Raw genomic sequence first — 66,678 nt, 5'->3', positions numbered from 1 at the left:
TGGGTGCTGCAGGCAATTGGAAGGGTAAGGCCAGCTGAATGCACCTGGGTGTTGCAGGCAATTGGAAGGGTAGGGCCAGCTGAATGCACCTGGGTGCTGCAGGCAATTGGAAGGGTAAGGCCAGCTGAATGCACCTGGGTGCTGCAGGCAATGGGAAGGGTAGGGCCAGCTGAATGCACCTGGGTGCTGCAGGCAATTGGAAGGGTAAGGCCAGCTGAATGCACCTGGGTGCTGCAGGCAATTGGAAGGGTAAGGCCAGCTGAATGCACCTGGGTGCTGCAGGCAATTGGAAGGGTAGGGCCAGCTGAATGCACCTGGGTGCTGCAGGCAATTGGAAGGGTAAGGCCAGCTGAATGCACCTGGGTGCTGCAGGCAATGGGAAGGGTAGGGCCAGCTGAATGCACCTGGGTGCTGCAGGCAATTGGAAGGGTAAGGCCAGCTGAATGCACCTGGGTGTTGCAGGCAATTGGAAGGGTAAGGCCAGCTGAATGCACCTGGGTGCTGCAGGCAATTGGAAGGGTAAGGCCAGCTGAATGCACCTGGGTGTTGCAGGCAATTGGAAGGGTAAGGCCAGCTGAATGCACCTGGGTGCTGCAGGCAATTGGAAGGGTAGGGCCAGCTGAATGCACCTGGGTGCTGCAGGCAATGGGAAGGGTAAGGCCAGCTGAATGCACCTGGGTGCTGCAGGCAATTGGAAGGGTAAGGCCAGCTGAATGCACCTGGGTGCTGCAGGCAATGGGAAGGGTAGGGCCAGCTGAATGCACCTGGGTGCTGCAGGCAATTGGAAGGGTAAGGCCAGCTGAATGCACCTGGGTGCTGCAGGCAATTGGAAGGGTAAGGCCAGCTGAATGCACCTGGGTGCTGCAGGCAATGGGAAGGGTAAGGCCAGCTGAATGCACCTGGGTGTTGCAGGCAATTGGAAGGGTAGGGCCAGCTGAATGCACCTGGGTGCTGCAGGCAATTGGAAGGGTAGGGCCAGCTGAATGCACCTGGGTGCTGCAGGCAATGGGAAGGGTAAGGCCAGCTGAATGCACCTGGGTGCTGCAGGCAATTGGAAGGGTAGGGCCAGCTGAATGCACCTGGGTGTTGCAGGCAATGGGAAGGGTAAGGCCAGCTGAATGCACCTGGGTGCTGCAGGCAATTGGAAGGGTAAGGCCAGCTGAATGCACCTGGGTGCTGCAGGCAATGGGAAGGGTAGGGCCAGCTGAATGCACCTGGGTGTTGCAGGCAATGGGAAGGGTAAGGCCAGCTGAATGCACCTGGGTGCTGCAGGCAATTGGAAGGGTAAGGCCAGCTGAATGCACCTGGGTGCTGCAGGCAATTGGAAGGGTAAGGCCAGCTGAATGCACCTGGGTGCTGCAGGCAATGGGAAGGGTAGGGCCAGCTGAATGCACCTGGGTGCTGCAGGCAATGGGAAGGGTAAGGCCAGCTGAATGCACCTGGGTGCTGCAGGCAATTGGAAGGGTAAGGCCAGCTGAATGCACCTGGGTGCTGCAGGCAATTGGAAGGGTAGGGCCAGCTGAATGCACCTGGGTGCTGCAGGCAATTGGAAGGGTAAGGCCAGCTGAATGCACCTGGGTGCTGCAGGCAATTGGAAGGGTAAGGCCAGCTGAATGCACCTGGGTGCTGCAGGCAAGTGGAAGGGTAAGGCCAGCTGAATGCACCTGGGTGCTGCAGGCAATTGGAAGGGTAGGGCCAGCTGAATGCACCTGGGTGCTGCAGGCAATTGGAAGGGTAAGGCCAGCTGAATGCACCTGGGTGCTGCAGGCAATTGGAAGGGTAAGGCCAGCTGAATGCACCTGGGTGCTGCAGGCAATTGGAAGGGTAGGGCCAGCTGAATGCACCTGGGTGCTGCAGGCAATTGGAAGGGTAAGGCCAGCTGAATGCACCTGGGTGCTGCAGGCAATTGGAAGGGTAAGGCCAGCTGAATGCACCTGGGTGCTGCAGGCAATTGGAAGGGTAAGGCCAGCTGAATGCACCTGGGTGCTGCAGGCAATTGGAAGGGTAGGGCCAGCTGAATGCACCTGGGTGCTGCAGGCAATTGGAAGGGTAAGGCCAGCTGAATGCACCTGGGTGCTGCAGGCAATTGGAAGGGTAGGGCCAGCTGAATGCACCTGGGTGCTGCAGGCAATGGGAAGGGTAAGGCCAGCTGAATGCACCTGGGTGCTGCAGGCAATTGGAAGGGTAAGGCCAGCTGAATGCACCTGGGTGTTGCAGGCAATTGGAAGGGTAAGGCCAGCTGAATGCACCTGGGTGCTGCAGGCAATGGGAAGGGTAGGGCCAGCTGAATGCACCTGGGTGCTGCAGGCAATTGGAAGGGTAAGGCCAGCTGAATGCACCTGGGTGCTGCAGGCAATTGGAAGGGTAGGGCCAGCTGAATGCACCTGGGTGCTGCAGGCAATTGGAAGGGTAGGGCCAGCTGAATGCACCTGGGTGCTGCAGGCAATTGGAAGGGTAAGGCCAGCTGAATGCACCTGGGTGCTGCAGGCAATTGGAAGGGTAGGGCCAGCTGAATGCACCTGGGTGCTGCAGGCAATTGGAAGGGTAAGGCCAGCTGAATGCACCTGGGTGCTGCAGGCAATTGGAAGGGTAGGGCCAGCTGAATGCACCTGGGTGCTGCAGGCAATTGGAAGGGTAAGGCCAGCTGAATGCACCTGGGTGCTGCAGGCAATTGGAAGGGTAGGGCCAGCTGAATGCACCTGGGTGCTGCAGGCAATTGGAAGGGTAAGGCCAGCTGAATGCACCTGGGTGCTGCAGGCAATTGGAAGGGTAGGGCCAGCTGAATGCACCTGGGTGCTGCAGGCAATTGGAAGGGTAGGGCCAGCTGAATGCACCTGGGTGCTGCAGGCAATTGGAAGGGTAAGGCCAGCTGAATGCACCTGGGTGCTGCAGGCAATTGGAAGGGTAGGGCCAGCTGAATGCACCTGGGTGTTGCAGGCAATTGGAAGGGTAGGGCCAGCTGAATGCACCTGGGTGCTGCAGGCAATTGGAAGGGTAAGGCCAGCTGAATGCACCTGGGTGCTGCAGGCAATTGGAAGGGTAAGGCCAGCTGAATGCACCTGGGTGCTGCAGGCAATTGGAAGGGTAAGGCCAGCTGAATGCACCTGGGTGTTGCAGGCAATTGGAAGGGTAGGGCCAGCTGAATGCACCTGGGTGCTGCAGGCAATTGGAAGGGTAGGGCCAGCTGAATGCACCTGGGTGCTGCAGGCAATTGGAAGGGTAGGGCCAGCTGAATGCACCTGGGTGTTGCAGGCAATTGGAAGGGTAGGGCCAGCTGAATGCACCTGGGTGCTGCAGGCAATTGGAAGGGTAAGGCCAGCTGAATGCACCTGGGTGCTGCAGGCAATTGGAAGGGTAAGGCCAGCTGAATGCACCTGGGTGCTGCAGGCAATTGGAAGGGTAAGGCCAGCTGAATGCACCTGGGTGCTGCAGGCAATTGGAAGGGTAGGGCCAGCTGAATGCACCTGGGTGCTGCAGGCAATTGGAAGGGTAGGGCCAGCTGAATGCACCTGGGTGCTGCAGGCAATTGGAAGGGTAGGGCCAGCTGAATGCACCTGGGTGCTGCAGGCAATTGGAAGGGTAAGGCCAGCTGAATGCACCTGGGTGCTGCAGGCAATTGGAAGGGTAGGGCCAGCTGAATGCACCTGGGTGCTGCAGGCAATTGGAAGGGTAGGGCCAGCTGAATGCACCTGGGTGCTGCAGGCAATTGGAAGGGTAAGGCCAGCTGAATGCACCTGGGTGCTGCAGGCAATTGGAAGGGTAAGGCCAGCTGAATGCACCTGGGTGCTGCAGGCAATTGGAAGGGTAAGGCCAGCTGAATGCACCTGGGTGTTGCAGGCAATTGGAAGGGTAAGGCCAGCTGAATGCACCTGGGTGCTGCAGGCAATTGGAAGGGTAAGGCCAGCTGAATGCACCTGGGTGCTGCAGGCAATTGGAAGGGTAGGGCCAGCTGAATGCACCTGGGTGTTGCAGGCAATGGGAAGGGTAAGGCCAGCTGAATGCACCTGGGTGCTGCAGGCAATTGGAAGGGTAAGGCCAGCTGAATGCACCTGGGTGCTGCAGGCAATTGGAAGGGTAAGGCCAGCTGAATGCACCTGGGTGCTGCAGGCAATTGGAAGGGTAGGGCCAGCTGAATGCACCTGGGTGTTGCAGGCAATGGGAAGGGTAAGGCCAGCTGAATGCACCTGGGTGCTGCAGGCAATTGGAAGGGTAGGGCCAGCTGAATGCACCTGGGTGCTGCAGGCAATTGGAAGGGTAGGGCCAGCTGAATGCACCTGGGTGCTGCAGGCAATGGGAAGGGTAAGGCCAGCTGAATGCACCTGGGTGCTGCAGGCAATTGGAAGGGTAGGGCCAGCTGAATGCACCTGGGTGCTGCAGGCAATTGGAAGGGTAAGGCCAGCTGAATGCACCTGGGTGCTGCAGGCAATTGGAAGGGTAAGGCCAGCTGAATGCACCTGGGTGCTGCAGGCAATTGGAAGGGTAAGGCCAGCTGAATGCACCTGGGTGCTGCAGGCAATTGGAAGGGTAAGGCCAGCTGAATGCACCTGGGTGCTGCAGGCAATTGGAAGGGTAGGGCCAGCTGAATGCACCTGGGTGCTGCAGGCAATTGGAAGGGTAGGGCCAGCTGAATGCACCTGGGTGCTGCAGGCAATTGGAAGGGTAAGGCCAGCTGAATGCACCTGGGTGCTGCAGGCAATTGGAAGGGTAAGGCCAGCTGAATGCACCTGGGTGCTGCAGGCAATTGGAAGGGTAGGGCCAGCTGAATGCACCTGGGTGCTGCAGGCAATTGGAAGGGTAGGGCCAGCTGAATGCACCTGGGTGCTGCAGGCAATTGGAAGGGTAAGGCCAGCTGAATGCACCTGGGTGCTTGCAGGCAATTGGAAGGGTAAGGCCAGCTGAATGCACCTGGGTGCTGCAGGCAATTGGAAGGGTAAGGCCAGCTGAATGCACCTGGGTGCTGCAGGCAATTGGAAGGGTAAGGCCAGCTGAATGCACCTGGGTGCTGCAGGCAATTGGAAGGGTAAGGCCAGCTGAATGCACCTGGGTGCTGCAGGCAATTGGAAGGGTAAGGCCAGCTGAATGCACCTGGGTGCTGCAGGCAATGGGAAGGGTAGGGCCAGCTGAATGCACCTGGGTGCTGCAGGCAATGGGAAGGGTAAGGCCAGCTGAATGCACCTGGGTGCTGCAGGCAATTGGAAGGGTAAGGCCAGCTGAATGCACCTGGGTGCTGCAGGCAATTGGAAGGGTAAGGCCAGCTGAATGCACCTGGGTGCTGCAGGCAATTGGAAGGGTAGGGCCAGCTGAATGCACCTGGGTGCTGCAGGCAATTGGAAGGGTAAGGCCAGCTGAATGCACCTGGGTGCTGCAGGCAATTGGAAGGGTAGGGCCAGCTGAATGCACCTGGGTGCTGCAGGCAATTGGAAGGGTAAGGCCAGCTGAATGCACCTGGGTGCTGCAGGCAATTGGAAGGGTAAGGCCAGCTGAATGCACCTGGGTGCTGCAGGCAATTGGAAGGGTAAGGCCAGCTGAATGCACCTGGGTGCTGCAGGCAATGGGAAGGGTAAGGGCCAGCTGAATGCACCTGGGTGCTGCAGGCAATTGGAAGGGTAAGGCCAGCTGAATGCACCTGGGTGCTGCAGGCAATTGGAAGGGTAAGGCCAGCTGAATGCACCTGGGTGCTGCAGGCAATGGGAAGGGTAAGGGCCAGCTGAATGCACCTGGGTGCTGCAGGCAATTGGAAGGGTAAGGCCAGCTGAATGCAGCTGGGAAGGGTAGGGCCAGCTGAATGCACCTGGGTGCTGCAGGCAATTGGAAGGGTAAGGCCAGCTGAATGCACCTGGGTGCTGCAGGCAATTGGAAGGGTAAGGCCAGCTGAATGCACCTGGGTGTTGCAGGCAATTGGAAGGGTAAGGCCAGCTGAATGCACCTGGGTGCTGCAGGCAATGGGAAGGGTAAGGCCAGCTGAATGCACCTGGGTGCTGCAGGCAATTGGAAGGGTAAGGCCAGCTGAATGCACCTGGGTGCTGCAGGCAATTGGAAGGGTAGGGCCAGCTGAATGCACCTGGGTGCTGCAGGCAATTGGAAGGGTAGGGCCAGCTGAATGCACCTGGGTGCTGCAGGCAATTGGAAGGGTAAGGCCAGCTGAATGCACCTGGGTGCTGCAGGCAATTGGAAGGGTAAGGCCAGCTGAATGCACCTGGGTGCTGCAGGCAATTGGAAGGGTAAGGCCAGCTGAATGCACCTGGGTGCTGCAGGCAATTGGAAGGGTAAGGCCAGCTGAATGCACCTGGGTGCTGCAGGCAATTGGAAGGGTAAGGCCAGCTGAATGCACCTGGGTGCTGCAGGCAATTGGAAGGGTAAGGCCAGCTGAATGCACCTGGGTGCTGCAGGCAATTGGAAGGGTAAGGCCAGCTGAATGCACCTGGGTGCTGCAGGCAATTGGAAGGGTAGGGCCAGCTGAATGCACCTGGGTGCTGCAGGCAATGGGAAGGGTAGGGCCAGCTGAATGCACCTGGGTGCTGCAGGCAATTGGAAGGGTAAGGCCAGCTGAATGCACCTGGGTGCTGCAGGCAATTGGAAGGGTAAGGCCAGCTGAATGCACCTGGGTGCTGCAGGCAATTGGAAGGGTAGGGCCAGCTGAATGCACCTGGGTGCTGCAGGCAATTGGAAGGGTAGGGCCAGCTGAATGCACCTGGGTGCTGCAGGCAATTGGAAGGGTAGGGCCAGCTGAATGCACCTGGGTGCTGCAGGCAATTGGAAGGGTAAGGCCAGCTGAATGCACCTGGGTGCTGCAGGCAATTGGAAGGGTAAGGCCAGCTGAATGCACCTGGGTGCTGCAGGCAATTGGAAGGGTAGGGCCAGCTGAATGCACCTGGGTGCTGCAGGCAATTGGAAGGGTAGGGCCAGCTGAATGCACCTGGGTGCTGCAGGCAATTGGAAGGGTAAGGCCAGCTGAATGCACCTGGGTGCTGCAGGCAATGGGAAGGGTAAGGCCAGCTGAATGCACCTGGGTGCTGCAGGCAATTGGAAGGGTAGGGCCAGCTGAATGCACCTGGGTGCTGCAGGCAATTGGAAGGGTAGGGCCAGCTGAATGCACCTGGGTGCTGCAGGCAATGGGAAGGGTAAGGCCAGCTGAATGCACCTGGGTGCTGCAGGCAATTGGAAGGGTAAGGCCAGCTGAATGCACCTGGGTGCTGCAGGCAATGGGAAGGGTAAGGCCAGCTGAATGCACCTGGGTGCTGCAGGCAATGGGAAGGGTAAGGCCAGCTGAATGCACCTGGGTGCTGCAGGCAATTGGAAGGGTAAGGCCAGCTGAATGCACCTGGGTGCTGCAGGCAATTGGAAGGGTAAGGCCAGCTGAATGCACCTGGGTGCTGCAGGCAATTGGAAGGGTAAGGCCAGCTGAATGCACCTGGGTGCTGCAGGCAATTGGAAGGGTAGGGCCAGCTGAATGCACCTGGGTGCTGCAGGCAATTGGAAGGGTAGGGCCAGCTGAATGCACCTGGGTGCTGCAGGCAATTGGAAGGGTAGGGCCAGCTGAATGCACCTGGGTGCTGCAGGCAATGGGAAGGGTAGGGCCAGCTGAATGCACCTGGGTGCTGCAGGCAATTGGAAGGGTAGGGCCAGCTGAATGCACCTGGGTGCTGCAGGCAATTGGAAGGGTAGGGCCAGCTGAATGCACCTGGGTGCTGCAGGCAATTGGAAGGGTAGGGCCAGCTGAATGCACCTGGGTGCTGCAGGCAATTGGAAGGGTAAGGCCAGCTGAATGCACCTGGGTGCTGCAGGCAATTGGAAGGGTAGGGCCAGCTGAATGCACCTGGGTGCTGCAGGCAATTGGAAGGGTAAGGCCAGCTGAATGCACCTGGGTGCTGCAGGCAATTGGAAGGGTAGGGCCAGCTGAATGCACCTGGGTGCTGCAGGCAATTGGAAGGGTAAGGCCAGCTGAATGCACCTGGGTGCTGCAGGCAATGGGAAGGGTAAGGCCAGCTGAATGCACCTGGGTGCTGCAGGCAATTGGGAAGGGTAAGGCCAGCTGAATGCACCTGGGTGCTGCAGGCAATGGGAAGGGTAGGGCCAGCTGAATGTACCTGGGTGCTGCAGGCAATTGGAAGGGTAAGGCCAGCTGAATGCACCTGGGTGCTGCAGGCAATTGGAAGGGTAAGGCCAGCTGAATGCACCTGGGTGTTGCAGGCAATTGGAAGGGTAAGGCCAGCTGAATGCACCTGGGTGTTGCAGGCAATTGGAAGGGTAAGGCCAGCTGAATGCACCTGGGTGCTGCAGGCAATTGGAAGGGTAAGGCCAGCTGAATGCACCTGGGTGCTGCAGGCAATTGGAAGGGTAGGGCCAGCTGAATGCACCTGGGTGTTGCAGGCAATTGGAAGGGTAGGGCCAGCTGAATGCACCTGGGTGCTGCAGGCAATGGGAAGGGTAAGGCCAGCTGAATGCACCTGGGTGCTGCAGGCAATTGGAAGGGTAGGGCCAGCTGAATGCACCTGGGTGCTGCAGGCAATTGGAAGGGTAGGGCCAGCTGAATGCACCTGGGTGCTGCAGGCAATGGGAAGGGTAAGGCCAGCTGAATGCACCTGGGTGCTGCAGGCAATTGGAAGGGTAAGGCCAGCTGAATGCACCTGGGTGCTGCAGGCAATTGGAAGGGTAGGGCCAGCTGAATGCACCTGGGTGCTGCAGGCAATTGGAAGGGTAGGGCCAGCTGAATGTACCTGGGTGCTGCAGGCAATTGGAAGGGTAAGGCCAGCTGAATGCACCTGGGTGCTGCAGGCAATGGGAAGGGTAGGGCCAGCTGAATGCACCTGGGTGTTGCAGGCAATGGGAAGGGTAGGGCCAGCTGAATGCACCTGGGTGCTGCAGGCAATGGGAAGGGTAAGGGCCAGCTGAATGCTACCTGGGTGCTGCAGGCAATGGGAAGGGTAGGGCCAGCTGAATGCACCTGGGTGCTGCAGGCAATTGGAAGGGTAGGGCCAGCTGAATGCACCTGGGTGCTGCAGGCAATGGGAAGGGTAGGGCCAGCTGAATGCACCTGGGTGTTGCAGGCAATGGGAAGGGTAAGGCCAGCTGAATGCACCTGGGTGTTGCAGGCAATTGGAAGGGTAGGGCCAGCTGAATGCACCTGGGTGCTGCAGGCAATTGGAAGGGTAGGGCCAGCTGAATGCACCTGGGTGCTGCAGGCAATTGGAAGGGTAGGGCCAGCTGAATGCACCTGGGTGCTGCAGGCAATTGGAAGGGTAGGGCCAGCTGAATGCACCTGGGTGCTGCAGGCAATTGGAAGGGTAAGGCCAGCTGAATGCACCTGGGTGCTGCAGGCAATTGGAAGGGTAGGGCCAGCTGAATGCACCTGGGTGCTGCAGGCAATGGGAAGGGTAGGGCCAGCTGAATGCACCTGGGTGTTGCAGGCAATGGGAAGGGTAAGGCCAGCTGAATGCACCTGGGTGCTGCAGGCAATTGGAAGGGTAGGGCCAGCTGAATGCACCTGGGTGCTGCAGGCAATGGGAAGGGTAGGGCCAGCTGAATGCACCTGGGTGTTGCAGGCAATGGGAAGGGTAGGGCCAGCTGAATGCACCTGGGTGCTGCAGGCAATTGGAAGGGTAGGGCCAGCTGAATGCACCTGGGTGTTGCAGGCAATGGGAAGGGTAGGGCCAGCTGAATGCACCTGGGTGTTGCAGGCAATGGGAAGGGTAGGGCCAGCTGAATGCACCTGGGTGTTGCAGGCAATTGGAAGGGTAAGGCCAGCTGAATGCACCTGGGTGCTGCAGGCAATTGGAAGGGTAGGGCCAGCTGAAGGCACCTGGGTGCTGCAGGCAATTGGAAGGGTAAGGCCAGCTGAATGCACCTGGGTGCTGCAGGCAATTGGAAGGGTAGGGCCAGCTGAATGCACCTGGGTGCTGCAGGCAATGGGAAGGGTAAGGCCAGCTGAATGCACCTGGGTGCTGCAGGCAATTGGAAGGGTAAGGCCAGCTGAATGCACCTGGGTGCTGCAGGCAATTGGGAAGGGTAAGGCCAGCTGAATGCACCTGGGTGCTGCAGGCAATTGGAAGGGTAGGGCCAGCTGAATGCACCTGGGTGCTGCAGGCAATTGGAAGGGTAGGGCCAGCTGAATGCACCTGGGTGCTGCAGGCAATTGGAAGGGTAAGGCCAGCTGAATGCACCTGGGTGCTGCAGGCAATTGGAAGGGTAAGGCCAGCTGAATGCACCTGGGTGCTGCAGGCAATTGGAAGGGTAGGGCCAGCTGAATGCACCTGGGTGCTGCAGGCAATTGGAAGGGTAAGGGCCAGCTGAATGCACCTGGGTGCTGCAGGCAATTGGAAGGGTAAGGCCAGCTGAATGCACCTGGGTGCTGCAGGCAATGGGAAGGGTAGGGCCAGCTGAATGCACCTGGGTGCTGCAGGCAATTGGAAGGGTAGGGCCAGCTGAATGCACCTGGGTGCTGCAGGCAATTGGAAGGGTAAGGCCAGCTGAATGCACCTGGGTGCTGCAGGCAATGGGAAGGGTAAGGCCAGCTGAATGCACCTGGGTGCTGCAGGCAATTGGAAGGGTAGGGCCAGCTGAATGCACCTGGGTGCTGCAGGCAATTGGAAGGGTAAGGCCAGCTGAATGCACCTGGGTGCTGCAGGCAATTGGAAGGGTAAGGCCAGCTGAATGCACCTGGGTGCTGCAGGCAATTGGAAGGGTAAGGCCAGCTGAATGCACCTGGGTGCTGCAGGCAATTGGAAGGGTAAGGCCAGCTGAATGCACCTGGGTGCTGCAGGCAATGGGAAGGGTAGGGCCAGCTGAATGCACCTGGGTGCTGCAGGCAATTGGAAGGGTAGGGCCAGCTGAATGCACCTGGGTGCTGCAGGCAATTGGAAGGGTAGGGCCAGCTGAATGCACCTGGGTGCTGCAGGCAATTGGAAGGGTAGGGCCAGCTGAATGCACCTGGGTGCTGCAGGCAATTGGAAGGGTAGGGCCAGCTGAATGCACCTGGGTGCTGCAGGCAATTGGAAGGGTAGGGCCAGCTGAATGCACCTGGGTGCTGCAGGCAATTGGAAGGGTAGGGCCAGCTGAATGCACCTGGGTGCTGCAGGCAATTGGAAGGGTAGGGCCAGCTGAATGCACCTGGGTGCTGCAGGCAATTGGAAGGGTAAGGCCAGCTGAATGCACCTGGGTGCTGCAGGCAATTGGAAGGGTAGGGCCAGCTGAATGCACCTGGGTGCTGCAGGCAATGGGAAGGGTAAGGGCCAGCTGAATGCACCTGGGTGCTGCAGGCAATTGGAAGGGTAGGGCCAGCTGAATGCACCTGGGTGCTGCAGGCAATTGGAAGGGTAAGGCCAGCTGAATGCACCTGGGTGCTGCAGGCAATTGGAAGGGTAAGGCCAGCTGAATGCACCTGGGTGCTGCAGGCAATTGGAAGGGTAAGGCCAGCTGAATGCACCTGGGTGCTGCAGGCAATTGGAAGGGTAGGGCCAGCTGAATGCACCTGGGTGCTGCAGGCAATGGGAAGGGTAAGGCCAGCTGAATGCACCTGGGTGCTGCAGGCAATTGGAAGGGTAGGGCCAGCTGAATGCACCTGGGTGCTGCAGGCAATGGGAAGGGTAAGGCCAGCTGAATGCACCTGGGTGCTGCAGGCAATTGGAAGGGTAGGGCCAGCTGAATGCACCTGGGTGCTGCAGGCAATTGGAAGGGTAGGGCCAGCTGAATGCACCTGGGTGCTGCAGGCAATTGGAAGGGTAGGCCAGCTGAATGCACCTGGGTGCTGCAGGCAATTGGAAGGGTAAGGCCAGCTGAATGCACCTGGGTGCTGCAGGCAATTGGAAGGGTAGGGCCAGCTGAATGCACCTGGGTGCTGCAGGCAATGGGAAGGGTAGGGCCAGCTGAATGCACCTGGGTGCTGCAGGCAATGGGAAGGGTAGGGCCAGCTGAATGCACCTGGGTGCTGCAGGCAATGGGAAGGGTAAGGCCAGCTGAATGCACCTGGGTGCTGCAGGCAATGGGAAGGGTAAGGCCAGCTGAATGCACCTGGGTGCTGCAGGCAATTGGAAGGGTAGGGCCAGCTGAATGCACCTGGGTGCTGCAGGCAATTGGAAGGGTAAGGCCAGCTGAATGCACCTGGGTGCTGCAGGCAATTGGAAGGGTAAGGCCAGCTGAATGCACCTGGGTGCTGCAGGCAATTGGAAGGGTAAGGCCAGCTGAATGCACCTGGGTGCTGCAGGCAATTGGAAGGGTAGGGCCAGCTGAATGCACCTGGGTGCTGCAGGCAATTGGAAGGGTAGGGCCAGCTGAATGCACCTGGGTGTTGCAGGCAATTGGAAGGGTAAGGCCAGCTGAATGCACCTGGGTGCTGCAGGCAATTGGAAGGGTAAGGCCAGCTGAATGCACCTGGGTGCTGCAGGCAATTGGAAGGGTAGGGCCAGCTGAATGCACCTGGGTGCTGCAGGCAATTGGAAGGGTAGGGCCAGCTGAATGCACCTGGGTGCTGCAGGCAATGGGAAGGGTAAGGCCAGCTGAATGCACCTGGGTGCTGCAGGCAATTGGAAGGGTAGGGCCAGCTGAATGCACCTGGGTGCTGCAGGCAATTGGAAGGGTAGGGCCAGCTGAATGCACCTGGGTGCTGCAGGCAATTGGAAGGGTAAGGCCAGCTGAATGCACCTGGGTGCTGCAGGCAATTGGAAGGGTAAGGCCAGCTGAATGTACCTGGGTGTTGCAGGCAATGGGAAGGGTAAGGCCAGCTGAATGCACCTGGGTGCTGCAGGCAATGGGAAGGGTAAGGCCAGCTGAATGCACCTGGGTGCTGCAGGCAATTGGAAGGGTAAGGCCAGCTGAATGTACCTGGGTGTTGCAGGCAATTGGAAGGGTAAGGCCAGCTGAATGCACCTGGGTGCTGCAGGCAATTGGAAGGGTAAGGCCAGCTGAATGCACCTGGGTGTTGCAGGCAATTGGAAGGGTAGGGCCAGCTGAATGCACCTGGGTGTTGCAGGCAATGGGAAGGGTAAGGCCAGCTGAATGCACCTGGGTGCTGCAGGCAATTGGAAGGGTAAGGCCAGCTGAATGCACCTGGGTGCTGCAGGCAATGGGAAGGGTAAGGCCAGCTGAATGCACCTGGGTGCTGCAGGCAATGGGAAGGGTAAGGCCAGCTGAATGCACCTGGGTGCTGCAGGCAATTGGAAGGGTAGGGCCAGCTGAATGCACCTGGGTGCTGCAGGCAATTGGAAGGGTAAGGCCAGCTGAACGCACCTGGGTGTTGCAGGCAATGGAAGGGTAGGGCCAGCTGAATGCACCTGGGTGCTGCAGGCAATTGGAAGGGTAGGGCCAGCTGAATGCACCTGGGTGCTGCAGGCAATTGGAAGGGTAAGGCCAGCTGAATGTACCTGGGTGCTGCAGGCAATTGGAAGGGTAAGGCCAGCTGAATGCACCTGGGTGCTGCAGGCAATGGGAAGGGTAAGGCCAGCTGAATGCACCTGGGTGCTTCAGGCAATTGGAAGGGTAAGGCCAGCTGAATGTACCTGGGTGCTGCAGGCAATGGGAAGGGTAAGGCCAGCTGAATGCACCTGGGTGCTGCAGGCAATTGGAAGGGTAGGGCCAGCTGAATGCACCTGGGTGCTGCAGGCAATGGGAAGGGTAGGGCCAGCTGAATGCACCTGGGTGCTGCAGGCAATTGGAAGGGTAGGGCCAGCTGAATGCACCTGGGTGCTGCAGGCAATTGGAAGGGTAGGGCCAGCTGAATGCACCTGGGTGCTGCAGGCAATTGGAAGGGTAGGGCCAGCTGAATGCACCTGGGTGCTGCAGGCAATGGGAAGGGTAGGGCCAGCTGAATGCACCTGGGTGCTGCAGGCAATGGGAAGGGTAGGGCCAGCTGAATGCACCTGGGTGCTGCAGGCAATGGGAAGGGTAGGGCCAGCTGAATGCACCTGGGTGCTGCAGGCAATGGGAAGGGTAGGGCCAGCTGAATGCACCTGGGTGCTGCAGGCAATGGGAAGGGTAGGGCCAGTGTAAGCCCAGCCCGTTTGCGAGGGGCCGTGCTCTGCCAGTATTTCCCCCTCTGACAATGACGCTGTTGTTAGCAGGGAGTCTCTGGGATAGATCCAGGAGGCCTTTCTTTCAACGCCCTGTGCAGCAATGGATACGATGTAACCACGTTTTACACGTAAGGGCTGGTCACTCGGACTTCCATCTTATTGCAAAATACTGTTTCTTATCAGTGTTGTTGGATAAAGAGACTAGTTCTTGAATTACAACCACAAGCTCAAATTGCTTCTGAGTATAAAGTGAGACCCACTCAAAGGGGGACAACGTGGGTAAATCCCTGCGCTATTAGACTTTGGATGAAGATCTCGTCCCTTTCGATCGAGCTTTGCTACGTGTCTTATAGACTCCCTGGAACATTTCTCTAGAACTTTGTATTGAGAGATCTGGATCTTGTGAGAGAAACTGTCTTTGAGCTCCCCCCTCTCCTCGGTTGCCCTGTTGGAATGAACGAGCTGTGAACGGGGAATGGAAGGGGAGCCCCTCCAGCAGCAGCTGCCAGGGTGGAGAGGGGCTGGGAGCCAGCCCCAAGCCAGTCCCTGCAAAGTGAGCTGGTTAAGACTGGACAGACAGACGCCTGGGGAGTCCAGCAGCAAGGGCCTGCTCATGCATGTGACAAGGGGGTCTTTGCCCACGAAAGCTCATGCGCCTGCACTGCAGTGAGTCTCTACGGTGCCGCAGGATCCTCCCCGCTTCTGCAGATTCAGACTAACCCGGCTCCCCTCTGGTACCGGCCCTGGAAGCTCTCTGGAGCAGCGTTAGCAACGGCCCAGCCATGGCTAATTGGCTGCATGAGAGGGAGAAATAGGCGGCATCTTGCAGAGGGATCCAGGGTTTTCCTCTTGTCAACATGGGAGCATGGATCCGGATCGGCAGAAGGAGTGCGTGTGAGTGTGAGTGCGTGTGCGTGTGCGTGTGAGTGCGTGTGAGTGTGAGTGCGTGTGCGTGTGCGTGCGTGTGAGTGCGTGTGCGTGTGCGTGTGCGTGTGCGTGTTGATTGATCTGTGTGTGTTCAATAATGTGGCGTGTTGCCTTCTCCCCCTGAAAAAGATCCCGGCTGCTGCTTTTAAGCACCACACCCTTACCTGCCTTGGTGGGGCTTGCCCCCAGGAGGGGCTGCTGGGCGGCGGGCCGGGGCTCCTGCTGGGGGGCACAGGCCCTCCAGCTCCACTGCGGCACCGTGGGGGGCAGCACCAGCAGGAAGTAATAGCTGGGGGCAGACAAAGGGGAGGTAAGAATCCGGGGGGGGTCTCCTAAAAAGCCACCAACATCCCCCCCACTGACCCCACAGCTGCTCCCCCCTCGCTGCTACCCCACAGCCCCTCCCCCACAGCTCCTCCCCCCTCACTAGAGCCCCACAGCCCCTCCCCCATCGCTCCTGCCCACAGCCCCTCCCCCCTCACTGGAGCCCCACAGCCCCTCCCCCATCGCTCCCGCCCACAGCCCCTCCCCCCTCACTGGAGCCCCACAGCCCCTCCCCCACAGCTCCTCCCCCCTCACTGGAGCCCCACAGCCCCTCCCCCACAGCTCCTCCCCCCTCACTGGAGCCCCACAGCCCCTCCCCCATCGCTCCTGCCCACAGCCCCTCCCCCCTCACTGGAGCCCCACAGCCCCTCCCCCATCGCTCCCGCCCACAGCCCCTCCCCCCTCACTGGAGCCCCACAGCCCCTCCCCCACAGCTCCTCCCCCCTCACTGGAGCCCCACAGCCCCTCCCCCATCGCTCCTGCCCACAGCCCCTCCCCCCTCACTGGAGCCCCACAGCCCCTCCCCCCCTCACTGGAGCCCCACAGCCCCTCCCCCACAGCTCCTCCCCCCTCACTGGAGCCCCACAGCCCCTCCCCCATCGCTCCTGCCCACAGCCCCTCCCCCCTCACTGGAGCCCCACAGCCCCTCCCCCATCGCTCCCGCCCACAGCCCCTCCCCCCTCACTGGAGCCCCACAGCCCCTCCCCCACAGCTCCTCCCCCCTCACTGGAGCCCCACAGCCCCTCCCCCATCGCTCCCCCCCTCGCTGCTACCCCCAGCCCCTCCTCCCTCATTCACTCCCCAAAGCCCCTCCCTTCACTGATCCCCTCCCCAGCTCCTCACCTGAGCAGCATGGCCAGGGGCACAGAGAGCATGAGCAGGAGGGTGTGCGGGGGGCTGAGCCCGGCCCTGCGTCAGCCCCAGGTACGACAGCGCCCCGAGCAGCCCGGCGCCCCCGGTGCCCGACGACCAGTACGACACCACCTCACTGGGGGCGGGCGAGAGCAGGGGTGGGCATGCCGCCGCCCCGCCGGGACCCCCCCCGCGACCCCCCGACGGGACCCCGCCCCCGCGACCCCCTGACGGGACTGCGCACAGGGACCCCGCCCCCCACGACCCCCTGACCTCCCGACCTCCCGCAGGGACCCCCCCCCCGCGACACCCCGACGGGACCCCCCGCAGGGACTGCGCACAGGGACCCTGGCCCCCGCGACCCCCTGACCTCCCGACCTCCCGCAGGGACCCCCCCCGCGACACCCCGACGGGACCCCCCGCAGGGACTGCGCACAGGGACCCCGCCCCCCACGACCCCCTGACCTCCCGACCTCCCGCAGGGACCCCCCCCGCGACACCCCCCCCCCCCGCGACACCCCGACGGGACCCCCCGCAGGGACTGCGCACAGGGACCCCGCCCCCCACGACCCCCTGACCTCCCGACCTCCCGCAGGGACCCCCCCCCCGCGACACCCCGACGGGACCCCCCGCAGGGACTGCGCACAGGGACCCTGGCCCCCGCGACCCCCTGACCTCCCGACCTCCCGCAGGGACCCCCCCCCGCGACACCCCGACGGGACCCCCCGCAGGGACTGCGCACAGGGACCCCGCCCCCCACGACCCCCTGACCTCCCGACCTCCCGCAGGGACCCCCCCCGCGACACCCCGACGGGACCCCCCGCAGGGACTGCGCACAGGGACCCCGCCCCCCACGACCCCCTGACCTCCCGACCTCCCGCAGGGACCCCCCCCCGCGACACCCCGACGGGACCCCCCGCAGGGACTGCGCACAGGGACCCCGCCCCCCACGACCCCCTGACCTCCCGACCTCCCGCAGGGACCCCCCCCCCGCGACACCCCGACGGGACCCCCCGCAGGGACTGCGCACAGGGACCCCGCCCCCCACGACCCCCTGACCTCCCGACCTCCCGCAGGGACCCCCCCCGCGACACCCCGACGGGACCCCCCGCAGGGACTGCGCACAGGGACCCTGGCCCCCGCGACCCCCTGACCTCCCGACCTCCCGCAGGGACCCCCCCCGCGACACCCCGACGGGACCCCCCGCAGGGACTGCGCACAGGGACCCCGCCCCCCACGACCCCCTGACCTCCCGACCTCCCGCAGGGACCCCCCGCGACACCCCGACGGGACCCCCCGCAGGGACTGCCCACAGGGACCCCGCCCCCCGCGACCCCCTGACCTCCCGACCTCCCGCAGGGACCCCCCCCCGCGAACCCCGACGGGACCCCCCGCAGGTCTGCGCACAGGGACCCCGCCCCCCACGACCCCCTGACCTCCCGACCTCCCGCAGGGACCCCCCCCGCGACACCCCGACGGGACCCCCCGCAGGGTCTGCGCACAGGGACCCCGCCCCCCACGACCCCCTGACCTCCCGACCTCCCGCAGGGACCCCCCCCCCGCGACACCCCGACGGGACCCCCCGCAGGGACTGCGCACAGGGACCCTGGCCCCCGCGACCCCCTGACCTCCCGACCTCCCGCAGGGACCCCCCCCCGCGACACCCCGACGGGACCCCCCGCAGGGACTGCGCACAGGGACCCTGGCCCCCGCGACCCCCTGACCTCCCGACCTCCCGCAGGGACCCCCCCCGCGACACCCCGACGGGACCCCCCGCAGGGACTGCGCACAGGGACCCTGGCCCCCGCGACCCCCTGACCTCCCGACCTCCCGCAGGGACCCCCCCCGCGACACCCCGACGGGACCCCCCGCAGGGACTGCGCACAGGGACCCCGCCCCCCACGACCCCCTGACCTCCCGACCTCCCGCAGGGACCCCCCCCGCGACACCCCGACGGGACCCCCCGCAGGGACTGCGCACAGGGACCCCGCCCCCCGCGACCCCCTGACCTCCCGACCTCCCGCAGGGACCCCCCCCGCGACACCCCGACGGGACCCCCCGCAGGGACTGCGCACAGGGACCCCGCCCCCCGCGACCCCCTGACCTCCCGACCTCCCGCAGGGACCCCCCCCGCGACACCCCGACGGGACCCCCCGCAGGGACTGCGCACAGGGACCCCGCCCCCCACGACCCCCTGACCTCCCGACCTCCCGCAGGGACCCCCCCCCGCGACACCCCGACGGGACCCCCCGCAGGGACTGCGCACAGGGACCCCGCCCCCCACGACCCCCTGACCTCCCGACCTCCCGCAGGGACCCCCCCCCGCGACACCCCGACGGGACCCCCCGCAGGGACTGCGCACAGGGACCCCGCCCCCCACGACCCCCTGACCTCCCGACCTCCCGCAGGGACCCCCCCCGCGACCCCCTGACCTCCCGACCTCCCGCAGGGACCCCCCCCGCGACACCCCGACGGGACCCCCCGCAGGGACTGCGCACAGGGACCCCGCCCCCGCGACCCCCTGACCTCCCGACCTCCCGCAGGGACCCCCCCCGCGACACCCCGACGGGACCCCCCGCAGGGACTGCGCACAGGGACCCCGGCCCCCGCGACCCCCCGACCTCCCGCAGGGACCCCCCCCCGCGACACCCCGACGGGACCCCCCGCAGGGACTGCGCACAGGGACCCCGGCCCCCGCGACCCCCTGACCTCCCGCAGGGACCCCGCTCCCGCGACCCCCCAACGGGACCCCCCGCAGGGACTGCGCACAGGGACCCTGGCCCCCGCGACCCCCCGACCTCCCGCAGGGACCCCCCCCGCGACACCCCGACGGGACCCCCCGCAGGGACTGCGCACAGGGACCCTGGCCCCCGCGACCCCCTGACCTCCCGACCTCCCGCAGGGACCCCCCCCCCGCGACACCCCGACGGGACCCCCCGCAGGGACTGCGCACAGGGACCCTGGCCCCCGCGACCCCCTGACCTCCCGACCTCCCGCAGGGACCCCCCCCGCGACACCCCGACGGGACCCCCCGCAGGGACTGCGCACAGGGACCCCGCCCCCCACGACCCCCTGACCTCCCGACCTCCCGCAGGGACCCCCCCCCGCGACACCCCGACGGGACCCCCCGCAGGGACTGCGCACAGGGACCCCGCCCCCCACGACCCCCTGACCTCCCGACCTCCCGCAGGGACCCCCCCCGCGACACCCCGACGGGACCCCCCGCAGGGACTGCGCACAGGGACCCTGGCCCCCGCGACCCCCTGACCTCCCGACCTCCCGCAGGGACCCCCCCCGCGACACCCCGACGGGACCCCCCGCAGGGACTGCGCACAGGGACCCCGCCCCCCGCGACCCCCTGACCTCCCGACCTCCCGCAGGGACCCCCCCCGCGACACCCCGACGGGACCCCCCGCAGGGACTGCGCACAGGGACCCCGCCCCCCACGACCCCCTGACCTCCCGACCTCCCGCAGGGACCCCCCCCGCGACACCCCGACGGGACCCCCCGCAGGGACTGCGCACAGGGACCCCGCCCCCCACGACCCCCTGACCTCCCGACCTCCCGCAGGGACCCCCCCCCGCGACACCCCGACGGGACCCCCCGCAGGGACTGCGCACAGGGACCCCGCCCCCCACGACCCCCTGACCTCCCGACCTCCCGCAGGGACCCCCCCCGCGACACCCCGACGGGACCCCCCGCAGGGACTGCGCACAGGGACCCCGCCCCCCACGACCCCCTGACCTCCCGACCTCCCGCAGGGACCCCCCCCGCGACACCCCGACGGGACCCCCCGCAGGGACTGCGCACAGGGACCCTGGCCCCCGCGACCCCCCGACCTCCCGCAGGGACCCCGCTCCCGCGACCCCCCAACGGGACTGCACACAGGGACCCCACGACACCCGGACCCCCCGCAGGGACCCCGCCCCCCACGACCCCCCACAGGGACCCCGCCCCCCGCGACCCCCTGACCTCCCGCAGGGACCCCGGCCCCCACAACCCCCCGACCTCCCCACAGGGACCGCGCCCCCTGCAGGCCCTGCAACCTCCCCACAGGGATGTCATGGGGATTTTGTCCACTCTTGTAGTCCTCACTCTGGTGCTGCATTCACTGGCTGGCGTGTGCGTGTGCGTGTGCGTGTGCGTGTGCTTCCCCTACTGCTCTGCAGTGACTGGGTGAGGGGCCCTGTGGGGCCGGGGTCTCTGGGGAGCACTCCTGGGGGCGCTGGGGGAGGGCCCAGGGGGGGCCGGGGTCTCTGGGGAGCACTCCTGGGGGCGCCGGGGGAGGGCCCGGGGGGGCCGGGGTCTCTGGGGAGCACTCCTGGGGGCGCCGGGGGAGGGCCCGGGGGGGCCGGGGTCTCTGGGGAGCACTCCTGGGGGCGCTGGGGGAGGGCCCAGGGGGGGCCGGGGTCTCTGGGGAGCACTCCTGGGGGTGCCAGGGGAGGGCCCAGGGGGGGCCGGGGTCTCTGGGGAGCACTCCTGGGGGCGCCGGGGGAGGGCCCGGGGGGGGCCGGGGTCTCTGGGGAGCACTCCTGGGGGCGCCGGGGGAGGGCCCGGGGGGGGCCGGGGTCTCTGGGGAGCACTCCTGGGGGTGCCGGGGGAGGGCCCGGGGGGGGCCGGGGTCTCTGGGGAGCACTCCTGGGGGTGCCGGGGGAGGGCCCGGGGGGGCCGGGGTCTCTGGGGAGCACTCCTGGGGGCGCCGGGGGAGGGCCCGGGGGGGGCCGGGGTCTCTGGGGAGCACTCCTGGGGGCGCCGGGGGAGGGCCGGGGGGGCCGGGGTCTCTGGGGAGCACTCCTGGGGGCGCTGGGGGAGGGCCCGGGGGGGCCGGGGTCTCTGGGGAGCACTCCTGGGGGCGCTGGGGGAGGGCCCGGGGGGGGCCGGGGTCTCTGGGGAGCACTCCTGGGGGCGCTGGGGGAGGGCCCGGGGGGGGCCGGGGTCTCTGGGGAGCACTCCTGGGGGCGCTGGGGGAGGGCCCGGGGGGCCGGGGTCTCTGGGGAGCACTCCTGGGGGCGCTGGGGGAGGGCCCGGGGGGGGCCGGGTCTCTGGGGAGAACTCCTGGGGGCGCCGGGGGAGGGCCCGGGGGGGCCGGGGTCTCTGGGGAGCACTCCTGGGGGCGCCGGGGGAGGGCCCGGGGGGGCCGGGGTCTCTGGGGAGCACTCCTGGGGGCGGCGGGGGAGGGCCCAGGGGGGGCCGGGGTCTCTGGGGAGCACTCCTGGGGGCGCCGGGGGAGGGCCCGGGGGGCCGGGGTCTCTGGGGAGCACTCCTGGGGGCGCTGGGGGAGGGCCCGGGGGGGCCGGGGTCTCTGGGGAGCACTCCTGGGGGCTCTGGGGAAGGGCCCGGGGGGGGCCGGGGTCTCTGGGGAGCACTCCTGGGGGCACTGGGGGATGGCCCGGGGGGGCCGGGGTCTCTTGCGAGCACTCCTGGGGGCGCTGGGGGAGGGCCCGGGGGGCCGGGGTCTCTGGGGAGCACTCCTGGGGGCGCTGGGGGAGGGCCCAGGGGGGGCCGGGGTCTCTGGGGAGCACTCCTGGGGGCGCTGGGGGAGGGCCCAGGGGGGGCCGGGGTCTCTGGGGAGCACTCCTGGGGGCGCCGGGGGAGGGCCCGGGGGGGCCGGGGTCTCTGGGGAGCACTCCTGGGGGTGCCAGGGAGGCCCAGGGGGGCCGGGGTCTCTGGGGCGCACTCCTGGGGGCGCCGGGGGAGGGCCCAGGGGGGCCGGGGTCTCTGGGGCGCACTCCTGGGGGCGCTGGGGGAGGGCCCAGGGGGGGCCGGGGTCTCTGGGGAGCACTCCTGGGGGCGCCGGGGGAGGGCCCGGGGGGGGCCGGGGTCTCTGGGGAGCACTCCTGGGGGCGCCGGGGGAGGGCCCGGGGGGGGCCGGGGTCTCTGGGGCGCACTCCTGGGGGCGCTGGGGGAGGGCCCAGGGGGGGCCGGGGTCTCTGGGGAGCACTCCTGGGGGCGCTGGGGAGGGCCCGGGAGGGACGGGGTCTCTGGGGAGCACTCCTGGGGGCGCTGGGGGAGGGCCCGGGGGGGCCGGGGTCTCTGGGGAGCACTCCTGGGGGCGCTGGGGGAGGGCCCGGGGGGGCCGGGGTCTCTGGGGAGCACTCCTGGGGGCGCCGGGGGAGGGCCCGGGGGGGACGGGGTCTCTGGGGAGCACTCCTGGGGGCTCTGGGGGAGGGCCCAGGGGGGGCCGGGGTCTCTGGGGAGCACTCCTGGGGGCTCTGGGGGAGGGCCCAGGGGGGGACGGGGTCTCTGGGGAGCACTCCTGGGGGCGCTGGGGGAGGGCCCGGGGGGGCCGGGGTCTCTGGGGAGCACTCCTGGGGGCGCCGGGGGAGGGCCCGGGGGGACGGGGTCTCTGGGGAGCACTCCTGGGGGCGCCGGGGGAGGGCCCAGGGGGGGGCCGGGGTCTCTGGGGAGCACTCCTGGGGGTGCCGGGGGAGGGCCCGGGGGGGGCCGGGGTCTCTGGGGAGCACTCCTGGGGGCGCTGGGGGAGGGCCCGGGGGGGCCGGGGTCTCTGGCGAGCACTCCTGGGGGCGCTGGGGGAGGGCCCGGGGGGGCCGGGGTCTCTGGCGAGCACTCCTGGGGCGCCGGGGGAGGGCCCGGGGGGGCCGGGGTCTCTGGGGAGCACTCCTGGGGGCGCTGGGGGAGGGCCCAGGGGGGCCGGGGTCTCTGGGGAGCACTCCTGGGGGCGCCGGGGGAGGGCCCGGGGGGGCCGGGGTCTCTGGGGCGCACTCCTGGGGGCGCTGGGGGAGGGCCCAGGGGGCCGGGGTCTCTGGCGAGCACTCCTGGGGGCGCTGGGGGAGGGCCCGGGGGGCCGGGGTCTCTGGGGAGCACTCCTGGGGGCGCCGGGGGAGGGCCCGGGGGGGCCGGGGTCTCTGGGGAGCACTCCTGGGGGCGCCGGGGGAGGGCCCGGGGGGGGCCGGGGTCTCTGGGGAGCACTCCTGGGGGCGCCGGGGGAGGGCCCAGGGGGGCCGGGGTCTCTGGGGAGCACTCCTGGGGGCGCCGGGGGAGGGCCCGGGGGGGGCCGGGGTCTCTGGGGAGCACTCCTGGGGGCGCCGGGGGAGGGCCCGGGGGGGCCGGGGTCTCTGGGGAGCACTCCTGGGGGCGCTGGGGGAGGGCCCGGGGGGGCCGGGGTCTCTGGGGAGCACTCCTGGGGGTGCCGGGGGAGGGCCCGGGGGGGCCGGGGTCTCTGGGGAGCACTCCTGGGGGCGCCGGGGGAGGGCCCGGGGGGGGCCGGGGTCTCTGGGGAGCACTCCTGGGGGCGCCGGGGGAGGGCCCGGGGGGGCCGGGGTCTCTGGGAGCACTCCTGGGGGCGCTGGGGGAGGGCCCGGGGGGGGCCGGGGTCTCTGGGGAGCACTCCTGGGGGCGCCGGGGGAGGGCCCGGGGGGGGCCGGAGTCTCTGGGGAGCACTCCTGGGGGCGCCAGGGGAGGGCCCGGGGGGGGCCGGGGTCTCTGGGGAGCACTCCTGGGGGCGCCAGGGGAGGGCCCGGGGGGGGGCCGGGGTCTCTGGGGAGCACTCCTGGGGGCGCCGGGGGAGGGCCCGGGGGGGCCGGGGTCTCTGGGGAGCACTCCTGGGGGCGCCAGGGGAGGGCCCGGGGGGGGGCCGGGGTCTCTGGGGAGCACTCCTGGGGGTGCCAGGGGAGGGCCCGGGGGGGCCGGGGTCTCTGGGGAGCACTCCTGGGGGCGCCGGGGGAGGGCCCAGGGGGGGCCGGGGTCTCTGGGGAGCACTCCTGGGGGCGCTGGGGGAGGGCCCGGGGGGGGCCGGGGTCTCTGGGGAGCACTCCTGGGGGCGCCGGGGGAGGGCCCAGGGGGGGGCCGGGGTCTCTGGGGAGCACTCCTGGGGGCGCCGGGGGAGGGCCCAGGGGGGGCCGGGGTCTCTGGGGAGCACTCCTGGGGGCGCCAGGGGAGGGCCCGGGGGGGGGCCGGGGTCTCTGGGGAGCACTCCTGGGGGTGCCGGGGGAGGGCCCGGGGGGGCCGGGGTCTCTGGGGAGCACTCCTGGGGGCGCCGGGGGAGGGCCCGGGGGGGCCGGGGTCTCTGGGAGCACTCCTGGGGGCGCCGGGGGAGGGCCCGGGGGGGCCGGGGTCTCTGGGGAGCACTCCTGGGGGCTCTGGGGGAGGGCCCGGGGGGGGCCGGGGTCTCTGGGGAGCACTCCTGGGGCGCTGGGGGAGGGCCCGGGGGGGCCGGGGTCTCTGGGGAGCACTCCTGGGGGTGCCGGGGGAGGGCCCGGGGGGGCCGGGGTCTCTGGGGAGCACTCCTGGGGGCTCTGGGGGAGGGCCCGGGGGGCCGGGGTCTCTGGGGAGCACTCCTGGGGGCGCTGGGGGAGGGCCCGGGGGGGCCGGGGTCTCTGGGGAGCACTCCTGGGGGCGCTGGGGGAGGGCCCGGGGGGGCCGGGGTCTCTGGGGAGCACTCCTGGGGGCGCTGGGGGAGGGCCCAGGGGGGGCCGGGTCTCTGGGGAGCACTCCTGGGGGCGCCGGGGGAGGGCCCAGGGGGGGCCGGGGTCTCTGGGGAGCACTCCTGGGGGCGCCGGGGGAGGGCCCGGGGGGGGCCGGGGTCTCTGGGGAGCACTCCTGGGGGCGCTGGGGGAGGGCCCAGGGGGGCCGGGGTCTCTGGGGAGCACTCCTGGGGGCGCTGGGGGAGGGCCCAGGGGGGCCGGGGTCTCTGGGGCGCACTCCTGGGGGCGCTGGGGGAGGGCCCGGGGGGGGCTGGGGTCTCTGGGGAGCACTCCTGGGGGCGCCGGGGGAGGGCCCAGGCCGGAGTCTCTGGGGAGCACTCCTGGGGGCGCTGGGGGAGGGCCCGGGGGGGCCGGGGTCTCTGGGGAGCACTCCTGGGGGCGCCGGGGGAGGGCCCAGGGGGGCCGGGGTCTCTGGGGAGCACTCCTGGGGGCGCTGGGGGAGGGCCCAGGGGGGCCGGGGTCTCTGGGGAGCACTCCTGGGGGCGCCGGGGGAGGGCCCGGGGGGGCCGGGGTCTCTGGGGAGCACTCCTGGGGGCGCCGGGGGAGGGCCCGGGGGGGCCGGGGTCTCTGGGGAGCACTCCTGGGGGCGCCGGGGGAGGGCCCGGGGGGGGCCGGGGTCTCTGGGGAGCACTCCTGGGGGCGCCGGGGGAGGGCCCGGGGGGGGGCCGGGGTCTCTGGGGAGCACTCCTGGGGGCGCCGGGGGAGGGCCCGGGGGGGGCCGGGGTCTCTGGGGAGCACTCCTGGGGGCTCTGGGGGAAGGGCCCAGGGGGGCCGGGTCTCTGGGGAGCACTCCTGGGGGCGCCGGGGGAGGGCCCGGGGGGGGCCGGGGTCTCTGGGGAGCACTCCTGGGGGCGCCGGGGGAGGGCCCGGGGGGGCCGGGGTCTCTGGGGCGCACTCCTGGGGGCTCTGGGGGAAGGGCCCGGGGGGGGCCGGGGTCTCTGGGGAGCACTCCTGGGGGCGCCGGGGGAGGGCCCAGGGGGGCCGGGGTCTCTGGGGAGCACTCCTGGGGGCGCCGGGGGAGGGCCCAGGCCGGTGACCCTTGGCCGGGAAGCTGAACAAGGCCGGAGGCGGGTGGCCTGGGGGCAGTGGCTGGGGCTGTGGGTTAGTGTTCCAACTGGCTGGGGGAGCAGGGAGCCGAGCTGACCTGACCTGGGGGGCAGGAGCCCTGGCTCTGAGACCCCCCCGTCCCCGGGCTGGGCTGGGCTGGGGGGCAGGAGCCCTGGCTCTGAGACCCCCCTGTCCCTGGGCTGGGCTGGGGGGCAGGAGCCCTGGCTCTGAGACCCCCCTGTCCCTGGGCTGGGCTGGGGGGCAGGAGCCCTGGCTCTGAGACCCCCCCCCCGTCCCCGGGCTGGGCTGGGCTGGGGGGCAGGAGCCCTGGCTCTGAGACCCCCCCCCGTCCCCGGGCTGGGCTGGGGGGCAGGAGCCCTGGCTCTGAGACCCCCCCCCGTCCCCGGGCTGGGCTGGGCTGGGGGGCAGGAGCCCTGGCTCTGAGACCCGCCCCCCGTCCCCGGGCTGGGCTGGGGGGCAGGAGCCCTGGCTCTGAGACCCCCCCCATCCCCGGGCTGGGCTGGGGGGCAGGAGCCCTGGCTCTGAGACCCCCCCCCTGTCCCCGGGCTGGGCTGGGCCGGCTGCTCCTGGCTCCTGTAACACGTCTGGGCCCGTGGGACCCAACAAACCTTCTCTTCTAGCTGCCGCCTGAGAGTCCCCTCTGGCTGCGGGTGGGGGTCAGGGCCCGGGGACCCCCACACTCCGTGACCCCTCACAATCCTCCCAGGGGTTCCAGCTCTTGGCAGTCCCAATGATCTCCCACAGCCCCCTACACTCCCACAGCCCCCTACACTCCCACAGCCCCCTACACTCCCACGCCCTCCCTCGCCAGCCCAGTACCTGGGGTAGAAGGCTGTGAGTGCCAGGAAACTGATCTCCCCCAGCCCAGAAGAGATGCTGGCAAGCACCACCCCTGGGAGAGACACACCACAGTCACCCACGATGCACCCGCCCCTGCAGCACCCGGGCCCGGGGCTCACCCACAATGCACCCGCCCCTGTGGCGCCCGGGCCCGGGACTCACCCGCGATGCACCCGCCCCTGCGGCGCCCGGGCCCGGGGCTCACCCGCGATGCACCCGCCCCTGCGGCGCCCGGGCCCGGGGCTCACCCGCGATGCACCCGCCCCTGCGGCACCCGGGCCCGGGGCTCACCCACAATGCACCCGCCCCTGTGGCGCCTGGGCCCGGGGCTCACCCACAATGCACCCGCCCCTGCAGCGCCCGGGGCTCACCCACGATGCACCCGCCCCTGTGGCGCCTGGGCCCGGGGCTCACCCACGATGCACCCGCCCCTGCGGCGCCCGGGCCCGGGGCTCACCCACAATGCACCCGCCCCTGCAGCGCCCGGGGCTCACCCACGATGCACCCGCCCCTGCGGCGCCCGGGCCCGGGGCTCACCCACAATGCACCCGCCCCTGCGGCACCCGGGCCTCACCCACAATGCGCCCGCCCCTGCGGCGCCCAGGGCTCACCCACAATGCGCCCGCCCCTGCGGCGCCCGGGGCTCACCCACAATGCGCCCGCCCCTGCGGCGCCCGGGCCCGGGGCTCACCCACAATGCACCCGCCCCTGCGGCACCCGGGCCTCACCCACAATGCACCAGTCCCTGCTGCGCCCGGGCCCGGGGCTCACCCACAATGCGCCCGCCCCTGCGGCACCCGGGCCTCACCCACAATGCGCCCGCCCCTGCGGCGCCCGGGGCTCACCCACAATGCGCCCGCCCCTGCGGCGCCCGGGGCTCACCCACAATGCGCCCGCCCCTGCGGCGCCCGGGGCTCACCCACAATGCGCCCGCCCCTGCGGCGCCCGGGGCTCACCCACAATGCACCCGCCCTGCGGCGCCCGGGGCTCACCCACAATGCGCCCGCCCCTGCGGCACCCGGGCCTCACCCACAATGCGCCCGCCCCTGCGGCGCCCAGGGCTCACCCACAATGCGCCCGCCCCTGCGGCGCCCGGGGCTCACCCACAATGCGCCCGCCCCTGCGGCGCCCGGGCCCGGGGCTCACCCACAATGCACCCGCCCCTGCGGCACCCGGGCCTCACCCACAATGCACCAGTCCCTGCTGCGCCCGGGCCCGGGGCTCACCCACAATGCGCCCGCCCCTGCGGCACCCGGGCCTCACCCACAATGCGCCCGCCCCTGCGGCGCCCGGGGCTCACCCACAATGCGCCCGCCCCTGCGGCGCCCGGGGCTCACCCACAATGCGCCCGCCCCTGCGGCGCCCGGGGCTCACCCACGATGCACCCGCCCCTGCGGCGCCCGGGCCCGGGTCTCACCCACAATGCACCCGTCCCTGCAGCGCTCGGGGCTCACCCACAATGCGCCCGTCCCTGCAGCGCCCGGGGCTCACCCACAATGCGCCCGCCCCTGCGGCGCCCGGGCCCGGGGCTCACCCACAATGCGCCCGCCCCTGCGGCGCCCGGGCCCGGGGCTCACCCACAATGCCCCCGCCCCTGCGGCGCCCGGGCCCGGGGCTCACCCGCGATGCACCCGCCCCTGCGGCGCCCGGGCCCGGGGCTCACCCGCGATGCACCCGCCCCTGCGGCGCCTGGGCCCGGGGCTCACCCGCGATGCACCCGCCCCTGCGGCGCCTGGGCCCGGGGCTCACCCGCGATGCACCCGCCCCTGCGGCGCCTGGGCCCGGGGCTCACCCGCGATGCACCCGCCCCTGCGGCGCCTGGGCCCGGGGCTCACCCGCGATGCACCCGCCCCTGCGGCGCCTGGGCCCGGGGCTCACCCGCGATGCACCCGCCCCTGCGGCGCCTGGGCCCGGGGCTCACCCGCGATGCACCCGCCCCTGCGGCGCCTGGGCCCGGGGCTCACCCGCGATGCACCCGCCCCTGCGGCGCCTGGGCCCGGGGCTCACCCGCGATGCACCCGTCCTGCCCTGACCCCGGCTCTGCTCACCCCCGATGCTCGTGCCCACGGTGGTGGAGAAGGCGACCAGCAGGAAGCTGCCCCAGGCGCAGAGGATGCAGAAGGCCACCCGCAGGCTGGAGGGAGAGACGGGTCAGCAGGGGTCATGCCCCCAGCTGGACACCCCGTGGGCTGGGGGAACCGGCCCCCTAACATCTCTGCCCCCTCCCGCCCGGACACTCACCTGTAGGGCAGGCGCTGTATGTAGAAGGGGGCACTGAGTTTGATGAGCAGGGTGGGCAGGATGTCAGCCAAGAGCACAGCCTGTGGGGGAATCGCAGGGGTCACAGACAGGCCCCGGCCCCCCCCGGCCCTGCTCTGGCCCCGCAGCACTCACCCCGGTGGAGGTGGGGTTACAGTCGTAACGGGAGGCGTTGGACGAGTTCCCGCCGGCAGGCGTCACTGGGGAGGCCTGGGGGCAGGAGACACCATTATTGGGGGCAGACGCTGCAGATTCCCCTCCTCCCACAGTCCTGGCACGAGGACCCCCACCCAGGGTTGGCCCAAACGACGGGTTCCTCCCAAGGGCCGTGCCAAAGCTGGGGCATCCCGCAGCCCCCCTTCCCCACCCTTGTGGGTAAATCCCTGCGCTATTAGACTTTGGATGAAGATCTCGTCCCTTTCGATCGAGCTTTGCTGCGTGTCTTATAGACTCCCTGGAACATTTCTCTAGAACTTTGTATTGAGAGATCTAGATCTTGTGAGAGAAACTGTCTTTGAGCTCCCCCTCTCCTCGGTTGCCCTGTTGGAATGAACGAGCTGTGAACGGGGAATGGAAGGGGAGCACCTCCAGCAGCAGCTGCCAGGGTGGAGAGGGGCTGGGAGCCAGCCCCAAGCCAGTCCCTGCAAAGTGAGCTGGTTAAGACTGGACAGACAGACGCCTGGGGAGTCCAGCAGCAAGTGTCTGCCCTTGGAAGCTCTCTCTCTGGAGCAGCATTAGGAAAGGCCCGGCGGTGGCTAATTGGCTGCATGAGAGGGAGAAATAGGCGGCATCTTGCAGAGGGATCCAGGGTTTTCCTCTTGTCAACATGGGAGCATGGATCCGGATCCTCAGAAGCCCAGCTCCACCCCGCCCCCATCTAACTCACCGGGCCAGTGCAGGGAGGGGGAGCAACTTTTGGTAACAATACGGAGTGTGCTTGAGTGCGTGTGCGTGTGCGTGCGTGTGCGAGTGCGTGCGTGTGCGAGTGCGAGTGCATGCGTGTGCGAGTGCGAGTGCATGCGTGTGCGAGCGCGTGCGTGCGCGTGCGAGTGCGAGTGCGTGCGTGTGCGAGTGCGTGCGTGTGCGAGTGCGTGCGTGTGCGAGTGCGAGTGCATGCGTGTGCGAGTGCGAGTGCATGCGTGTGATGTGTCATATGCAGATGATAAGTGTTGATTGATCTATGTGTGTTCAATAATGTGGCGTGTTGCCTTCTCCCCCTGAAAAAGATCCCGGCTGCTTCTTTTAAGTACAACACCCTGCCCCCATGGCTGTTCCAACAGCTGGGGTCTCCCTGGCAGGCATGTTTGCACAAGGCTCTGCTCACAAGTGCTCGTGCGAGCCCAATGCACAGCCCTGGTGCCGTGCCCCCACAGGTCAGGGCCCAGCAGCACGTCCCCACCTGGCTGGTCCCATTGGAGTCCAGTGCCCCTTGCTGGCTCAGGATGTCATGGGCTGCGCTCAGCATGACCACGTAGGCAAAGTTATTGCAGAGCCCCAGCAGCCTGCGGGGAGGGGAAGCGCAGGTTAGAGCCAGATGGCCATGGGGAGCAGGGGAGGGGCTGCAGGGACACCGCGGTGGGGCGGGGGCAGAAGGAGAAGCGCGCAGGGAGCGGGGTACAAGGGTGGCCATGGAGACAGGACTTGGCATCGTGCCTCTCCGGAGAGCCCTGGCACTTTGCATTAGAGCCCTGTGGAGGAACCCGAGGACCTCGTTGAAGTGGTAAAAGTGTCTTTTGCTAGGAGGAGAAGATCTGCCCCCCACTCTGGAATCGGTCGCCCTGGGGACTGACGAGGTGGGAATGAGTAAGGCTTGGGACCAGGCCCCTCCAGACAGCTACCCCAGCGGAAGGGGGAGGAAGCCAGAGCCAAGGTGTCAAGTGGGCTCAGGAAAGAGGAGCAGACGTACTGAGGGCCTTGGGGATTAGAGGCAAGCACCCTCTCTGAACAGCACTGGGAGAAGCAGCACAGAGGGGCCAGAGTTTGAATCTGGGAGAGATTTGCATAAGAGGGAAGCTGCTATACAAGTGAGGTGTCTTGCAGGGGACCCCGGGTTTCGTCTGGTCACCATCGGAGCCCGGATCCGGATCCGGAGCCCAGCTCCACCCCTCCCCCATCTAACTCGCTTGGTAACAGCAGCAAGACGGAGGGTGCTTGCGTGTGTGTGACAAACACATCTACCCTATGCAGATGATAAGTGCTGATTGATCTGTGTGTGTTCAATAATGTGGCGTGTTGCCTTCTCCCCCTGAAAAAGATCCCGGCTGCTGCTTTTAAGTACAGCAGCCACGTCTGTGCAGCATGAGAAGCAGGGCAGGCCAAGGGACTGTATGTGCAAGGGCCCTCGTGCGAGACCGCTCACCAGAAGCCGGAAGAGTTCCGCCAGCAGGCAGCACGGCTGGGGGGCGGCGGAGGCGGCTCCTCATCTGCAAGAGGAGAGAGCGAGTCGGGGCAGGCCCTGGGCTCTGACAAAGGGGGGCTCTCCCACCCATGCTGCCAGGCAGCCCCAACGTTCGCATGAATGCCGGGCGTGCCTCAGTTTCCCCGCCACCTTAGAGATTACCTAGCGGTGGGCTGCAGGCGCGGCTGCGACTGGCCAACCCTGGGGCCTGGCAAGGAGCACGCAGGGCCCACCCTGTGCCGGGACCCGGGCCTCTTGGCTCCAGGCGTGGCCGGGCGAGGAGGGGCTCCGGCTCCCAGGCTGCCAGTCTCCACTCCCGGTGCCAAGAGGCTCGCGGGGCCCCACCGACAACCCGGCAGCGCCACGGGCTGGGACGGGTGGGGGGGAGCCCCGGGCCGGGCGCAGTGCGGGGGGGGGGAGCCCCGAGCCAGGCCGGGCGCGGTGCGCGGGGGGGGGGGGGGGAGCCCCGGGCCGGGCGCAGTGCGGGTGGGGGGGAGCCCCGGGCCGGGCGCAGTGCGGGTGGGGGGGAGGGCCGGGCCGGGCGCAGTGCGGGTGGGGGGGAGGGCCGGGCCGGGCCGGGCGCGGTGCGGGGGGGGGGGGGGGGAGCCCCGAGCCGGGCCGGGCGCGGTGCGGGGGGGGGGGAGCCCCGGGCCGGGCCGGGCGCGGTGCGGGGGGGGGGAGCCCCGGGCCGGGCCGGGCGCGGTGCGGGGGGGGGGGGGAGCCCCGGGCCGGGCCGGGCGCGGTGCGGGGGGGGGGGGAGCCCCGGGCCGGGCCGGGCGCGGTGCGGGGGGGGGGGAGCCCCGGGCCGGGCCGGGCGCGGGGGGGTGGGGGGGAGCCCCGGGCCGGGCTGGGAGCGGTGCGCGGGGGGGGGGGGGAGCCCCGGGCCGGGCCGGGCGCGGGTGGGGGGGGGGAGACTCACCCTCCGAGCCGGACAGGCGCTGCCAGCCCCCCGCGCGCTCTCCCGCCTCCATGGCAACGGGGGGGGGGGGTGAACGAGCCCGGGAACCCCTCTGGCCCGGCAGCCCCGGGGAGCCGAGTCATATGACCCGAGTGGAGCCACGTGACCGCACTTCCTGTTTCCCGGCCCCATCATGGCCGCCGCCAGCCTCGCTCCCTGCGCCAACGGGCGCCCTTGCCAGGAGCAGACATGGCGCCCCGCCCCCGCAGTGCGCCCGCCGTTGCCATGACAACCCCAGGGCCCGGACAGCTACTGGGGACCCCGGGGGGGCTGTTACTGGGGGCTCACAGCTCCAGCCCCGCCCCCCCCACGGCCCCCCCTCCAGCGCCTCGCCCCCCCACAGCCCCCCCTCCAGCCCCACGGCCCCCCACGGCCCCCCCTCCAGCCCCACGGCCCCCCCACGGCCCCCCTCCAGCGCCTCGCCCCCCCCACTGCCCCCCCTCCAGCGCCTCGGCCCCCCACGGCCCCCTCCAGCGCCACGGCCCCCCCCACAGCCCCCTCCAGCGCCACGGCCCCCCCTCCAGCGCCTCGGCCCCCCCCACGGCTCCCCCTCCAGCGCCACGGCCCCCCCACAGCCCCCTCCAGCGCCTCGGCCCCCCCCACGACCCCCCCTCCACCGCCACGGCCCCCCCACAGCCCCCCCTCCACCGCCACGGCCCCCCCACGCCCCCCCTCCAGCACCATGGCCCCCCCCACAGCCCCCTCCAGCGCCACGGCCCCCCCACAGCCTCCCTCCACCACCACGGCCCCCCCCACAGCTCCCTCCAGCGCCACGGGCCCCCCCACAGCCCCCCCTCCACCGCCATGGCCCCCCCCTCCAGCGCCACGGCCCCCCCACGGCCCCCCCTCCACCGCCACGGCCCCCCCCATAACCCCCCCTCCACCGCCACGGCTCCCCCTCCAGCGCCACGGCCCCCGTCCACCACCACGGCTCCTCCCACGGACCCCCTCCAGAGCCACGGCCCCCGTCCACCACCACGGCCCCTCCTACGGACCCCCCTCCAGAGCCACGGCCCCCCCTCCACCACCACGGCCCCTCCCACGGACCCCCTCCAGAGCCACGGCCCCCGTGCACCGCCACAGCCCCTCCCACGGACCCCCTCCAGAGCCACGGCCCCCCCTCCACCACCACAGCCCTCCCCCGGACTCCCTCCAGATCCACGGCCCCCCCTCCACCACCACGGCCCCTCCCACGGACCCCCCTCCAGCACCACGGCCCCTTCCCCCGGACTCCCTCTAGCACCACGGCCCTTCACACTGAGCCCCTCCAGCGCCATGGCCCCTCCCACAGACCTCTTCCACCTCCACAGCCCCTCTCATGGACCCCCTCCACCACCACGGCCCCCCCCCTCCACCGCCACGGCCCCTCCCACGGAACCCCTCCACCGCCACGGCCCCCCCTCCACTGCCACGGCCCCTCCCATGGACCCCCTCCAGCACCACGGTCCCCCCTCCACCGCCACGGCCCCTCCCACGGACCCCCTCCAGCACCACGGCCCCTCCCACGGACCCCCTCCAGTGCCACGGCCCCTCCCACGGACCCCCTCCACCGCCACGGCCCCCCCTTCCACCACCACGGCCCCTCCCACGGACCCCCTCCACCGCCACGGCCCCTCCCACAGACCCCCTCCACCGCCACGGCCCCCCCTCCACCGCCACGGCCCCTCCCACGGACACCCTCCACTATCACGGCCCCCCCTCCACCGCCACGGCCCCTCCCATGGACCCCCTCCAGCACTACGGTCCCCCCTCCACCGCCACGGCCCCTCCCACGGATCCCCTCCAGCACCACGGCCCCTCCCTCGGACCCCCTCCAGTGCCACGGCCCCCACTGCACCGCCACGGCCCCTCCCACGGACCCCCTCCAGCACCACGGCCCCCCCTCCAGTGCCACGGACCCTCCCACGGACCCCCTCCAGTGCCACGGCCCCCCCTGCACCACCACGGCCCCTCCCACGGACCCCCTCCAGCACCACGGACCCTCCCACAGACCCCCTCCAGAGCCACGGCCCCCCTCCACCGCCACGGCCCCTGCCACGGACTCCCTCCAGCGCCACGGCCCCCCCTCCACCACCACGGCCCCTCCCACGGACCCCCTGCAGCGCCATGGCCCCTCCCACGAACCCCCTTCACCGCCACAGCCCCTCCTCCAGCACCATGGCCCTTCCCACTGACCCCCTCCAGCGCCATGGCCCCTCCCACAGACCCCTTCCACCTCCACGGCTCCTCCCACAGACCCCCTCCAGCGCCACGGCCCCTCCTCCAGCGCCACGGCCCTTCCCACTGACCCCCTCCAGCACTATGGCCCCTCCCACAGACCCCCTCCAGCACCACGGCCCCTCCCACTGACCACCTCCAGAGCCACGGCCCCTCCCACTGACCCCCTCCAGCACCACAGCCCCTCCTCCAGTGCCATGGCCCCTCCCACGGACACCCTCCAGCACCATGGCCCCTCCCACTGATCCCCTCCAGCGCCACGGCCCCTCCCACTGACCCCCTCAGCACCACAGCCCCTCCTCCAGCGCCACAGCCCCTCCTCCAGTGCCATGGCCCCTCCTCCAGCACCATGGCCCCTCCCACTGACCCCCTCCAGCACCATGGCCCCTTCCACGGACCCCCTCCAGCACCACGGCCCCTCCCACTGACCCCCTCCAGTGCCACGGCCCCTCCTCCAGCGCCACTGCCCTTCCCACTGACCCCCTCCAGCGCCATGGCCCCTCCCACTGAGCCCCTCCAGCACCACAGCCCCTCCTCCACCGCCACGGCCCCTCCTCCAGCACCACGGCCCTTCCCACTGACCCCCTCCAGCGCCATGGCCCCTCCCACAGACCCCTTCCACCTCCACGGCTCCTCCCACAGACCCCCTCCAGCGCCACGGCCCCTCCTCCAGCGCCACGGCCCTTCCCACTGACCCCCTCCAGCACTATGGCCCCTCCCACAGACCCCCTCCAGCACCACGGCCCCTCCCACTGACCCCCTCCAGAGCCACGGCCCCTCCCACTGACCCCCTCCAGCACCACAGCCCCTCCTCCAGTGCCATGGCCCCTCCCACGGACACCCTCCAGCACCATGGCCCCTCCCACTGACCCCCTCCAGCGCCACGGCCCCTCCCACTGACCCCCTCAGCACCACAGCCCCTCCTCCAGCGCCACGGCCCCTCCTCCAGTGCCATGGCCCCTTCCACTGACCCCCTCCAGCACCACAGCCCCTCCTCCAGCACCACGTCCCCTCACTGTGACGTAGTGGGGGTACCTGGCTGGTTTCTATGCTGCTGGCTCTGGGGGAACCCCCACTGGCTGCTGTGGGTACCACGACCCAGCAAAACAGGATGAGTCACTATGCAAACCAGTGGCCAGACACCCCCCATGGAGAGGAACAAAGGAAGGTGGAATGCTGCCTTGGCTGGGGGGCAGGGCTGGAAGTTAGGGAGTTGGTGGCTGGCTGTCGGAGGGCATGGATGAGACAGCCTAGGGAGAGGAGCTGGAGTTTAGGGGCCCAGTCTCCCCCATCTCAAGGGGGCCTGAGGCATCCTAGCCCAGTTCCTGTGACCAGATTACATCTGTGCTGCGCTGTGCTGGAGGAGCAATAAACCACCCTCAATTCCACTGGCTGGTGCAGTCTGTTTGTGCCATTTCGGGGTGCAGGAGACGGGGAACCCCCAACGTGCCGTCACACTGGTGTCAGAAGTGGGATGCACTGCACCCCGTGGATGAAGCTCCCAGCGGCAAGCGACAAGGCGCAGTAGAAGCAAGAGCCCTGGAGCCAGGCATGCTGGAGACAGAGCGAAGCGGTTCCTGGGAATCGTGGGGCGCTGCAGCACTAGACTGGTGAGTCTGCACCGAGGGGCCCAGCGGGCAGATGGCCTACGCCCGACTCTTGAAGGCAGAGCTGGTGGGGCTGTGCAGAGAGAGGGGCTTGCCTGTGCGGAAAGCAACCAAGGCCCAGCTGATTACCCAGCTGGAAGAGAATGACCAGCCACAGGGCCAGGATCTTGTCCCCAGGGGAAGCAGCCAGACCCCCCCTGAGAGTGTGTCAGGCTCAGAGAGGGGGAGGAGCGCTGGAACCCAACGGAGAGATGAGACAGCGTCTCCCGGGAGGCCTGCAAGCCGTAGCCCATCTAGGGCAGGGGCCAGCCCAGCGGAGCTGCGGCGGCTGGAGATCCAGCTGCGGATCAGGGAATTGGAAGTAGAGGACCGAGAGAAGGAGCGCCAAGATCGAGAGAGGCAGCGACAGCATGAGCTGGCCATGGCAGAGCGGAGAACCGGCGGGGCACCGGCTGCGCCAAGTGCGGATGGGCCCCAAGGTCCCAGGGCTGCCAGCCACTTGGAGGGGCTCGTGGTGGCCCAATTGAAGGACATGGGTGACATAGACGGGTTCCTCAGCTCCTTTGAGAGGGCCTGTGGACTGCAACGGGTTCCCCCAGCTGACTGGCTGCAGGAGCTCATCCCCGCACTGAGCCAGGAGGCGGCCGGAGTGCTCAGTCAGCTGGAGGACCTACAGCCAGGGGATTACAACCGAGTCAAGGAGGCCCTGCTGCACAAGTTCGGGCTGACCCCCGAGATATACAGGAAGAAGTTCCGGGGGGTACAGAAAGGGCCACGGGAGACCTATGTGGACCTGGCCTCCCGCCTGGCGCAATACTGCCGCAAGTGGGTGTCTGGAGTTGGAGCCCAGACCGCAGAGGAGCTGCTCAAGCTGGTCATGATGGAGCAGTTCTATGAAGCGTGCCCACCCAAACTGAGGCTGTGGCTCAAGGACCGGAGACCAGAGAACCCCCAGGAGGCCGGGAGACTGGCGGATGAGTTCACGGAGAGCCGGTCCGGGTGTGAACGGGAGTCCCGGAGAGAAAGGGAACCGCGCAGAGACCGGATCTCGGCTGAGCGACGGAGGGAGTCAACTACGGGGCGAGACCAAGGAACAGGTCGTCTGCGCCCCAGAGAACCAGCCAGGGCCTGGACAGAGACAGCCCAAAGCCTAACTTGCCATCGCTGTGGGCAAAAAGGCCACAAGAGGGCTCAGTGCACCAGGTCCCAGGACCGGGGACTGTCCAGGGTTAACTGGCTGGGGCGGGAGGAAGGGCAGGCTGCCCCAGAGGCAGGGGCTGGCAGGCAAACCTCAGCTCAGAGAGAGGGGAAGGATGCTCAGTGCACCTCCCCTGGGAGGTCTGATTCTCAGGAGGCGGATTCCTCCGTGTACCGGGTGGGGGCAGGACGGCCCCTGCGGAGCGAGTGCCTCATACCCCTGGAGGTGGATGGTAGGAAGGTGACGGGCTTCTGGGACACGGGGGCGGAGGTGACTCTGGCCCGATCTGACATAGTGGCCCAGGAGCGGATACTACCCCACGCGCAGCTGACCCTGAAGGGCATAGACGGGTCCCCGTTTAAGGTGCCTGTAGCCAGGGTGCATCTGAAATGGGGGGCGAAGGAAGGCCTCAAGGAAGTGGGGGTGCACCCGCACTTGCCCACCGAGGTGCTGATGGGGAACGACCTAGAGGAGTGGCCCCATGAATCCCAGCGGGCTCTAGTCACTTCCCGGAGCCAGAGCCAGCGGGGGGCTGACAACGTGGGTCCAGGGAAGGACTCCTGGCAGCATCCTCAGGGTCCCATCCCAGTGGACACGGGGTCCAGCCAGGCTGGGACTCCGGACCTAGGCAGAGGTGGGGGACAGGTCCCGATCCCTGCCTCAGCAGCTGAATTCCAGGCTGAGGTGCAGGCAGACCCCTCCTTGCAGAGGCTGAGGGACCAGGCTGGCCTCCGTGCAGCTCAGCCCCGGGGGAGAGGTGGCCAGGAGAGATTCCTGCGGGAGCGTGGGCTCCTGTTCCGTGAGTGGCTCCCCCCCAGGAAGGCGAGGGCATGGAGGGTAGAGCGGCAGCTGGTCGTCCCCCGAAAGTATCGCCTCAAGCTGCTGTATTTGGCCCACGATGTCCCCGTTGGGGGCCACCGGGGGATCCGGAGCACCCGGCTGAAGCTGCTCCAGCACTTCTATTGGCCGGGAATCTTTACAGCCGTGCAGCGGTACTGCCGGTCCTGTGACTCCTGCCAGAGGGGCGGGAAGGCCCAAGACAGGAGGAACGCGGCTTGGGGGTCTCTACCCCAGATAGAGGACCCTCTGGGCTTGCTGAGAGAGTTATGGGAGGGGAAGTCCTCCCTGGATGGAGCATCGGGGGTGGAAGCCGCCCTGGCTGTCCAGAGAAGGCTCGCTGGGCTCATGGCCCCGGCCCGAGAGACCCTGGCGAGAGATCAAGGCCAGCGGAAGGGTGGGTGTGACCCCCGAGGACAGGCCTGGGCCAGTCACCCTGGAGCGGGTCGGCGAGTGGACAGAGGGAAGCCAATTCATGTGGGGCCTCGCCACGGCCGGCCCGAGTCAAGGGGAGCACCCATGTCCCCAGGGCGGGTTCCCACGCAGAGGACCCGAACTTCCCTAGGTCACGAGCGGAGTGACCCTGCTCAGTTCGCTCTCGGAGGGGGGAGAACTGTGACGTAGTGGGGGTACCTGGCTGGTTTCTATGCTGCTGGCTCTGGGGGAACCCCCACTGGCTGCTGTGGGTACCACGACCCAGCAAAACAGGATGAGTCACTATGCAAACCAGTGGCCAGACACCCCCCATGGAGAGGAACAAAGGAAGGTGGAATGCTGCCTTGGCTGGGGGGCAGGGCTGGAAGTTAGGGAGTTGGTGGCTGGCTGTCGGAGGGCATGGATGAGACAGCCTAGGGAGAGGAGCTGGAGTTTAGGGGCCCAGTCTCCCCCATCTCAAGGGGGCCTGAGGCATCCTAGCCCAGTTCCTGTGACCAGATTACATCTGTGCTGCGCTGTGCTGGAGGAGCAATAAACCACCCTCAATTCCACTGGCTGGTGCAGTCTGTTTGTGCCATTTCGGGGTGCAGGAGACGGGGAACCCCCAACGTGCCGTCACACCCTTCCACCTCCACGGCTCCTCCCACAGACCCCCTCCAGCGCCACGGCCCCTCCTCCAGCGCCACGGCCCTTCCCACTGACCCCCTCCAGCACTATGGCCCCTCCCACAGACCCCCTCCAGCACCACGGCCCCTCCCACTGACCACCTCCAGAGCCACGGCCCCTCCCACTGACCCCCTCCAGCACCACAGCCCCTCCTCCAGTGCCATGGCCCCTCCCACGGACACCCTCCAGCACCATGGCCCCTCCCACTGATCCCCTCCAGCGCCACGGCCCCTCCCACTGACCCCCTCAGCACCACAGCCCCTCCTCCAGCGCCACAGCCCCTCCTCCAGTGCCATGGCCCCTCCTCCAGCACCATGGCCCCTCCCACTGACCCCCTCCAGCACCATGGCCCCTTCCACGGACCCCCTCCAGCACCACGGCCCCTCCCACTGACCCCCTCCAGTGCCACGGCCCCTCCTCCAGCGCCACTGCCCTTCCCACTGACCCCCTCCAGCGCCATGGCCCCTCCCACTGAGCCCCTCCAGCACCACAGCCCCTCCTCCACCGCCACGGCCCCTCCTCCAGCACCACGGCCCTTCCCACTGACCCCCTCCAGCGCCATGGCCCCTTCCACAGACCCCTTCCACCTCCACGGCTCCTCCCACAGACCCCCTCCAGCGCCACGGCCCCTCCTCCAGCGCCACGGCCCTTCCCACTGACCCCCTCCAGCACTATGGCCCCTCCCACAGACCCCCTCCAGCACCACGGCCCCTCCCACTGACCCCCTCCAGAGCCACGGCCCCTCCCACAGACCCCCTCCAGCACCACGGCCCCTTCTCCAGTGCCATGGCCCCTTCCACTGACCCCCTCCAGCCCCACAGCCCCTCCTCCAGCACCACGGCCCCTTCTCCAGAGCCACGGCCCCTTCCACGGACCCCCTCCAGCACCACAGCCCCTCTTCCAGTGCCATGGCCCCTTCCACGGACCCCCTCCAGCACCACAGCCCCTCCTCCAGTGCCATGGCCCCTTCCACCGCCCCCCTCCAGTGCCATGGCCCCTCCCACGGACCCCCTCCAGCACCACAGCCCCTCCTCCAGCGCCATGGCCCCTTCCACCGACCCCCTCCAGCGCCACAGCCCCTCCTCCAGCGCCATGGCCCCTTCCACCGACCCCCTCCAGCACCACAGCCCCTCCTCCAGCGCCACGGCCCCTTCCACTGACCCCCTCCAGCACCACAGCCCCTCCTCCAGCGCCATGGCCCCTTCCACCGACCCCCTCCAGCGCCATGGCCCCTCCCACTGACCCCCTCCAGCGCCATGGCCCCTCCTCCAGCGCCACGGCCCCTTCCACTGACCCCCTCCAGCACCACAGCCCCTCCTCCAGCGCCATGGCCCCTTCCACCGACCCCCTCCAGCGCCATGGCCCCTCCCACTGACCCCCTCCAGCACCACGGCCCCTCCTCCAGCGCCACGGCCCCTTCCACTGACCCCCTCCAGCACCACGGCCCCTCCTCCAGCGCCACGGCCCCTTCCACTGACCCCCTCCAGCACCACGGCCCCTCCTCCAGCGCCATGGCCCCTTCCACTGACCCCCTCCAGCGCCACGGCCCCTTCCACTGACCCCCTCCAGCACCACAGCCCCTCCTCCAGCGCCACGGCCCCTTCCACTGACCCCCTCCAGCGCCACAGCCCCTCCTCCAGCGCCACGGCCCCTTCCACTGACCCCCTCCAGCACCACGGCCCCTCCTCCAGCGCCACGGCCCCTTCCACTGACCCCCTCCAGCGCCACGGCCCCTTCCACTGACCCCCTCCAGCACCACGGCCCCTCCTCCAGCGCCACGGCCCCTTCCACTGACCCCCTCCAGCGCCATGGCCCCTCCTCCAGCGCCATGGCCCCTTCCACTGACCCCCTCCAGCACCACAGCCCCTCCTCCAGCGCCATGGCCCCTTCCACCGACCCCCTCCAGCGCCATGTCCCCTCCCACTGACCCCCTCCAGCACCATGGCCCCTCCTCCAGCGCCACGGCCCCTTCCACTGACCGCCTCCAGCACCACGGCCCCTCCTCCAGCGCCATGGCCCCTCCCACTGACCGCCTCCAGCACCACGGCCCCTCCTCCAGCGCCATGGCCCCTCCCACTGACCCCCTCCAGCACCACGGCCCCTCCTCCAGCGCCATGGCCCCTTCCACTGACCCCCTCCAGCACCACGGCCCCTCCTCCAGCGCCATGGCCCCTTCCACTGACCCCCTCCAGCGCCACGGCCCCTTCCACTGACCCCCTCCAGCACCACAGCCCCTCCTCCAGCGCCATGGCCCCTTCCACTGACCCCCTCCAGCGCCACGGCCCCTTCCACTGACCCCCTCCAGCACCACAGCCCCTCCTCCAGCGCCACGGCCCCTTCCACTGACCCCCTCCAGCACCACAGCCCCTCCTCCAGCGCCACGGCCCCTTCCACTGACCCCCTCCAGCGCCACGGCCCCTTCCACTGACCCCCTCCAGCACCACGGCCCCTCCTCCAGCGCCACGGCCCCTTCCACTGACCCCCTCCAGCACCACAGCCCCTCCTCCAGCGCCATGGCCCCTTCCACTGACCCCCTCCAGCACCACAGCCCCTCCTCCAGCGCCATGTCCCCTCCCACTGACCCCCTCCAGCACCATGGCCCCTCCTCCAGCGCCACGGCCCCTTCCACTGACCCCCTCCAGCACCACGGCCCCTCCTCCAGCGCCATGGCCCCTCCCACTGACCCCCTCCAGCACCACGGCCCCTCCCACTGACCCCCTCCAGCACCACGGCCCCTCCTCCAGCGCCACGGCCCCTTCCACCGACCCCCTCCAGCACCACAGCCCCTCCTCCAGCGCCATGGCCCCTCCCACTGACCCCCTCCAGCACCACGGCCCCTCCTCCAGCGCCATGGCCCCTCCCACTGACCCCCTCCAGCACCACGGCCCCTCCTCCAGCGCCATGGCCCCTCCCACTGACCCCCTCCAGCACCACGGCCCCTTCCTGGGAGCGCCCTCCAGCCCATCAGCGACCCTCAGGGGGTTCCACTCTCTCCTGGGGGGGTCACCCGTCCACCTTTGGGATAGCACCTCTTGGGGCCTTTAGCCTGCCTCTGCCCTCAGCCCCTCAGGGGTCCCCTCCCTCTGGAGCTCCGGGTTCTCCAGTCCCTGCTGGAATCAAGTGGGGAGGGGGGCAGGAAGCCAGGTTGGGGGAGGGGGCAGTGGAAGCAGGGCAGGGGCAGGGTGGTGGGGGATGCCCGAGGGGGACGGGGAGCCCTTGTTTTTCATTTTGTCTCTTGTCTTGGCCACAAAGCCACAGTTTCCTCTAGCTACATCCCTGTCCCCCCGCCCCCGCTCTTGCAACAGAGCCTGACTCTGCAGGGGGGCAGGGTGTGCAGCGCAGATGGGGGCAGGGAGCCGGGGGGCAAACAGGTAAGGGAGACATGAGTGCCGAGGGGAGTAGACCACACAGGGAGCTCGGGGGCAGGGTGGACAGGGAGTTGGGGGCCAGAGCCTGGGGGAGCAGAGCGCAGGGAGTGGAGTGGGAGCCTGGGGGCAGGGGGTGGGGGATCAGAGTGTCCAGGGAGCTGAGAGGGACCCGGGGGGCAGGGCGTGGGGGGCAGAGCGCAGGGAGCTGAGGGAGAGCCGGGGGGCAGGGCGTGGGGGGCAGAGCGCAGGGAGCTGAGGGGCAGCCGGGGGGCAGGGCGTGGGGGGCAGAGCGCAGGGAGCTGAGGGGCAGCCGGGGGGCAGGGCGTGGGGGGCAGAGCGCAGGGAGCTGAGGGGCAGCCGGGGGGCAGGGCGTGGGGGGCAGAGCGCAGGGAGCTGAGGGGCAGCGGGGGGGCAGGGCGTGGGGGGCAGAGCGCAGGGAGCTGAGGGGCAGCCGGGGGGCAGGGCGTGGGGGGGCAGAGCGCAGGGAGCTGAGGGGCAGCCGGGGGGCAGGGCGTGGGGGGCAGAGCGCAGGGAGCTGAGGGGCAGCCGGGGGGCAGGGCGTGGGGGGGCAGAGCGCAGGGAGCTGAGGGGCAGCCGGGGGGCAGGGCGTGGGGGGCAGAGCGCAGGGAGCTGAGGGGCAGCCGGGGGGCAGGGCGTGGGGGGCAGAGCGCAGGGAGCTGAGGGGCAGCCGGGGGGCAGGGCGTGGGGGGCAGAGCGCAGGGAGCTGAGGGGCAGCCGGGGGGCAGGGCGTGGGGGGCAGAGCGCAGGGAGCTGAGGGGCAGCCGGGGGGCAGGGCGTGGGGGGCAGAGCGCAGGGAGCTGAGGGGCAGCCGGGGGGCAGGGCGTGGGGGGCAGAGCGCAGGGAGCTGAGGGGCAGCCGGGGGGCAGGGCGTGGGGGGCAGAGCGGGGGGAGCTAGGGGCAGCCGGGGGGCAGGGCGTGGGGGGCAGAGCGCAGGGAGCTGAGGGGCAGCCGGGGGGCAGGGCGTGGGGGGCAGAGCGGGGGGAGCTAGGGGCAGCCGGGGGGCAGGGCGTGGGGGGCAGAGCGCAGGGAGCTGAGGGGCAGCCGGGGGGCAGGGCGTGGGGGGCAGAGCGCAGGGAGCTGAGGGGCAGCCGGGGGGCAGGGCGTGGGGGGCAGAGCGCAGGGAGCTGAGGGGCAGCCGGGGGGCAGGGCGTGGGGGGCAGAGCGGGGGGAGCTAGGGGCAGCCGGGGGGCAGGGCGTGGGGAGGTAACCAGCCTTCTCTCCTAGTACATCACTTCCTTCCCTAGCCACAGGGAAGCTGCCGCTGTCCCCCAGCTCTGTGGGCCCCATGGAGCTGCTGCAGCAACATCTGCCTGGGCTGCATCGCGCCCTGCGGGGGGCTCTGGTGAGGGCCCACGGCGCCGGGACTTGGGGGTGGGGGGCTGCGAGGGGTGGGGCGTGCTCAGACCAGATAAACTGGGAGCTCTGGACAGACAGGCGGGATGGGGACAGAGGGGGCGGGTTGGGGCACAGGTGGGGGAAGGGGGCCAGAGAGGGTGCAGGGAGCACAGGGGAGCAAGCGGGTCGCGGGGGACCAGGGGGCCAGAGGGAGCACAGGGTGGGGCAAGGGAGCCAGAGGGGAATGGGGGAACAAGGGCCAGAGGGGGCAAGGAGCTGGAGGGAGAATGGGGGGCACAGAGACCGGAGGGGACACGGAGCCGGAGGGTGCAGGAGGGGGCACAGGGGCCGGAGGGGGCACGGGGGCCAGAGGGGTCCAGAGGAGGTCCGGGCCCGGAGGGGGTTCGGGGGTTGGAGGGGGAACGGGGGCAAGAGGAATCCAGAGGGAACATGGGGGCTTGAGGGGGAACGGGGGTTGGAGGAGTCCAGAGGGGGCACGGGGGCCGGAGGGGGTCAGAGGGGGCCGGAGGGGGCCGGAGGGGGCCGGAGGGGGCACAGGGGCCAGAGGGGCTTGAGGGGGCACGGGCGCCGGAGGGTGTCCAGAGGGGGCCAGAGGGGGCCGGAGGGGGCACAGGGGCCAGAGGGGGTTGGAGGGGGAACGGGGGCCGGAGGGATACAGGGGCCAGAGGGGTCCAGAGGGGACACGGGGGCTGGAGGGGGGCCAGAGGGGGCCAGAGGGGGCACGGGGGCCGGAGGGGCATGGAGGGGGGCCAGAGGGGACACAGGGGCCGGAGGGGGCCGGAGGGAGCACGGGGGCCGGAGGGGGGCCAGAGGGGACACGGGGGCTGGAGGGGGCACGGGCGCCGGAGGGGGGCCAGAGGGGACACAGGGGCCAGAGGGGGCCGGAGGGGGCCGGAGGGGGCACGGGGGCTGGAGGGGGCCGGAGGGGGGCCAGAGGGGACACAGGGGCCGGAGGGGGCCAGAGGGGACACAGGGGCCGGAGGGGGCACGGGGGCCGGAGGGGGGCCAGAGGGGACACAGGGGCCGGAGGGGGGCCAGAGGGGACACAGGGGCCAGAGGGGACACAGGGGCCGGAGGGGGCCGGAGGGGGCACAGGGGCCGGAGGGGGGCCAGAGGGGACACAGGGGCCAGAGGGGGCCGGAGGGGGCCGGAGGGGGCACGGGGGCCGGAGGGAGCCGGAGGGGGGCCAGAGGGGACACAGGGGCCAGAGGGGGCCGGAGGGGGCCGGAGGGGGCACGGGCCTGGAGGGGGCCGGAGGGGGGCCAGAGGGGACACAGGGGCCGGAGGGGGCACGGGGGCCGGAGGGGGGCCAGAGGGGACACAGGGGCCGGAGGGGACACAGGGGCCGGAGGGGGCCGGAGGGGGCACGGGGGCCGGAGGGGGGCCAGAGGGGACACAGGGGCCAGAGGGAGCCGGAGGGGGCCGGAGGGGGCACGGGGGCTGGAGGGGGCCGGAGGGGGGCCAGAGGGGACACAGGGGCCAGAGGGGACACAGGGGCCGGAGGGGGCCGGAGGGGGCACGGGGGCCAGAGGGGGCCAGAGGGGACACAGGGGCCGGAGGGGGCCGGAGGGGGCACGGGGGCCGGAGGGGGCCAGAGGGGACACAGGGGCCGGAGGGGGCCGGAGGGGGCACGGGGGCCGGAGGGGGCATGGGGGCCGGAGGGGGGCCAGAGGGGACACAGGGGCCAGAGGGGACACAGGGGCCGGAGGGGGCACGGGGGCCGGAGGGGGGCCAGAGGGGACACAGGGGCCAGAGGGGGCCGGAGGGGGCCGGAGGGGGCACGGGGGCTGGAGGGAGCCGGAGGGGGCCGGAGGGGGCACGGGGTCCGGAGGGGGGCCAGAGGGGACACAGGGGCCGGAGGGGGCCGGAGGGGGCACGGGGGCCGGAGGGGGCACGGGGGCCGGAGGGGGGCCAGAGGGGACACAGGGGCCGGAGGGGGGCCAGAGGGGACACAGGGGCCAGAGGGGACACAGGGGCCGGAGGGGGCCGGAGGGGGCACGGGGGCCGGAGGGGGCCAGAGGGGACACAGGGGCCGGAGGGGGCCGGAGGGGGCACGGGGGCCGGAGGGGGGGCACGGGGGCCGGAGGGGGGCCAGAGGGGACACAGGGGCCGGAGGGGGGCCAGAGGGGACACAGGGGCCAGAGGGGACACAGGGGCCAGAGGGGGCCGGAGGGGGCCGGAGGGGGCACGGGGGCTGGAGGGAGCCGGAGGGGGGCCAGAGGGGACACAGGGGCCGGAGGGGGCCAGAGGGGGCACAGGGGCCAGAGGGGGCTGGAGGGGGCACGGGCGCCGGAGGGTGGCCAGAGGGGGCCGGAGGGGGCACTGGGGCCAGAGGGGGCTGGAGGGGGCACGGGCGCCGGAGGGTGTCCAGAGGGGGCCAGAGGGGGCCGGAGGGGGCACAGGGGCCAGAGGGGGCTGGAGGGGGAACGGGGGCCGGAGGGGATACAGGGGCCAGAGGGGTCCAGAGGGGACACGGGGGCTGGAGGGGGGCCAGAGGGGGCACGGGGGCCGGAGGGGGCACGGAGGGGGCATGGGGGCCGGAGGGGGGCCAGAGGGGACACGGGGGCTGGAGGGGGCACGGGCGCCGGAGGGGGGCCAGAGGGGACACAGGGGCCAGAGGGGGCCGGAGGGGGCCGGAGGGGGCACGGGGGCTGGAGGGGGCCGGAGGGGGCCAGAGGGGACACAGGGGCCGGAGGGGGCCAGAGGGGGCACGGGCGCCGGAGGGGGCCAGAGGGGACACAGGGGCCAGAGGGGACACAGGGGCCGGAGGGGGCCGGAGGGGGCACGGGGGCCAGAGCGAAGGCCAGGCCCCCCCTCAGCCTCGGGCCTTCCCCCAGGATTACGTGCGCGGCGTCTCGGCGTACCTCTTCGGGGAGCAGGCGCACCCGGGCGCAGCCGATCATGGGGGAAGCAGGGAGAGGGACCCCCCTGACCGCTGTGGGGGAGGAGGCCCCGAGCACCATGGGTAAGGAAAGGATGGAGATGGGGGCTGGGCACATGGGGGGCCTTGCCAGGCACTGGGGTGGGGCCGGGCTGCTCTGCGCCCACAGCCCGGACTCAGGGCCCCCCACGGGGCGCCGTCCCGGCTCCGGCCTGCCTGGGTCTGACACCGCTGCCCCCGTCACCTGCAGCGAGCGCCCCGGGCGGGACCCAGGTGTGACGGCACATCAGGGTCCCCGGTCCTGCACCCCAGAGCAGCCAGGACGGACTCCCCCGCAGAGCCCCGCCTGGCCCCGGAGCCCCCAGTCCCTCCTCCCCCAGAACCACGCCTGGCCCCGGAGCCCCCTGTTCCCCTCCTCCCCCAGAGCCCCACCTGGCCCCGGAGCCCCCATTCCCTCCTCCCCCAGAGCCCCGCCTGGCCCCGGAGCCCCCATTCCCTCCTCCCCCAGAGCCCCGCCTGGCCCCGGAGCCCCCATTCCCTCCTCCCCCAGAGCCCCGCCTGGCCCCGGAGCCCCCATTCCCTCCTCCCCCAGAACCCCGCCTGGCCCCGGAGCCCCCATTCCCTCCTCCCCCAGAGCCCTGCCTGGCCCCGGAGCCCCCATTCCCTCCTCCCCCAGAACCCCGCCTGGCCCCGGAGCCCCCATTCCCTCCTCCCCCAGAGCCCCGCCTGGCCCCGGAGCCCCCATTCCCTCCTCCCCCAGAGCCCCGCCTGGCCCCGGAGCCCCCTGTTCCCCTCCTCCCCGAGAAACCCGCCTGGCCCCGGAGCCCCCATTCCCTCCTCCCCCAGAGCCCCGCCTGGCCCCGGAGCCCCCATTCCCTCCTCCCCCAGAGCCCCGCCTGGCCCCGGAGCCCCCTGTTCCCCTCCTCCCCCAGAGCCCCGCCTGGCCCCGGAGCCCCCATTCCCTCCTCCCCCAGAGCCCCGCCTGGCCCCGGAGCCCCCATTCCCTCCTCCCCCAGAGCCCCGCCTGGCCCCGGAGCCCCCTGTTCCCCTCCTCCCCCAGAGCCCTGCCTGGCCCCGGAGCCCCCGTTCCCTCCTCCCCCAGAGCCCCGCCTGGCCCCGGAGCCCCTGTTCCCCTCCTCCCCCAGAGCCCCGCCTGGCCCCGGAGCCCCCTGTTCCCCTCCTCCCCCAGAGCCCCGCCCGCCTGGCCCGGAGCCCCCATTCCCTCCTCCCCCAGAGCCCCGCCTGGCCCCGGAGCCCCCTGTTCCCCTCCTCCCCCACAGCCCCGCCTGGCCCCGGAGCCCCCATTCCCTCCTCCCCCAGAGCCCCGCCTGGCCCCGGAGCCCCCATTCCCTCCTCCCCCAGAGCCCCGCCTGGCCCCGGAGCCCCCATTCCCTCCTCCCCCAGAGCCCCGCCTGGCCCCGGAGCCCCCATTCCCTCCTCCCCCAGAGCCCTGCCTGGCCCCGGAGCCCCCATTCCCTCCTCCCCCAGAGCCCCGCCTGGCCCCGGAGCCCCCTGTTCCCCTCCTCCCCCAGAGCCCCACCTGGCCCCGGAGCCCCCATTCCCTCCTCCCCCAGAGCCCCGCCTGGCCCGGGAGCCCCCATTCCCTCCTCCCCCAGAGCCCCGCCTGGCCCCGGAGCCCCCATTCCCTCCTCCCCCAGAACCCCGCCTGGCCCCGGAGCCCCCATTCCCTCCTCCCCCAGAGCCCCGCCTGGCCCCGGAGCCCCCATTCCCTCCTCCCCCAGAACCCCGCCTGGCCCCGGAGCCCCCGTTCCCCTCCTCCCCCAGAGCCCCGCCTGGCCCCGGAGCCCCCATTCCCTCCTCCCCCAGAGCCCCGCCTGGCCCCGGAGCCCCCGTTCCCCTCCTCCCCCAGAGCCCCGCCTGGCCCCGGAGCCCCCGTTCCCCTCCTCCCCCAGAGCCCTGCCTGGCCCCGGAGCCCCCATTCCCTCCTCCCCCAGAGCCCCGCCTGGCCCCGGAGCCCCCATTCCCTCCTCCCCCAGAGCCCCGCCTGGCCCCGGAGCCCCCTGTTCCCCTCCTCCCCCAGAACCCCGCCTGGCCCCGGAGCCCCCTGTTCCCCTCCTCCCCCAGAACCCCGCCTGGCCCCGGAGCCCCCTGTTCCCCTCCTCCCCCAGAACCCCGCCTGGCCCCGGAGCCCCCATTCCCTCCTCCCCCAGAGCCCCGCCTGGCCCCGGAGCCCCCATTCCCTCCTCCCCCAGAACCCCGCCTGGCCCCGGAGCCCCCATTCCCTCCTCCCCCAGAGCCCCGCCTGGCCCCGGAGCCCCCATTCCCTCCTCCCCCAGAGCCCCGCCTGGCCCCGGAGCCCCCATTCCCTCCTCCCACAGAACCCCGCCTGGCCCCGGAGCCCCCATTCCCTCCTCCCCCAGAGCCCCGCCTGGCCCCGGAGCCCCCATTCCCTCCTCCCCCAGAGCCCCGCCTGGCCCCGGAGCCCCCTGTTCCCCTCCTCCCCCAGAGCCCCGCCTGGCCCCGGAGCCCCCATTCCCTCCTCCCCCAGAGCCCTGCCTGGCCCCGGAGCCCCCGTTCCCTCCTCCCCCAGAGCCCCGCCTGGCCCCGGAGCCCCTGTTCCCCTCCTCCCCCAGAGCCCCGCCTGGCCCCGGAGCCCCCTGTTCCCTTCCTCCCCCAGAGCCCCGCCTGGCCCCGGAGCCCCCTGTTCCCTTCCTCCCCCAGAGCCCCGCCTGGCCCCGGAGCCCCCTGTTCCCTTCCTCCCCCAGAGCCCCGCCTGGCCCCGGAGCCCCTGTTCCCTTCCTCCCCCAGAGCCCCGCCTGGCCCCGGAGCCCCCTGTTCCCCTCCTCCCCAAGAGCCCTGCCTGGCCCCGGAGCCCCCATTCCCTCCTCCCCCAGAGCCCCGCCTGGCCCCGGAGCCCCCATTCCCTCCTCCCCCAGAACCCCGCCTGGCCCCGGAGCCCCCATTCCCTCCTCCCCCAGAGCCCCGCCTGGCCCCGGAGCCCCCATTCCCTCCTCCCCCAGAGCCCTGCCTGGCCCCGGAGCCCCCGTTCCCCTCCTCCCCCAGAGCCCCGCCTGGCCCCGGAGCCCCCGTTCCCTCCTCCCCCAGAGCCCCGCCTGGCCCCGGAGCCCCCGTTCCCTCCTCCCCCAGAGCCCCGCCTGGCCCCGGAGCCCCCTGTTCCCCTCCTCCCCCAGAGCCCCGCCTGGCCCCGGAGCCCCCATTCCCTCCTCCCCCAGAGCCCCGCCTGGCCCCGGAGCCCCCTGTTCCCCTCCTCCCCCAGAGCCCCGCCTGGCCCCGGAGTCCCCATTCCCTCCTCCCCCAGAGCCCCGCCTGGCCCCGGAGCCCCCTGTTCCCCTCCTCCCCAAGAGCCCTGCCTGGCCCCGGAGCCCCCATTCCCTCCTCCCCCAGAGCCCCGCCTGGCCCCGGAGCCCCCATTCCCTCCTCCCCCAGAGCCCCGCCTGGCCCCGGAGCCCCCTGTTCCCCTCCTCCCCCAGAGCCCCGCCTGGCCCCGGAGCCCCCTGTTCCCCTCCTCCCCCAGAGCCCCGCCTGGCCCCGGAGCCCCTGTTCCCCTCCTCCCCCAGAGCCCCGCCTGGCCCCGGAGCCCCCTGTTCCCCTCCTCCCCAAGAGCCCCGCCTGGCCCCGGAGCCCCCTGTTCCCCTCCTCCCCCAGAGCCCTGCCTGGCCCCGGAGCCCCCATTCCCTCCTCCCCCAGAGCCCCGCCTGGCCCCGGAGCCCCTGTTCCCCTCCTCCCCCAGAGCCCCGCCTGGCCCCAGAGCCCCCTGTTCCCCCCCTCCCCCAGAGCCCCGCCTGGCCCCGGAACCCCCTGTCCCCCTCCTCCCCCAGAGCCCCGCCTGGCCCCGGAGCCCCCTGTTCCCCTCCTCCCCCAGAGCCCTGCCTGGCCCCGGAGCCCCCATTCCCTCCTCCCCCAGAACCCCGCCTGGCCCCGGAGCCCCCGTTCCCTCCTCCCCCAGAACCCCGCCTGGCCCCGGAGCCCCCATTCCCTCCTCCCCCAGAGCCCCGCCTGGCCCCGGAGCCCCCATTCCCTCCTCCCCCAGAGCCCCGCCTGGCCCCGGAGCCCCCATTCCCTCCTCCCCCAGAGCCCCGCCTGGCCCCAGAGCCCCCGTTCCCTCCTCCCCCAGAACCCCGCCTGGCCCCGGAGCCCCCATTCCCTCCTCCCCCAGAGCCCCGCCTGGCCCCGGAGCCCCTGTTCCCCTCCTCCCCCAGAGCCCCGCCTGGCCCCGGAGCCCCCGTTCCCCTCCTCCCCCAGAGCCCCGCCTGGCCCCGGAGCCCCCATTCCCTCCTCCCCCAGAACCCCGCCTGGCCCCGGAGCCCCCATTCCCTCCTCCCCCAGAGCCCCGCCTGGCCCCGGAGCCCCCGTTCCCCTCCTCCCCCGGAGCCCCGCCTGGCTCCGGAGCCCCCGTTCCCCTCCTCCCCCAGAGCCCCGCCTGGCTCCGGAGCCCCCATTCCCTCCTCCCCCAGAGCCCCGCCTGGCCCCGGAGCCCCCTGTTCCCCTCCTCCCCCAGAGCCCCGCCTGGCCCCGGAGCCCCCTGTTCCCCTCCTCCCCCAGAACCCCGCCTGGCCCCGGAGCTCCCTGCTCCCCTCCTCCCCCAGAGCCCCGCCTGGCCCCGGAGCCCCCATTCCCTCCTCCCCCAGAGCCCCGCCTGGCCCCGGAGCCCCCGTTCCCCTCCTCCCCCAGAGCCCCACCTGGCCCCGGAGCCCCCGTTCCCCTCCTCCCCCAGAGCCCCGCCTGGCCCCGGAGCCCCCGTTCCCTCCTCCCCCAGAGCCCCGCCTGGCCCCGGAGCCCCCGTTCCCTCCTCCCCCAGAGCCCCGCCTGGCCCCGGAGCCCCCGTTCCCTCCTCCCCCAGAACCCCGGCTGGCCCCGGAACCCCCGTTCCCTCCTCCCCCAGAGCCCCGCCTGGCCCCGGAGCCCCCGTTCCCTCCTCCCCCAGAGCCCCGCCTGGCCCCGGAGCCCCCGTTCCCTCCTCCCCCAGAGCCCAGCCTGGCCCCGGAGCCCCCGTTCCCCTCCTCCCCCAGAGCCCCGCCTGGCCCCGGAGCCCCCGTTTCCTCCCCCCCCAGAGCCCCGCCTGGCCCCGGAGCTCCCTGCTCCCCTCCTCCCCCAGAGCCCCGCCTGGCCCCGGAGCCCCCATTCCCTCCTCCCCCAGAGCCCCGCCTGGCCCCGGAGCCCCCGTTCCCTCCTCCCCCAGAACCCCGCCTGGCCCCGGAGCCCCCATTCCCTCCTCCCCCAGAACCCCGGCTGGCCCCGGAGCCCCCGTTCCCTCCTCCCCCAGAGCCCCGCCTGGCCCCGGAGCCCCCGTTCCCTCCTCCCCCAGAGCCCCGCCTGGCCCCGGAGCCCCCGTTCCCTCCTCCCCCAGAGCCCCGCCTGGCCCCGGAGCCCCCGTTCCCCTCCTCCCCCAGAGCCCCGCCTGGCCCCGGAGCCCCCGTTCCCCTCCTCTCCCAGAGCCCTGCCTGGCCCCGGAGCCCCCTGTTCCCCTCCTCCCCAGAGCCCTGCCTGGCCCCGGAGCCCCCATTCCCTCCTCCCCCAGAGCCCCGCCTGGCCCCGGAGCCCCCATTCCCTCCTCCCCCAGAGCCCCGCCTGGCCCCGGAGCCCCCGTTCCCTCCTCCCCCAGAGCCCCGCCTGGCCCCGGAGCCCCCATTCCCTCCTCCCCCAGAGCCCCGCCTGGCCCCGGAGCCCCCTGTTCCCCTCCTCCCCCAGAGCCCCGCCTGGCCCCGGAGCCCCCTGTTCCCCTCCTCCCCCAAGAGCCCCGCCTGGCCCCGGAGCCCCCAGTCCCTCCTCCCCCAGAGCCCCGCCTGGCCCCGGAGCCCCCTGTTCCCCTCCTCCCCCAGAGCCCTGCCTGGCCCCGGAGCCCCCAGTCCCTCCTCCCCCAAGAGCCCCGCCTGGCCCCGGAGCCCCCAGTCCCTCCTCCCCCAGAGCCCCGCCTGGCCCCGGAGCCCCCTGTTCCCCTCCTCCCCCAGAGCCCTGCCTGGCCCCGGAGCCCCCGTTCCCCTCCTCCCCCAGAGCCCTGCCTGGCCCCGGAGCCCCCGTTCCCCTCCTCCCCCAGAGCCCCGCCTGGCCCCGGAGCCCCCGTACCCCTCCTTCCCCAGAGCCCCGCCTGGCCCCGGAGCCCCCGTTCCCTCCTCCCCCAGAGCCCTGCCTGGCCCCGGAGCCCCCAGTCCCTCCTCCCCCAAGAGCCCCGCCTGGCCCCGGAGCCCCCAGTCCCTCCTCCCCCAGAGCCCCGCCTGGCCCCGGAGCCCCCTGTTCCCCTCCTCCCCCAGAGCCCTGCCTGGCCCCGGAGCCCCCGTTCCCCTCCTCCCCCAGAGCCCCGCCTGGCCCCGGAGCCCCCGTACCCCTCCTTCCCCAGAGCCCCGCCTGGCCCCGGAGCCCCCGTTCCCTCCTCCCCCAGAGCCCTGCCTGGCCCCGGAGCCCCCTGTTCCCCTCCTCCCCCAGAGCCCCGCCTGGCCCCGGAGCCCCCAGTCCCTCCTCCCCCAGAGCCCCGCCTGGCCCCGGAGCCCCCATTCCCTCCTCCCCCAGAGCCCCGCCTGGCCCCGGAGCCCCCGTTCCCTCCTCCCCCAGAGCCCCGCCTGGCCCCGGAGCCCCCGTTCCCTCCTCCCCCAGAGCCCCGCCTGGCCCCGCCTGGGGTGGGGGCTATACGGGGACCCCTGCCTGGCGCTGGGACGCGGCCCGGGGGTGGGGGTGGGGGTGGGGGTTATACGGGGACCCCTGCCTGGCGCTGGGACGCGGCCCGGGGGTGGGGGTGGGGGTGGGGGCTATACGGGGACCCCTGCCTGGCGCTGGGACGCGGCCCGGGGGTGGGGGTGGGGGTGGGGGTGGGGGTTATACGGGGACCCCTGCCTGGCGCTGGGACGCGGCCCGGGGGTGGGGGTGGGGGCTATACGGGGACCCCTGCCTGGCGCTGGGACGCGGCCCGGGGGTGGGGGTGGGGGCTATACGGGGACCCCTGCCTGGCGTTGGGACGCGGCCCGGGGGTGGGGGTGGGGGCTATACGGGGACCCCTGCCTGGCGCTGGGACGTGGCCCGGGGCGGGGGTGGGGGTGGGGGTGGGGGTTATACGGGGACCCCTGCCTGGCGCTGGGACGCGGCCCGGGGGTGGGGGTGGGGGTTATACGGGGACCCCTGCCTGGCGCTGGGACGCGGCCCAGGGGTGGGGGTGGGGGGTATACGGGGACCCCTGCCTGGCGCTGGGACGCGGCCCGGGGGTGGGGGTGGGGGCTATACGGGGACCCCTGCCTGGCGCTGGGACGCGGCCCGGGGGTGGGGGTGGGGGCTATACGGGGACCCCTGCCTGGCGCTGGGACGTGGCCCGGGGGGGGGGGGTGGGGGTGGGGGTTATACGGGGACCCCTGCCTGGCGCTGGGACGTGGCCCGGGGGTGGGGGTGGGGGCTATACGGGGACCCCTGCCTGGCGCTGGGACGCGGCCCGGGGGTGGGGGTGGGGGTGGGGGTTATACGGGGACCCCTGCCTGGCGCTGGGACGTGGCCCGGGGGTGGGGGTGGGGGCTATACGGGGACCCCTGCCTGGCGCTGGGACGCGGCCCGGGGGTGGGGGTGGGGGCTATACGGGGACCCCTGCCTGGCGCTGGGACGCGGCCCGGGGGTGGGGGTGGGGGTTATACGGGGACCCCTGCCTGGCGCTGGGACGTGGCCCGGGGGTGGGGGTGGGGGCTATACGGGGACCCCTGCCTGGCGCTGGGACGCGGCCCGGGGGTGGGGGTGGGGGTTATACGGGGACCCCTGCCTGGCGCTGGGACGCGGCCCGGGGGCGGGGGTGGGGGCTATACGGGGACCCCTGCCTGGCGCTGGGACGTGGCCCGGGGCGGGGGTCCCACAGGATCCCTATGCCCGATGCTGGGCAGGCAGGGGATCCAACAGGGCTGGCCTCACCCCCTTTGTGCCCGGCAGGATGGAGATGATGGGGGGGCCGCACGACGCTGGATGCCCAGCCCTGCAGGTATGTTGGGGGCAGCTTCTCGGGGCACTTCCCCATTGGGCTTGGCCCCTCATGACTTCTGTCCTTGCAGGTGCCCCCCCATGGCCAGGATCCTGCTGCCCAGGAGGGCGGCACGTTGCTGAGGGAGTCTGTGTCGGACCCACACGTCCCCCACCCCGTCTGGCCACGTGAGTGGGGGCTGAGAGGGTCTGTGGGGGCGGTGGGGGCAGCTGGGAGACAGAGAAGGCATGTCACCTGCCCCCCCTCTCTCCCCACAGGGCCAGGGGCTGTGAACCTGGAGCCCAGATCTGTGGAGCTGACAGCGCCAGGGGCACGGGCACCTCCCCCCAGTCCCTCCCACCACCGGGAGCCTAGCCCCCCAGCCCAGCCCCCCACAAGCGTGGATGGGGGGCAGGAGGAGGGGCAGATTGGTGGGAGCAGCATCTGTCTGGGGGCTCAATTGAAGCATGTAGAAGAGCTCACGCAGGAGGGGCCCCAGGGAGAGAGGGGCAGCAGCCCACAGCTGGGGCCTCACAAAGAGGAGGAGGAATGGGACATGGCTGTGGGATCCAGATGGGGCAGCACCAGGGATGGGGAAGAGGAGAACAACAGTCCCCCACTAGGGACCCCAATGGTGGAGTATGAGCGGACCAGGGAGGGAGACTGGCAGGGGGGCAGCGTCGGGCTGCGGGAGAGAGACCAGCAGGGGGGCGATGTCAGGCTGGGGGAGAGAGACCAGCAGGGGGGCAGCGTTGAGCTGGGGGAGAGAGACCAGCAGGGGGGCAGTGTCAGACTGGGGGAGAGAGACCAGCAGGGGGGCGATGTTGAGCTAGGGGAGAGAGACCAGCAGGGGGGTGGTGTCAGACTGGGGGAGAGAGACCAGCAGGGGGGCAGCGTTGAGCTAGGGGAGAGAGACCAGCAGGGGGGTGGTGTCAGACTGGGGGAGAGAGACCAGCAGGCCGGCAGAGTTGAGCTGGGGGAGGGGGACCAGCAGACGGGCAGCGTTGAGCTGGGGGAGAGAGACCATCAGGGGGGCGGCGTTGAGCTATTGGAGAGAGACCAGCATAGGGGCAGCGTTGAGCTGGGCGAGAGAGACCAGCAGGGGGGCAGCGTTGAGCTGGGGGAGAGAGACCAGCAGTGGGGCAGCGTTGAGCTGGGGGAGAGAGACCAGCAGTGGGGCAGCGTTGAGATGGGGGAGAGAGACCAGCAGGGGGGCGGCGTTGAGATGGGGGAGAGAGACCAGCAGTGGGGCAGCGTTGAGCTGGGAGAGAGAGACCAGCAGTGGGGCAGCGTTGAGATGGGGGAGAGAGACCAGCAGTGGGGCAGCGTTGAGATGGGAGAGAGAGACCAGCGGGGGGGCAGCGTTGAGATGGGGGAGAGAGACCAGCAGTGGGGCAGCGTTGAGATGGGAGAGAGAGACCAGCGGGGGGGCAGCGTTGAGATGGGGGAGAGAGACCAGCAGTGGGGCAGCGTTGAGATGGGGGAGAGAGACCAGCGGGGGGGCAGCGTTGAGCTGGGAGAGAGAGACCAGCAGGGGGGCGGCGTTGAGCTCGGGGAGAGAGACCAGCAGTGGGGCAGCGTTGAGATGGGGGAGAGAGACCAGCAGGGGGGCAGCGTTGAGCTGGGAGAGAGAGACCAGCAGTGGGGCAGCGTTGAGCTGGGAGAGAGAGACCAGCAGGGGGGCAGTGTTGAGATGGGGGAGAGAGACCAGCAGGGGGGTGGCGTTGAGATAGGGGAGAGAGACCAGCAGTGGGGCAGCGTTGAGCTGGGGGAGAGAGACCAGCAGGAGGGAAGCGTTGAGCTGGGAGAGAGAGACCAGCGGGGGGGCGGCGTTGAGATGGGAGAGAGAGACCAGCAGGGGGGCGGCGTTGAGCTCGGGGAGAGAGACCAGCAGTGGGGCAGCGTTGAGATGGGGGAGAGAGACCAGCAGGGGGGCAGCGTTGAGCTGGGAGAGAGAGACCAGCAGTGGGGCAGCGTTGAGATGGGGGAGAGAGACCAGCAGGGGGGCAGCGTTGAGCTGGGAGAGAGAGACCAGCAGTGGGGCAGCGTTGAGCTGGGAGAGAGAGACCAGCAGGGGGGCGGCGTTGAGCTATTGGAGAGAGACCAGCATGGGGGCAGCGTTGAGCTGGGCGAGAGAGACCAGCAGGGGGCAGCGTTGAGCTTGGGAAGAGGGACCAGCAGGGGGGCAGCGTTGAGCTGGGGGAGAGAGACCAGCAGTGGGGCAGCGTTGAGCTGGGGGAGAGAGACCAGCAGTGGGGCAGCGTTGAGATGGGGGAGAGAGACCAGCAGGGGGGCGGCGTTGAGATGGGGGAGAGAGACCAGCAGTGGGGCAGCGTTGAGCTGGGAGAGAGAGACCAGCAGTGGGGCAGCGTTGAGATGGGGGAGAGAGACCAGCAGTGGGGCAGCGTTGAGATGGGAGAGAGAGACCAGCAGTGGGGCAGCGTTGAGATGGGGGAGAGAGACCTGCGGGGGGGCAGCGTTGAGCTGGGAGAGAGAGACCAGCAGGGGGGCGGCGTTGAGCTCGGGGAGAGAGACCAGCAGTGGGGCAGCGTTGAGATGGGGGAGAGAGACCAGCAGGGGGGCAGCGTTGAGCTGGGAGAGAGAGACCAGCAGTGGGGCAGCGTTGAGCTGGGAGAGAGAGACCAGCAGGGGGGCAGTGTTGAGATGGGGGAGAGAGACCAGCAGTGGGGCAGCGTTGAGCTGGGGGAGAGAGACCAGCAGGAGGGAAGCGTTGAGCTGGGAGAGAGAGACCAGCGGGGGGGCGGCGTTGAGATGGGAGAGAGAGACCAGCAGGGGGGCGGCGTTGAGCTCGGGGAGAGAGACCAGCAGTGGGGCAGCGTTGAGATGGGGGAGAGAGACCAGCAGGGGGGCAGCGTTGAGCTGGGAGAGAGAGACCAGCAGTGGGGCAGCGTTGAGATGGGGGAGAGAGACCAGCAGGGGGGCAGCGTTGAGCTGGGAGAGAGAGACCAGCAGGGGGGCAGCGTTGAGCTGGGGGAGAGAGACCAGCAGGGGGGCGGCCTTGAGCTGGGGGAGAGAGACCAGCAGGGGGGCGGCGTTGAGATTGGGGAGAGAGACCAGCAGGAGGGCAGTGTTGAGCTGGGGGAGAGAGACCAGCAGAGGGGGCGATGTTGAGCTAGGGGAGAGAGACCAGCAGGGGGGCGGCGTTGGCCTGGGGGAGAGAGACCAGCAGGGGGGCGGCGTTGAGCTGGGGGAGAGGGACCAGCAGGGGGGCGGCGTTGAGCTGGGGGAGAGAGACCAGCAGGGGGGCGGTGTTGAGCTGGGGGAGAGGGACCAGCAGGGGGGCGGCGTTGAGCTGGGGGAGAGGGACCAGCAGGGGGGCGGCGTTGGCCTGGGGGAGAGAGACCAGCAGGGGGGCGGCGTTGAGCTGGGGGAGAGGGACCAGCAGGGGGGCGGCGTTGGCCTGGGGGAGAGAGACCAGCAGGGGGGCGGCGTTGAGCTGCGGGAGAGAGACCAGCAGGAGGGCGGCGTTGGCCTGGGGGAGAGAGACCAGCAGGGGGGCGGCGTTGAGCTGGGGGAGAGGGACCAGCAGGGGGGCGGCGTTGAGCTGGGGGAGAGGGACCAGCAGGGGGGCGGCGTTGAGCTGGGGGAGAGGGACCAGCAGGGGGGCGGCGTTGAGCTGGGGGAGAGGGACCAGCAGGGGGGCGGCGTTGAGCTGGGGGAGAGGGACCAGCAGGGGGGCGGCGTTGAGCTGGGGGAGAGGGACCAGCAGGGGGGCGGCGTTGAGCTGGGGGAGAGAGACCAGCAGGGGGGCGGCGTTGAGCTGGGGGAGAGAGACCAGCAGGGGGGCGGCGTTGAGCTGGGGGAGAGGGACCAGCAGGGGGGCGGCGTTGAGCTGGGGGAGAGAGTCCAGCAGGGGGGCGGCGTTGAGCTGGGGGAGAGAGACCAGCAGGGGGGCGGCGTTGAGCTGGGGGAGAGAGACCAGCAGGGGGGCGGCGTTGAGCTGGGGGAGAGAGACCAGCAGGGGGGCGGCGTTGAGCTGGGGGAGAGGGACCAGCAGGGGGGCGGCGTTGAGCTGGGGGAGAGAGACCAGCAGGGGGGCGGCGTTGAGCTGGGGGAGAGGGACCAGCAGGGGGGCGGCGTTGAGCTGGGGGAGAGAGACCAGCAGGGGGGCGGCGTTGAGCTGGGGGAGAGAGACCAGCAGGGGGGCGGCGTTGAGCTGGGGGAGAGAGACCAGCAGGGGGGCGGCGTTGAGCTGGGGGAGAGGGACCAGCAGGGGGGCGGCGTTGAGCTGGGGGAGAGAGACCAGCAGGGGGGCGGCGTTGAGCTGGGGGAGAGGGACCAGCAGGGGGGCGGCGTTGAGCTGGGGGAGAGAGACCAGCAGGGGGGCGGCGTTGAGCTGGGGGAGAGAGACCAGCAGGGGGGCGGCGTTGAGCTGGGGGAGAGAGACCAGCAGGGGGGCGGCGTTGAGCTGGGGGAGAGGGACCAGCAGGGGGGCGGCGTTGAGCTGGGGGAGAGGGACCAGCAGGGGGGCGGCGTTGAGCTGGGGGAGAGGGACCAGCAGGGGGGCGGCGTTGAGCTGGGGGAGAGGGACCAGCAGGGGGGCGGCGTTGAGCTGGGGGAGAGAGACCAGCAGGGGGGCGGCGTTGAGCTGGGGGAGAGAGACCAGCAGGGGGGCGGCGTTGAGCTGGGGGAGAGGGACCAGCAGGGGGGCGGCGTTGAGCTGGGGGAGAGGGACCAGCAGGGTGGCAGCGTTGGCCTGGGGGAGGGGCCACTCAGGGAGGAAGGAAAGGGGGTGGGGGTGCCTTTGTGGAGGTGGCAAGGGGCGCCTATGGGTAAGGGGAGAAGGAGGCTGGGGGGGGCATCCTCCAGGTGCCAGCCCAGGAGTGGGAGGAGGGGGGGCTCAGGGCCTCTGGAGGGGCCTGCAGAAATGAGGGGGTCCCGAGGGGAGACTCTAGCTCACTCGGGGGCCCCGTGGAGCGCAGGGGATCTGGAGGGACCCAGGGGGGGCGGGAAGGGGGGGGCCATGGGCTCCGCTCCCAGGACGAGATCTGGGGGGAGCAGAGTGCAGGTAGAAGCTGCCATGGGGCCCCAGGGGAGGGCTCAGAGGGCCACCTCCCCTTCTGCCCTGCCCCCCAGCTCGACCACCCTGACTCGGCACAGCCCCCCCTCCCGGAGCCCAGACAGGTGAGTGTTGTGGGGCCATGGGGGGCTGGCAGCCTGAGGCATCAGGCCCTGGGCGGGGGTGGGATAAAGGGGATCTCAGGATGGGGGAGGGGGTCCTGGGGCCAGCAAGGGTCACCGTGGGGCTGGCAGGAAGGGGCAGACCCCACCCTCACATTTCCCTCCCCCAGGGCTGCCCCCTGGATGTGAGTGCCCAGAAGAGCCGGGTGCTGCTGCGGAGGAAGGGGTCAGCGCGCAGGGCCCCCAGCCTCCGGGCCCCACCTGCCCCCGAAACCGGCACCCCAACGGGCTCCGTGCCCCCCAAGTCACCCCAGCCCCAGACGCCAAGGAGGCAGCTCCCACAGCATGCTGGGTAAGCACAGGCTGGGGGGCGGGACCTGGACTCCTGGGTTCTCCAGCTGGAGGGGGGGAGGGGAGCAGAGCCGTGGGTCAGTGCAGGGGGGCGGGGCTAGGAGCAGGACTCCTGGGTTCTCCCAGCTGGAGGGGGGGAGGGGAGCAGAGCTGTGGGTCAGTGCAGGGGGCGGGGCTAGGAGCAGGGCTCACCCTTGCCGCTCTCTCTCTCTGCCCCACAGCTTCAGCCTGGCCCACCCCCACATGCTAGCAGAGCTGAAGTCGCGGCTGCGCAAGCCCCCGCCCCAGTGACCCCTTGGGGAACCAGGTGGGGCAGGCAGACTCCAGCCAGGACAGACCCCTTGCTCTGTCAGGGCCCAGGGGTCCGGCCACCACCCTGAGGTGTGCTGGGGAGCACCAATAAAGAGAACCGGTGTGAAAGGAGTGTGGGGGTGGGGTGGCGCATGGCCTCGGGGTTACTGTAGGACCTACTGCGGAAGTGATGTGTGTACAGACAGGCTGCGTCTGTGGGAACACTGCGAACAGAAAAGCTTTTCCGCCAAAGAGCGTCTGGATGGGCACGCGCGCTTTTGCGCAAGGAAGCTCCGGTTTAGCCGTCGAGCTTTCTTGTGCAAAAAGTGAAGGTGCCTGTCTACACTGGCCCCCTTGCACAAGTATTCTAGTGCGAGAGGGCTTATCCCTGAGCGGGAGCGTCAAGGTGTTTGTGCAAGAAGCCCTGACCCCTTCCATGAGAACGGCGGGGCTCTTGCACAAATTCTTGCGGCCAGTGTAGACAAGCGGCAAGGCTTTGTGTAAACGCGGCTGCTTTTGCACAAAATCTTGCCAGCCTAGAGGCAGCTACAGGATTTCTGTAGGGCCTACCAAAACCATGTCTGTGGAAAGGGGGGGTGTGGGGGAAGGGAAGTTCTGGGAAAGAAGAAACTCCTGTCAGCCTATGAATTCCTGTAGGACCTACCAATTTAGCACCTAGTGGTTCTGTTTACTTTGTGCATCAGTCACTGCCGGGTTCCCAGAAACCTCAGGGCTGAATCAGCTAGAAAGTGGGAGCGGAAAAGAGAAACCAGAATCCAGAGGTGAAGGGGGCAGAGAACTCGGGTGATCGGGTTCCTGCCCTGCCCGGCTCCACCCACTAGCCCCACTGCCCTGCCCGCTCCACCCACTAGCCCCCACTGCCCTGCCCGGCTCCACCCACTAGCCCCACTGCCCTGCCCGGCTCCACCCACTAGCCCCACTACCCTGCCCGGCTCCACCCACTAGCCCCACTACCCTGCCCGGCTCCACCCACTAGCCCCCACTACCCTGCCCGGCTCCACCCACTAGCCCCCACTGCCCTGCGCGGCTCCACCCACTAGCCCCCACTGCCCTGCCCGGCTCCACCCACTAGCCCCCACTGCCCTGCGCGGCTCCACCCACTAGCCCCCACTGCCCTGCCCGCTCCACCCACTAGCCCCACTACCCTGCCCGGCTCCACCCACTAGCCCCACTGCCCTGCCCGGCTCCACCCACTAGCCCCACTGCCCTGCCCGCTCCACCCACTAGCCCCACTACCCTGCCCGGCTCCACCCACTAGCCCCACTGCCCTGCCCGGCTCCACCCACTAGCCCCCACTGCCCTGCCCGGCTCCACCCACTAGCCCCACTACCCTGCCCGCTCCACCCACTAGCCCCCACTGCCCTGCCCGGCTCCACCCACTAGCCCCCACTGCCCTGCCCGGCTCCACCCACTAGCCCCACTACCCTGCCCGGCTCCACCCACTAGCCCCACTGCCCTGCCCGGCTCCACCCACTAGCCCCACTGCCCTGCCCGCTCCACCCACTAGCCCCCACTGCCCTGCCCGAGCCGGGGAGAGAAGCCCATGAAAAAGACACTTCCTATTAGTCCTACTTTATACAAAAAATAAATAAAATCCCATTTCTTGGCAATAAATAGCAACAATAAATACAGAGTCGAGGGCTATAAATTAACATGGACCCGCTGGAGTCCGGACCCGGGGCCTCCCTGGGCCGGGGGGCGCGAGCCCGGACGCCCGGCTCCGGGGGCAGCAGCAGGGCCGGGGCTAGTGTTGTGGGGGGGCTCAGCGCGGGGTCCCCAGGCGCAGCAGCGTGAAGTCGCGGACGAGGCGGCCCAGGGCGCTCTCCATGGCGCGCAGCAGCAGGTACGTCTCCTGCAGGCGGCTCCACTCGCTGGCGCGCTGCGGGGCGCGGGGCGGCGCGGGGGGCGGCGGCGCGGGCGGGCCAGGGCCCCGCAGCTGGGGAGAGAGGGGGCAAGAGTGAGACAGAGCCCCAGTGCCAGGGCCCCGCAGCTGGGGAGAGAGGGGGCAAGAGTGAGACAGAGCCCCAGTCCCAGGGCCCCAGCCGCCCCCCGCAAGGGCCACTTCGGGGACCAGGCCCCGGCGCTCACCTGGTAATCGATGTGATGGGCCAGGTCCCGCAGATCCAGCCCGATTTCCTGCAGCCCCCGAGCCAGGCTGGGATCGCCCCTCTCCTGCTCCCTGCGCCCCAGAACCTCCACGTAGCCCCGAAACACGTCCAGTGCCCGCCTCATGTCCTGCAGCCGCTGCATGGCCTGAGCAGAGCCGGGCGTCAGGGCCTGAGCAGAGCCGGGCCCCCCCCCCGGCAGGGCCGGTCCCCCCTAGCGCCCCCCCCGGCAGGGCCGGTCCCCCCCAGCGCCCCCCCGGCAGGGCCAGGCCCCGCCCCCCCCCGGCAGGGCCGGTCCCCCCCAGCCCCCCCCGGCAGGGCCGGTCCCCCCAGCGCCCCCCCGGCAGGGCCAGGCCCCCCCCCCCCCCCCGCCCCCGCCCCCCGGCCAGGCCAGCCCCCCCCCGCCCCCCCCCGGCAGGGCCGGTCCCCCCCAGCGCCCCCCCGGCAGGGCCAGCCCCCCGCACCCCCCCCAGCAGGGCCGGTCCCCCCCAGCGCCCCCCCCGGCAGGGCCAGGCCCCCGGCACCCCCCCCAGCGCCCCCCGGCAGGCCCCCGCACCCCCCAGTCCCCCCACCCCCAGCCCCCGCCCCCCCGGCAGGGCCGGTCCCCCCCCCCCCCGGCAGGGCCAGGCACCCCCCCCCCCGCACCCCCCCAGCAGGCCCCGCACCCCCCCGGTCACCCCCAGCCGTCCCCCCCCCCCCGGCAGGGCCGGTCCCCCCAGCGCCCCCCCAGCGCCCCCCCCGGCAGGGCCGGTCCCCCCCAGCGCCCCCCCGGCAGGGCCGGTCCCCCCCAGCGCCCCCCCCCGCCCCCCCCCAGCAGGGCCAGCCCCAGCGCCCCCCCCGGGCAGGGCCCCCACCCCCCAGCAGGGCCCCCCCCAGCAGGGCCGGTCCCCCCCCCCGCCTCCCCGGCACAGAGCCCCCCCCCTCCCCCCAGGCCCCCTCCCCCCGGCAGGGCCGGTCCCCCCAGCGCCCCCCCCCTGCCCCCTCCCCCCGGCAGAGCCGCCCAGTTCCCTCCCTGTCAGGGCCACTCCCTACTTGGCATGGCCAGCACCCACCCCCTCCCCCCCAGCAGGGCCAGCCATCCCCCTCAGCCCCAAACACCCTCTCCCAGCCCCCCTCCTCCGCTCTCCAGCAGGGCCAGGCCCCCCCGTAGTTCTTCCCACCCCCAGCCCAGGTGCTCACAGGCAGGGCCAGCCACTGCTGCGCGCTCAGGCTGACGGGGGGCAGGAGCTGTGGGCTGGACAGGAGGGGCAGCTTGGCGCCGCGAAGGCGCTCCGTCACCTGGGGGAGAGAGGCGGTGAACCCAGGCGTCCGGCGACCCCTCCACCGGGCGGCACACTGAGTCAGCGGCCCCCACCCGGGGGGCCCCGTGTGCCCGCCCCCCCCCCCCCACCGGCCGCGTCCCGGCGAGCGCCCGCCCGCCCCCCCCCCACCGGCCGCGTCCCGGCGAGCGCCCGGCCCCCCCCACCGGCCGCGTCCCGGCGAGCGCCCGCCCCCCCCCCAACCGGCCGCGTCCCGGCGAGCGCCCGGCCCCCCCCCCACCGGCCAGCGCCCGCCCCCCCCCACCGGCCGCGTCCCGGCGAGCGCCCGGCCCCCCCCAACCGGCCGCGTCCCGGCGAGCGCCCGGCCCCCCCCCCCAACCGGCCGCGTCCCGGCGAGCGCCCGCCCCGACGTACAAAGCGGCGAGTGACGAGTTTAGTCTCAGCCAGGAGTTTGCGGACGAGTTTCAGGCTGCTCCCGAATTCCGCCTGCATCCCCCGGCCCCAGCGGGCGGCTCCTTCGGCCCCGGCCAAGCCCCGGAGCGGAGAGCTCAGCGCCGCCGGGAGCAGCAGCCACAGCCCTGCGGAGAGAGCGGACCGGGGCCGTCAGCTGCCGGTGACGAGCCTGGAGAGACCCGCCCCTCGGGGATCCCCTGGGCACCAGCCCGCCACCTCCCCGGGCATCCCCTGGGCACCAGCCCCCGGCGCCCCCGGCCCTGCCCCCGGGCCCGCGGCGCCCCCCGCTCCGCCCCCAGCCTGCCCCCCGGCCCTGCCCCCGGCCCCGCGGCGCCCCCCGCTCCGCCCCCGGCGCCCCCCCAGCCCCGCGGCGCCCCCCGCTCCGCCCCCGGCCTGCCCCCCGGCCCTGCCCCCTGCCCCGCGGCGCCCCCCGCTCCGCCCCCAGCCTGCCCCCCGGCCCTGCCCCCTGCCCCGCGGTGCCCCCCGCTCCGCCCCCAGCCTGCCCTGCCCCCTGCCCCGCGGTGCCCCCCGCTCCGCCCCCGGCCATGCCCCCGGCCCTGCCCCCTGCCCCGCGGTGCCCCCCGCTCCGCCCCCGGCCATGCCCCCGGCCCTGCCCCCGGCCCCGCGGCGCCCCCCGCTCCGCCCCCGGCGCCCCCAGCCCCGCGGCGCCCCCCGCTCCGCCCCCAGCCTGCCCTGCCCCCTGCCCCGCGGTGCCCCCCGCTCCGCCCCCGGCCATGCCCCCGGCCCTGCCCCCGGCCCCGCGGCGCCCCCCGCTCCGCCCCCGGCCATGCCCCCCGCCCTGCCCCCCCCCGCGGCGCCCCCCGCCCGCCCCCGCGCCCCCAGCCCCGCGGCGCCCCCCGCTCCGCCCCCGGCGCCCCCCAGCCCTGCCCCCGGCCCCGCGGCGCCCCCCGCTCCGCCCCCAGCCTGCCCCCGGCCCTGCCCCCGGCCCCGCGGCGCCCCCCGCTCCGCCCCCGGCGCCCCCAGCCCTGCCCCCGGCCCCGCGGCGCCCCCCGCTCCGCCCCCAGCCTGCCCCCCGGCCCTGCCCCCGGCCCCGCGGCGCCCCCCGCTCCGCCCCCAGCCTGCCCCCCGGCCCTGCCCCCCTGCCCCGCGGCCCCCCCCGCTCCCACCCCCGGCCCTGCCCCGCGGTGCCCCCCACTCTGCCCCCAGCCTGCCCCCCGCCCTGCCCCCTGCCCTGCGGCGCCCCCCGCTCCGCCTCCCAGCCTGCCCCCCGCTCCGCCCCCGGCCATGCCCCCAGCCCTGCCCCCTGCCCCGCGGTGCCCCCCGCTCCGCCCCCAGCCTGCCCCCTGCTCCGCCCCCGGCCATGCCCCCAGCCCTGCCCCCTGCCCCGCGGTGCCCCCGCTCCGCCCCCAGCCTGCCCCCCGGCCCTGCCCCCGGGCCTGCCCCTTGCCCTGCGGTGCCCCCCGCTCCACCCCCGGCCATGCCCCTGGCCCTGCCCCCTGCCCCCTGCCCCGCGGTGCCCCCCGCTCCCCCCCGCCCTGCCCCCACCCCCAGCCCTGCCCCCAGCCCTGCCCCCTGCTCTGCCCGCAGCCTCTGCCCCCAGCCCTGCCCCCCACTCTGCCCCCAGCCCTGCAGCCTGCCCCCCGGCCCTGCCAACAGCCCTGCCCCGCGGCGCCCCCCGCTCTGCCCGCAGCCCCTGCCCTGCCCCCGGCCCTGTCCCTTGCCCCGCCCGCAGCCCCTGCCCCCAGCCCTGTCCCCCACTCCGCCCCCTGGCCCTGCCCCCCGGCCCTGTGGCGCCCCCCACTCCACCCTGCCGCCCAGCTCTGCCAGTGCCTCCCGCTCCACCCCGCACGTCTGCCAGCCCAGCCCGGCCCTGCGGCACCCCCCACTCTGTCCCGTCCCCCTGCACTGCCGGTGCCCCCCACTCCTGCCCCACAGCCCTGCCCCCCACTCTGCCCTGCAGCCCCTTGTCTGAAGCCATCGCTCATGTGTCCCCCGCCTCGCAGCGCCCCCTGGTGCAAGGAGACGGTGGCTCCTTCCAGGGACACAGGCCCTTGGCCACATGCTCACCGCACAGCCGCATCCTGGAGCTCTGCGCTGCCGCCTGTCCGCCCGTCCGTCCGCCCTCCTGCCCGTCCGTCCGCCCGCCCGCCCGTCTGCCCGATGGCTCCAGGTTCTGAGTCCTCCCGGCCTTTTATTGCCCCGGGACGGTTTCATTTTCGCTCGCTCCAAAATCTCCAAGCTTCTGTTTTTAGTAACGGGGCCGAAACGCCCCCGGCTCAGCACCCCCGGCCTGCGGTTCCGCAGGGACGCCCAGGGGTTTCAGCACTTCCCGTTTCAGAGCAGCGCGCACGGAGGGCTGGAAGTGGTGAGCAAAGAGAAACCCACTGGGGTCCGCCGGCCCGGCCCGGGCCCCCCACTCCCGCCGCCGGCCCGGCCCGGGCCCCCCGCTCCCGCCGCCGGCCCGGCCCGGGCCCCCCGCTCCCCCGCCGCCCGGCCCCCCGGCCCCGGGCCCCCCGCTCCCGCCGCCGGCCCG

At 71.5% G+C, this 66,678-nt stretch overlaps 3 protein-coding genes across 4 annotated transcripts in view; 1 reads left to right on the top strand and 2 right to left on the bottom strand.

Moving 5' to 3' along the window:
• Nucleotides 1–32,209, bottom strand: part of CLN3 (CLN3 lysosomal/endosomal transmembrane protein, battenin) — a 72,512-nt gene extending 40,303 nt beyond the window's left edge. The window contains 9 exon segments of the mRNA XM_089778780.1: nucleotides 15,095–15,219; nucleotides 16,098–16,162; nucleotides 16,164–16,242; nucleotides 26,438–26,510; nucleotides 28,507–28,592; nucleotides 28,700–28,779; nucleotides 30,117–30,219; nucleotides 31,077–31,140; nucleotides 32,035–32,209. Coding sequence (XP_089634906.1) covers nucleotides 15,095–15,219; nucleotides 16,098–16,162; nucleotides 16,164–16,242; nucleotides 26,438–26,510; nucleotides 28,507–28,592; nucleotides 28,700–28,779; nucleotides 30,117–30,219; nucleotides 31,077–31,140; nucleotides 32,035–32,086 — 727 coding nt within the window. The 5' untranslated portion in view covers nucleotides 32,087–32,209.
• A 10,025-nt stretch (nucleotides 32,210–42,234) lies between these two features.
• Nucleotides 42,235–60,346, top strand: LOC149524461 (uncharacterized). The gene is made up of 7 exons (XM_089778871.1): nucleotides 42,235–42,404; nucleotides 43,667–43,764; nucleotides 46,616–46,743; nucleotides 54,535–54,583; nucleotides 54,654–54,750; nucleotides 54,841–55,660; nucleotides 60,277–60,346. The coding sequence occupies exons 2-7, from the start codon at nucleotides 43,708–43,710 to the stop codon at nucleotides 60,344–60,346; spliced, it is 1,221 nt and encodes a 406-aa protein (XP_089634997.1). The 5' UTR covers nucleotides 42,235–42,404; nucleotides 43,667–43,707.
• Nucleotides 60,347–61,993: 1,647 nt separating this feature from the next.
• On the bottom strand, nucleotides 61,994–66,352 carry LOC149524460 (interleukin-27 subunit alpha-like). 2 transcript variants are annotated; one of them, XM_089778778.1, is made up of 5 exons: nucleotides 66,213–66,352; nucleotides 64,146–64,309; nucleotides 63,652–63,750; nucleotides 62,456–62,620; nucleotides 61,994–62,357 (listed from the first exon to the last, which is right to left on the bottom strand). In XM_089778778.1, the coding sequence occupies exons 1-5, from the start codon at nucleotides 66,223–66,225 to the stop codon at nucleotides 62,130–62,132; spliced, it is 669 nt and encodes a 222-aa protein (XP_089634904.1). In that variant the 5' UTR covers nucleotides 66,226–66,352; the 3' UTR covers nucleotides 61,994–62,129. The 2 variants fall into 2 exon arrangements, with proteins under 2 accessions (XP_089634904.1, XP_089634905.1); XM_089778779.1 differs by having other exon boundaries at nucleotides 61,994–62,303.
• Between the last annotated feature and the right edge of the window lie 326 nt (nucleotides 66,353–66,678).

The sequence above is a fragment of the Pelodiscus sinensis genome, chromosome 5 (genome assembly GCF_052426305.1).
Source record: "Pelodiscus sinensis isolate ZL-2025 chromosome 5, ASM5242630v1, whole genome shotgun sequence".
In the NCBI taxonomy this organism is placed as follows: domain Eukaryota; kingdom Metazoa; phylum Chordata; order Testudines; family Trionychidae; genus Pelodiscus; species Pelodiscus sinensis.
Note: the sequence above shows the minus strand (reverse complement) of the source record. Positions and strands in the feature narration are given on the sequence as shown.

Coding starts and splice junctions, on each gene's coding strand:
- LOC149524461 (XM_089778871.1), top strand. CDS start 43,708: ATGGAGCTGCTGCAGCAACATCTGCCTGGGCTGCATCGCGCCCTGCGG. Junction 43,765..46,615: donor GCGCCCTGCGGGGGGCTCTG/GTGAGGGCCCAC, acceptor GCCTTCCCCCAG/GATTACGTGCGCGGCGTCTC. Junction 54,584..54,653: donor CTGGATGCCCAGCCCTGCAG/GTATGTTGGGGG, acceptor CTGTCCTTGCAG/GTGCCCCCCCATGGCCAGGA.
- LOC149524460 (XM_089778778.1), bottom strand. Junction 63,751..64,145: donor AACTCGTCACTCGCCGCTTT/GTACGTCGGGGC, acceptor TCTCTCCCCCAG/GTGACGGAGCGCCTTCGCGG. Junction 62,358..62,455: donor CCCATCACATCGATTACCAG/GTGAGCGCCGGG, acceptor CTCTCTCCCCAG/CTGCGGGGCCCTGGCACTGG.